This window comes from Eumetopias jubatus, unplaced genomic scaffold, assembly GCF_037043125.1.
Source record: "Eumetopias jubatus isolate StellerSeaLion01/CBP00866 unplaced genomic scaffold, mEumJub1_p1.0 scaffold_149, whole genome shotgun sequence".
Classification (NCBI taxonomy): Eukaryota; Metazoa; Chordata; class Mammalia; order Carnivora; family Otariidae; genus Eumetopias; species Eumetopias jubatus.
The window spans coordinates 89,327-151,726 of record NW_028274955.1 but is presented as its reverse complement, the minus strand read 5'-3'; the positions used below and the strand labels follow the sequence as shown (position 1 = coordinate 151,726).

General features: G+C 51.9%; 1 protein-coding gene and 1 pseudogene across 1 annotated transcript; one reads left to right on the top strand and one right to left on the bottom strand.

Moving 5' to 3' along the window:
* The first annotated feature begins 5,851 nt into the window (after positions 1 to 5,851).
* Positions 5,852 to 48,285, top strand: LOC114203737 (voltage-dependent N-type calcium channel subunit alpha-1B-like). The gene is made up of 19 exons (XM_088020739.1): positions 5,852 to 5,992; positions 6,254 to 6,439; positions 6,760 to 6,870; positions 7,287 to 7,370; positions 16,770 to 16,886; positions 17,287 to 17,356; positions 18,593 to 18,624; positions 18,717 to 18,808; positions 21,038 to 21,182; positions 26,477 to 26,604; positions 27,495 to 27,570; positions 35,640 to 35,748; positions 42,251 to 42,363; positions 43,374 to 43,501; positions 44,857 to 44,992; positions 45,162 to 45,278; positions 46,664 to 46,871; positions 47,158 to 47,351; positions 47,986 to 48,285. The coding sequence occupies exons 1-19, from the start codon at positions 5,852 to 5,854 to the stop codon at positions 48,283 to 48,285; spliced, it is 2,487 nt and encodes an 828-aa protein (XP_087876865.1).
* LOC114204139 (ribonuclease P protein subunit p20-like) lies at positions 25,826 to 26,235 on the bottom strand (annotated as a pseudogene).
* Positions 48,286 to 62,400: the final 14,115 nt, after the last annotated feature.

Here is a 62,400-nt window from a genome sequence, read left to right as displayed (position 1 = left end):
ATGCTGGGATGGGCGTGCAGAGTTTTCCTACTCTGAATGCTTTCTCGAGTTCCAAATAGTGTGTTTTCCATCTGGGTGGCAGGTTGAGTCCTCTCATATTGCACTGGTGTCCCGAATCCCTGAGGCTTTGGAGCCAGGTCTCTGGGGAAAGAAACCTCAGAAGCCTACCTAGGATTAGGGTTAGGCCGTAGGGGCATGGCAGTCGAAGTGCCAGCACTGTGGCGAGCTGGGGTCTGAGTTGAAGGCATGAATCAGGGTGAGTGTCAAGCTCAGGGTTGGTGGCCAGTTGTCCTCTGAATGTTGAGGTTCGCTGGAATTGGCATGCAAACATCTCCTGCTGCGAATGCTTTCTGGGGTTCCAATTGGCGTGGTTTCCTTCAGGGTGGCTGGCTGTGTCCTCTTGTATTGCTCAGATGTCCCCATCTATAGTGCTTAGGAGCCAGGCCTCTGGGGACACAACCCTAAGAAACCAACCTGTGCTTATAGGGCCTAGGGTCAGGGCGAACCCTACATGTCCACACTGGGGAGAGCTTCCCAGAGGTCTGCGTTGATGGTGATGTTCAGGGTGAGTGGCAGGGTCAGGGTCTGCTGCCAGGGGGCCAATAGATGTGGGTTATGACTGGGATGAGCATGCTGAGGTCTCCTGCTCTGAATCCTTTCCATTTTCCTTCTGGGTGGCAGCCTGACTCCATTGAAATGGCTCAGGTGTCCTGAATCCTTGGGGCTTTGGACCCAGGTTCTGGGGACAGACCACTCAGAAGCCAACCTAGGGTTAGGCTTAGGGCTTAGGGCTATGACAGGCCTGATCTGCTGGGGCTGTGATGAGCTTCCCGGGGACTGAGTTGAGGCCATGGGTCAGGGAAGCATCAGGCTCAGGGATTGTGGCCTGGGCACATTGCAGTTGGGGTTCGTTGGGATGGACCAGCACAGTTCTGCGCCAAATGGTTTCCGGAGTTCCCAATGGCACGTTTTCCGTTGTAGTGGCAGGCTGAGTCCACTTGTACGGGTCAGGTGTCCTAAATCCCTGGGAATCGAGCCAGGCCTCTGGGGACAGACCCCTCAGAAGTCTCCATAGGATCACGGTTAGGACAAGGGGCCATGACAGGCCCGAAGTGCTGACGCTGTGGCGATGTACGGGTGTTTTGACTTAAGGGCGTTCATCAGGATGAGTGTCAGGCTCATGGATTGCGGCCAAGGGGCTGATGAACCTGGGGCATCCCTGGAATGGGCATGGAGTGTACTCCTTCTCTGAACGCGGTCCTGAGTTCCACATGGCGTGTTTTCCTTCTGGGTGACAGGCTGAGTCTTCTGGTCTTGCTGGAGCCAGCCTTCGTGGACAGATCCCTCAGATCCCTCCGTAGGGTGAAGGTTAGGACCTGGGGACACGGCAGGCCTGATGTGCAAGCACTGTAGCCTGCTCGGTGGGGTTTGTCTTGAGGGCGTGGGTCAGGGTGAGTGTCAGGATCATGGTCGGCCGCCAGAGGGCGCCAAATTTGTGCGTTGGCTGGGATGGGCATTCAGAGTTCTCGGGTTCTGAATGCTCTCCGGAGTTGCAAGTAGTGTGTTTGAATTCTTTTCAGTGAACTGAGTCGTCCGGTGTTGCTCAGGTATTGCCATCCCTGGGGCTTTGGAGCCAGGCTTCTGGGGACAGAAACTCAGAAGCCAACCTAGGGATAGACTTACGGCCTAGGGTCATTTCATCCCTGATCTGCCGACGCTGGGGCAAGCTTTGGGGGGCAGGGGATCTGAGTTGGGGGCGTGGGATTAGGGTGAGTGTGAAGCTCAGCATTTGTGGGCAGGGGCCGTTGAAAGTGGCATTTCGCTGGGATGGGCACGCAGAGTTCTCCTACTCGGAAAGCTTTACCCTGATTTCTCAATGGTGTGGTTCCTTTGTGGGAGACAGGCTGAATCCTCTGGTATTGCTCAGGTGCCCCCGGTCCCTGTGGCTTTAGAGCCAGGCCTCTGGGGCTAGAGCCCTCAGAAGCCAGCGAGGGATAGGGTTAGGGCCTAGGGGCACGGCAGGCCTGACGTGGCAGCTTCGGGGGTTTGTCTTGAGGGCGTGGGTCAGATTGAGTGTCAGGCTCGGGGTTTGATGCCATAGGGTGCAAAATTTGTGCATTCCTTAGGATGGGCATTCAGAGTTCTCCTGCTCTGAATGCTTTCCTGAGTTCCAAATGGCGCGTTTTCCTTCTTGGTGGCAGCTGGAGTCCCTCGATATTGCCCGGGTGTGCCGAATCTGTGGGGCTTTGGAGCCAGGTTCTGGGGACTGACCCCTCAGAAGCCAACCTAGGGTGAGGGATAGGACATGGGGACACCAGAGGCCTGATTGCCAGCGCTGCGTCGAGGTTCCCGGGGGTGGGGGTCAAGGGCATGGGTCAGCGTGAGTGTCTTGCGTCAGCGTGAATGTCTTGCTCTTCTTTTCAGCCGGGAGACCGCTGAAAGGGTGGGTGCGCTGGGATGGGCATGCAGTGCTCTCCTGCTGTGACTCCTTTCCGGAGTTACGATTGGTGGGGTTTCTTTCTGGGTGGCAAACTGAGTCCTCTGGTCTTGCTCTGGAGCGAGCCCTAGGGAAAAAAGCACTCAGGAGTCAATCTAGGCTTGGGGTCAGGGCCTGGGGGCACGGCATGCAGAGTTCTCCTGCTCTCAGTGCTTTCAGAAGTGCCAAATGGTGCATTTTGCTTTGTGGTGTCAGGCTGAGTCCTCTGGTATTGCTCAGGTGGCCCAAATCCCTGGGGCATGGAGCCAGGGACCTAGGGAGAGAACTCTCCGAAGCCAAGCAAGGGTCAGGGTTAAGGCCCAGGTGCACGGCACTCCTGGTCTGCGGGAACTGTGGTGAGCTTGGGATGGGCTGTATGTCTTGAGGGTGGGGGTCAGGGTGAGTTTTCAGGCACAGGGTTTGCCGCGAGGGGGCGCAGAAAATGTAGTTTCACTGGGATGGGCATTCAGAGTTCTCCTTCTCTGAATGCTTTCCAGAGTCCCAGTGGCGGGGTTTCCTTCTGGGTGGCAGCCAGAGTCCCTCGATATTGCCCGGGTGTCCTGAATCCTTGGGGCTTTGGAGCCAGGCTCTGGGGACAGACCACTCAGAAGCCAAACTAGGGTTACTCTTTGGGCTTAGGGCCATGACACACCTGATTTGCCGGTGCTGTGATGAGCTTCCCGAGGTCTGAGTTGAGGCCGTGGGTTGGGGGAGCGTCAGGCTCAGGGATTGCGGAGTGGGCACATTGAACTTGGGGTTCGTTGGGATGGACTGGCACAGTTCTCCTGCTCTGAATGCTTACCGGAGTTCCCAATGGCACATTTTCCTTTTTAGTGGCAGGCAGAATCTTCTGGTCCTGGTCAGGTGTCCCAAAGCCCTGGGGCTTTGGAGCCAGACTCTAGGGACAGACCACTCAGAAGCCAACCTAGGGTTAGGCTTAGGGCTTAGGGGCATGAGACGGCTGATGTGCCGGCACTGTGATGAGACTCCTGGGGTCAAATTTGAAGCCATGGGTCAGGGTGGAATGTCAGGCTCAGGGATTGCAGCCTGGGCATATTGAACTTGGGTTTCATTGGGATGGATGGGCACAGTTCTCCTGCTCGGAATTCTTACTGGAGTTCCCAATGGCATGTTTTCCTTTTTAGTGGCAGGCTGAGTCCTCTGGCACTGGTTAGGTGTCCCAGATCCCTGGGGCTTTGGAGCCAGGCTCTGGGGACAGAGCACTCAGAAGCCAACCTAGGGATAGACTTATGGCCTAGGGTCGTTTCAGCCCTGATCTGCCCATGCTGGGGCAAGCTTTGGGGGGCGGGGGATCTGAGTGGGGGCCGTGGGTCAGGGTGAATGTCAGTTACAGGGTTTGTGGGCAGGGGGTCGTTGAATGTGGCATCTCGCTGGGATGTGCACCCAGAGTTCTCCTACTTGGAAAGCTTTACCCCGAGTTCCCAATGGTGCGGTTTCCTCCTGGGAGACAGGCTGAATCCCCTGGTATTGCTCTGGTGCCCCTGATCCCTGTGGCTTTAGAGCCAGGCCTCTGGGGCCAGAGCCCTCAGAAGCCAGCAAGGGATAGGGTTAGGGCGTAGGGGCACGGCAGGCCCGATGTACCAGCACTGTGGCCTGCTTCCCTGGGGTTTGTCTTGAGGGCGTGGGTCAGGTTGAGTGTCAGGCTCAGGGTTTGCCGCTAGAGGGCGCAAAATTTGTGCATTCCTTGGGATGGGCATTCGGAGTTCTCCTGCTCTGAATGCTTTCCCGAGTACCAAATGGCACATTTTCCTTCTGGGTGGCAGCCTGAGTCCCTCGATACTGCTCGGGCGTCCCGAATCTGTGGGGCTTTGTAGCCAGGTTCTGGGGACTGACCCCTCAGAAGCCAACCTAGGCTGAGTGTTAGGCGTAGGGACATGGGAGGCCTGCTGTGCCAGCGCTGCATTGAGGTTCCTGGCGGTGGGGGTCAAGGGTGTGGGTCAGCGTGAGTGTCTTGCTCTTCTTTTCGGCCAGGGGACCAATGAAAGAGTGGGTTCGCTGGGATGGGCATGCTGCATTCTCCTGCTGTGTATCCTTTCCGGAGTTCCTAATGCTGGGCTTGCTTTCTGGGTGGAAGGTGAGTCCTCTGGTATTGCTCTGGAGCGAGCCCTAGGGAACAAAGCTCTCAGGAGGCAACCTATGGTTGGGGTTAGGGCCTATGGGTTAAGGCCTAGGGGTTAGGGCATAGGGGTCAGGGTGTAGGGCCTAGGGTTAAGGTTAGGGTTAGGGCCTAGGGTAGGGCCAGGGTTAGGGCATAGGGTTAGTGTTATGGGTTAGGGGTAAGGGTATGGGTTAGGGTACGTGTTAGGGTATGGGTTAGGGTTAGGGTATGGATTAGGGTACAGGTAGGGTTAGGGTATGTGTTAGGGTACGGGTTAGGGTTAGGGTACGGGTTAGTGTTAAGGTACGGGTTAGGGTTTAGGGTTAGAGTACGGGTTAGGGTACCAGTTAGGGTACAGGTGCTCTGGGCTCTGCTGACACTGTCACAGTGTCCACAGGAGAAGGGCGGCCCATGTGAGTGCTCACTGGCTCATTGTGTCAGATAACACTAGAGCAGAGGGGCAGCTTGGGCAGGGAGTCTCAAACTCTGCATCCGTTTGTGTTCTAGTCTTCCAGCAGATACATCATAGGCTCTTGCACCCACCAGGTAAGACATGGCTCTGCCTTCTAGGAGCAGGCAACCTGGAAAGATTACGAGATTAAGACAAAGTACACAGCTTAGTGATCTCCTGAAAATCATTTTTGAGTGGCTGAAGGCCTGAGGGAGAATGGGTCTATTTGGTGTCTCCCTGTGCTACCCTTCTGGCCTCAGTTAAGGGTAGACAGAGGGATGTATGTATTCAGTGCCACACTGGATGACTGGGGACTTCCTTTGGGGCTAGGAGGAGCACCGATCAGAAGGTAGGGTCAGTGCTGTGCCAGGAGCCCAGGGCTTTCTAAGGCAAGTGAAGCTGGGTATGAACTGGTGAGCTGGGCATGAGCAGGTGTGAGCCAGGAGTAAGCAGGGCAGGGCAGAACTCCTGGGCCTCCACATGTCCTGGGGTTAGGACCTCCGGTCCCTGGAGACCCTTGATGGCCCTCCAACAGCCCTGAGAACAAGCCCTATAGGGAAGGTAGTCTACCTCAGGAGACTGCGGTCCTGGGGAGCGGGCTGGGGCCCGCAGTGTTGAGCATCCACTTCCTCTTACCATCTCTGGGCTCAGATATGCAAGCCTCACCTGTGATATAGGTCTTGACTTTCCCATGGCTCTTTCCTCAGGGGTTCCCCTGACACTTGGTGTTTGCCCTTGGTGCAGGGTCCTGAAAAACTCTGTGGCCGCCACCTAAGAGGAGCAGGGCCCAAGCCCTGGGTACCGCATGGAGCTGTCCATCTTCTATGTGGTCTACTTCGTGGTCTTCCCCTTCTTCTTCGTCCACATCTTTGTGGCCTTGATCATCATCACCTTCCAGGTGCAGGGGGACAAGGTGATGTCTGAATGCAGCCTGGAGAAGAACGAGGTGGGTGGCTCCCTCTTCTGCCCCATGTGCACGTGTGCATTGGATGCTCTGCTGGGCTCCCCTGATGGGCAGCATGGGCAGAACCACTGGAGTTCCCTTCCGCATGGGACTCGCTTATCACCGCATAGCTGGTGGCCAGCACAGGGGCAGGGAGAGACTGAGTGTGGCTGGTCAGGGCTGCCTGTGAGGATGGAAGAGACAGGTGTGGGGTGCAGTGGGTGCCGCAGTGTGGTGTTCCCCCCAACCCCACCATGTTCTCAGTGCTCCTTTGTCCCCGGGCAGAGGGCTTGCATCGACTTCGCCATCAGCGCCAAGCCCCTGACGCAGTACATGCCTCAGGACAAACAGTCATTCCAGTACAAGACATGGACATTTGTGGTCTCGCCTCCCTTCAAGTACTTCATCATGGCCATGATCGCCCTCAACACAGTGGTGCTAATGATGAAGGTAAGTTGGCCCAGCACGGGGGACAGTGGGTGCCAGCTGGGGTGAGAGAGAGAGAGAGAGAGAGAGAGAGAGAGAGAGAGAGAGAGCCATAGTTGCAGCTGATCACGTCCTGGTCAGCATGGGATGCCTACAGAAGCCCAGTGCCCTGGGTTCTCTGTGGACTGAGATGGTGAGAGTGTCCTGGGTGAAAACGGGGAGAGCAGGGATGGGTATCCTTACCCTGGGCAGGTGTGCAGTTCTCTCTGCTCTGGCAGGAGGTCAAGGCTGGGGTGTCTTGGGGCAGCCGAACCTGCAGCCAATGGCACTTATTCCCCGTGCAGTTCTATGACACACCATATGAATATGAGCTAATGTTGAAATGCCTGAACATTCTGTTCACATCCATGTTCTCCATGGAATGTGTGCTGAAGATCATTTCTTTTGGGGTGCTGGTAGGTGCTTTGGCTCCCTCTTGGCCTTTTGGTGGTCTGCATTCTGGCTCCCTCTCTGTAGGGGGGATCTTCAGGGACTTGTAGCTTAGCACTGGGAATTCCCCAAGCCCCCAGAGCAAATGTGACATTGCGGGGGCTCCTGAGGAAGGGGCTGCTCCAATAACCTGAGCTGCCTGAGCTCTGCCCCAGGCCAGTTCCTGGAGACAGACGGGGCCAGCCTCCTCCTCTTTGGACACACAGCTCTCAGTTCTGCACCTGCCCAGACCCACAGGTGTTTGCTTACCCAGCTGTGGTGTCCCCCCTGGGTGGCCCATCTGTCCCTTTGCTCCTTTCTTGATTAGGGGTACTTCCTGCAACTCCTTGCCTGGCAGAACCCTTACCAGCCTCTAGGAGTAACTGCTCTTTTTTCTCCCCAGATCTACTTCAGAGATACCTGGAATGTCTTTGACTTTGTCACTGTGTTGGGAAGTATTACTGATATTTTAGTAACAGTGATTGCGGTAAGTAGTGTTTCCTGTCCTTCCTGCAGGGCCCCAGAATGGTTTCCTTCTAGGCAGTGCTCCTCATTGCACCTCCAGGTCCTGAGTGTTAGCCCCTTCTCTCTTGCCAGCGTTTCCCAGGAGCCCCTGGAAAGAAGGAGGCTCCTCTCCAGAGGTGGAGTTGGGGATTGGGTATTGTCTTGGGAAATGCTTTCTCTTGGAGAAGAAAGTGGTTTCCAAAAGGTCTTCTAGGCTGGTGGTCTGAGAGGCACCTGGGAGCTTCGTTGTAACAACTGACCAGGAAGACAAGAATCTTTTAAATCTGTGTTTGTGCGACAAATCTAACAACTTGGCACCAAAGTACATGATCTGAAACCAACAAGAATTTAGAATATTTTAGAATATTAGGTTTATTTTACATGTATATGTGTGTAAATAAAATGAGATACTCATTCATATCAAAGATACACAGATTATATGTAAAAACTGACCAAGTGCTAAAATATGAAATTGTCTCGACAAATTTCAAGGGATCTGAATCATAAAGCAGTGTTCTTTGAGTACAATGCACTATGTCAGAATTAAATGGCAAAAAATCTCCTCTCAGTCCTAAATGACTTCTCCAGGAGCAGAGACTTAAGGTGGGGTTCTTGTACAAGTCATTTCTTAGGAAGCACTCCCGGGCAAGACCATGAGTGGGAAGTTTGGGGAAATGGACGGCTAAGAGAAGGGGGATCAGAAATGGATCTGGAGCCAAGTGCCGGGGTGCATCTGGGTCATCCCCGACGGGGCTTGGACACAGGGTGGTCACCCCTCAGAGCTGCAGAGCTCATGCATCTGTACGGATTAGTCCACCGCTAAGGGCTGCACCTGGGGGCTGCAGTTGTCAAATACCTCCAGCCCTTCTGAGTGCACCCCACGTGCAGGCAAAGCAGGCTCTGGCACCACTGGGGAGGAAGGAATATCAGACTCCTTGGTAACAGCACTGCACTGGAGTGCACGAGTGTCTGCTGTTACCCTGGCCCCACTCAGCTCTGCCCACGTCTCACACTGGGTTCACTTCCCTCCTTCTTCAGGATGATGCTGGTCACGATGTGTGGGAGAAGAGGGTTGTTGACCAGCTAGAGCTAGTCTGGGTTAAGTTGATGTTCATTAACTTATTCTTCCTAACCCCTTTTGGGGTCCCCTTACTGGTGGCCAGCCTTCTGCCGCTCTAGTTGCTGGACGGGATGAGGCAGCCCACACTGTCACCCTATGAAGCCCAAGTCCCTGCTTGTCACACCCTTGTGTGGTTCTGGCTGCCATAGTGGTCCAGTCGCAATTAAGACTGGTCATAGAGCATTAGAAAGGCCCTAGTGAACCCCCTGATTTCCAGATAGACTTCTTCCTACCCTATGTAATGGTAGCTCTGCCCTTCTCCATTCCCAGCATCCAGTACCCTGGCCAGCCTGGACACTCTGCTCTGCCTGCTGATCTTACGGCATGAGGAGCACAAGTGACAGGGGCCCACCATGACTTTGGTGATCCACAGTGGAAGCCTTCCCTACCCCTTGAGCCAGGACCTCTAGATTTGCCAAACCTAAACTTATGGAGATGATGAGAACAAAGTCTGACCTGGGTTGCTGGAGGATAGTGAGAGGGGCCACCCCTACTTCCACCCCTTGCTTTCTGGATCTGTGCGACAGTTGGACACCCAGTACCATCTCTTGTTTGTCAGTTCATCTTGAAGGACAATATCCCAACCCGTGAGGTACATCACAAAGCCAGCATTTAATCTCTGTCTTTAAGAGGCTTTTTCAGTGTTTTATGAGGTTTCTACCTCCTGAATGATGTTGAATATTATATGCCAGTGGATCTCGAGTCACCTGCTCATTTTGTACCTGCTTCCGCTTGCTCAGTTTGGAGTCGATGTTATGTGAATCCAATATGGGTGAATCCCTGGTACTGGTGTGGGCCAAGGTATTCATGGGCAAAGATAATCCCACACCCAGAGTATGAGTGATCCCAGTAGAGAAAAATCACTGCCATTTCCAGGTGAAAGGATTCTCATGTAAGCAAATTACCACCAAGTGGCTGGCTGACAGCCTAGAGCATGGTGCACTGTAGAGGCCTCGTTGACTTCTGCTCATAGTGGGCTGGGTGTTTAGTAGTGGTCATGGCTGGATCAGCCCAGCCATGGGCTCAGGCACGGCCTTCATCTCAGCCATCATGGTCACTCCATTCATGGATCTACTATGTGAACACTGGGGCTTGTGAGAATAGAGGCTGGCTGTCATCTGTTGGGTAAACCATCTCAAGGCCTGGTTTTTAGTGCCCCTACAGCTGTGGATGCTCTGTGGTGGACACTGATGTGTAATACAAGGACCTGCATGTCGCATCCATTCCCTAGGCCCATCTGGATGCCTTTCCCCAAACTTTGTTCCCTCCGGAGCCCTGGACAAGCTTTGGCTCTTGCCTAAGGTCCTGTAATCCATACCACAGGCAACTTCTTTCTCCATCCGCGCCATGGCTGCTCAGGTTCACCACCTAGAACTCTGCCTCAGCACTGTCTTCCAGCTCATCTCTGTGTGGGGTTCTAGTGACACCAATGTATTGAGCCAACCGCTTCATGTAACAGGCTTGAGTTTTTCCTCCTGGCTTTAGTGATCATCCCATGATATGCTGGGGTAGGAGTGAGCTAAGGAAGACAGGTGCAGCAAAGGTGCAAGGCCTGGGGCACTGGGCCACCTGCCATGAGACTCTGCCCTCTATTTTGAGTGAGGTAGGAAGAGGAGTGACATAATCTGGCTCTTCAGACCAAACCTCTGGCTGAGAATATAGTGCAGGGCACAGGCAGAAGCAGCTAGGCAAGTTAGGGCTTAGTTGGGTTATCCCAGAAACAGACCCCAAGACAGGAGTTAAATGCAAGTCATTTATTTGGGAGGTGATCCCTGGAATGCTAAGGGAACAAGGAAGTGGGCCAGGGAAGGGGGGCAGCCAATACATGGTATATGAAGCCAGGTACCACTGTGGGTCCTCACTGGGAGCCCTGAGCCTCCATTATCCCAGCAAGGGGCGGGGTGATGGGGGTATTTTTTTGAAGATTTTATTTATTTACTTGAGAGAGAGAATGAGAGATAGCACGAGAGGGAAGAGGGTCAGAGGGAGAAGCAGACTCCCCGCTGAGCAGGGAGCCCAATGCGGGACTCGATCCCAGGACTCCACAATCATGACCTGAGCCGAAGGCAGTCGCTCAACCAACTGAGCCACCCAGGCACCCGACTGGGGTATTTTTCAGCAAGTGCTGTTAGCTACTAGTTGAAGGCTACTGGGGAGAGGGGGCCAGAGAATGTTAATTCTCATGTCCTGGCCAGGGAAAATTCTCAGGAAAAAAAGACTTGGGAACGTCGATTATCATTAATTGAAATGGGAAAGACTGTGGGTGGAACAGGTTTGTTGTGGACTCTTTGTACATGTGGACTGGATGCAGTTTGTACATGTTAGATTTGAGTTGCCTGTTGGCCTCCCTGAAGGAATCATCCAACAGGCTGTTGGACAGATGGCCCTGGAGTTTGGAGAAGAGATTCATGCCAGTGTCATAGGATTGGGAACCATGAGCATATGAGATGATATCAGATCCATGAGACTGAATGAGATCAATAAAGGAGAGAAAAGAATGAGCTACTGAGTTCTATTATGCACCAACATTTAGTGACAAAGGCGTGGCCAGAGGACAGAGAGGTTTTCCAAACCATTAGCAAAGGTTAGTGTGCAGAATGTGCAAGGCTCTTCTGTGAATCATTAAGAAAAACAAAAGCAACCGAATGGAAAAATGAACTGAAGGCATAATTGGGCATTTTACTAAAAGAATAAGAAACAGAAATGACCAATTAACATAGGAAAAGCTGCTCACCCTTATTTGTAATTAAAGAAATGTAAAGTGAACTGACATTGAGATGCCATTCCCTAGAAAGCTGGACATATGCATGCCTGCAGTGACTTAGGCACATAAGCCAGAGGGTGTCTGGGCAGGTGACCTGGAGACACTTTCACACAGAGGGTCGTGGCTATCTTGTTCACAGTAGCAGCGGAACGCACTGATTGTTAGGGGACGTGAATGTAGTGAAGTGCCGCACGCACTGGAGGGTGGTGGTCTCCACACCAAGAGGGATGCTTTTCAGAAGCAGAGTTTGCTTGCCGTCAGCACAGGTTTGCCCAAGTCCGCGAAGGCTGCATACGGTAGCGTCCCATTAAAAAGGCTAAGAAAAGTCAAATATAACGTATTTTAAGGGTTTGTCATAAGACAGTAAAGAAAAGCAATTTTTAACAAGAATTAAGGGTAGCTACTACATCTGGGGAGGAAAAAGGGAGACAGGACGGGCTTCAAAAGTAATGGTAACATTCTGTTTTCTTTAAGCTGGGTGATGAATATATGGACATGTTATGATTTTTCTTTGAAAATGTGCATCCGTACACATATTTATACACATTCTTTTGTGTATGTGGTATGTTTTATGGTTTTAAAAAATTAGTAATCCAAATAATGCGGGGAAAGTTCTGAGCTGCCATTTTCACACAAAAACCAAGGATGTTCTGTCACACCAACCATTGGCATTGTGGCATTGCCCAAGTTCTTCTCATCCAGAAATAGTTCGTACCAGTGTGGTTTCTGGGAGGAGCAAGCTGGCTGCTGATCCTTACGGGCCCCGTCCTTGGACACAGGCATCTTTGTTCCCTGGATAAAGGGATCCAGACAGCGCAGTCCTGTCTGCAAGGGCACAGCTCTGGGGGTTCCCTCATGTGTGTGCCTCCTCGCCCAAGAGGGCGGACTGATGAGCAGGCATCAAGGGTGGGGGTGGCCAGACATGCAGAGAGCACGACACCCAGCTGTCTTGCAGGGAAACCTCCACCTCCAAAGAGGCCCACACGCAAGGCAGAGACCTTCTGTAGCGCAGGTGGCTGGAGCAGCCCAGTGTCTGGACCTCAGATGTTGGACGCGCAGGGCCAAGGGGGCTTGTGGTTGTATCAGACCTTGCCTCAAATAAGCCCTCCATGGCTGCTGCCATCGGCCCCTGATGCCTAGCAGGGCCGGTGGGAGGGCTGAGGAGCCGCTTGTCTTGGAAGCTCTGCTGTGCCCTGGCCGCTGGTGCTCTCGGAGCTCAGTCCTTCACCCAGTCCTGCCGAGAGGGGAAAAGATGAAAGGAAGTCGTCATGTGGATTAGTGGTGTCTTTATTTTTGTTCATTTGTAGTCACTTCAGATGTTACTTTGTGATGTACTTTTTTTTTCCTTAGGCAAAAAGATGAGTGTCAGTTCCCACCACCAACTTAATCAAAATAGAGTAATAGTCTTAACGAGGGTCACGTAGAGACAGCATTCCCAAGCAAGCATAAAACTGACATTGATTTCTTTGCCTGGAAATAAAAAAATAAGTGTCTGTGAGTCATCTTTGGATTTGCATTACAAACAGGAATGCAAATGAATGCCACCCTGTCTGCATAACCTACAGATTTCAAAAATATGTTTTGATTTGATGCATTTTAAACCAAATATGCAAAGTTTACTAAAATCCTAAAATTTTCCAGTGAGGTATTCAAAGTTTGAGTTTTTGCTTGTTGATGACTCATTTTCTCTTTCGTTTTCTGTTTTTGTTCTTGATTTATCTTAACCTACCTGCTGACTCACGCCATCCAACCAACAGACAACGCGAAAACCATGTCTCCATCTGTATGTTGCACACCTGCTGCTCAAACATCCCAATTTGTAAATAATACGCAAATATCCATCCATGAAAACGTCACATATAGGAAACGGTCCGTTTCATGACTTTCAGCAGTTCTTAAAACTCCTTGCTTTCCTTGCTCTCCTCCTGTTCTTCCTTCCATTTCCTGTGGCCCCTCACCCCTGCCTTCCTGAGTGGTGTGGTCAGAGACTGGCAGTACACCCATCCCCTCTGGCCTCTTCTTCTCGGCTCCTGGGGTCCAGCAGGGGCTTCTGAAGGCCCTCCCAGGAGCCCCTGGATTCAGGAGCTGGCCTTGGGTCTAGAGAGGAGGTGTAGGGTCTTCTGAGTGAAGCGGCCAAGTGCCCAGTGTTTCTTGTCGGGATCAGGCTCAGAATTGGGGAGATTTTTGTAGGACATGAGTTTGGACCTGATCCTACAGAGTCCATGGTTTCTCCTGCACTGTCTCCCTTCTGCTCCCTTCCCCACCGTACCAACATACAAGGCTGGTTCTCCCCGGTGGCCTCTGACGATGTCTCCTGTAACATTCTCCCTGGACATGCCCTTCCATAGGGAACCCTCTCTGGGTCTCAGGGCTGGAGGGGATTGGAGATTTTGTCTTCATGATTCAAAAAGGGGTGGTGTAAGGCCTGATGGAGTGGGAAGAGGGTCTGCCCCCCGAGACAGTGAAGCTCAGGGCTCTTGCACCCAGGCATCATTGATCCACTTGTGCACCCTTGCTCAGTGATCTTGTGTGGAGTGCAGGTAGCATGAACTGGGGCTTCCTTCCAGGCCTTCAGGGATGTTTGCGAGGAGAGCAAAGATTCCAGGAGCAGATTAAACTGAAGCTGTGACTGGAAATTCACATAAAGTAGCAAATATTTGAGATTCCTGTTACAAAACGAACATTAACGATAAAGTGTTTCACAAGTGGAGCAGAAGATCTTGAGTTGTGAAAATATGCCATTTGATGCCGCAGAAATTTTCGACTCAGGCCTTTTCGTGGCCATTTCCCGTCCACTTGGGAAGAGCACCCCACCCCCCGTGCCCTTCCTCATCCTCCAGAGCACACATCATCACCTGACATGCTGCGCATGTTGGGGTATACAGAGCTTTTCTTTTCTTCATCATTGTCCCATGAGAACAAAGCTGATTAGGAGAGCAGTTTGTTACAGCATAGACTGTGGCCCCCAGCAGATATGCAGAGTTCACTTTGCTTGACCCTGACTGGAAACAGTGATGTACTTGGATGCAGGAGATGCCGATCTGGGTCTGAGGCCTGTTGATCGCCTTTGTGGGGGCCATGTTTCACAATGCCCAGCGTACCTTTAAATCCTTAAATCTCGGACTCCTCACCGTCTGGGCACAATGTCCTAATGTCTCCATCTTGTGGATGAGGAAGCAAGGGGCTCAAAGGAGCCAGGGACCAGTGTACCCTCAAGGTGAATCAGCTACCACATTGAGAGGTGTGATGATGCATCTTTGGGGTGCTCTGACCTTTCCTGATGCAGAGGCAGATGGCAATAAGGAAGGGCCTGGCTTTGAAGTAGTAGGGGAAGTAGTAGGTGCTCTCTGGTGTGACAGAAACCACGGACTCTGGGAGGATGGGCAAGCTATGTCCATCTCCAAGGGGTTGGCCGAGGCCAGAGGCGACTATGCATAGCCGTGGGAGGCTGCCGTGTGCTTCCTGCCCCCTGCTCTCCTGCATGCGCTCGCATGGCGTTGCCTGGCAGCTCCCGCCCTGGGCACAGCCATGGAGTGCTCTGCCTGCCATGCTGTGCTCGGACTATCTGTGGCTGCTGTCGCCATCTGTCCTCATGGCTCTCTAAGGCTGTCTGTCTGTTGCCACCCCCATCCCTCTCCCGAATGCCCACTGGAGCCCCGAGAAAAGACATCTGGGAGGAGGGGTGAGAACTTGAGCCTCAACAAAACGTAGCAGGTGACTTGTTGAGCTTTGCGTTCATGCACCATGTGGATGGACAGTGCCTTCCCCTGCCTTGTCTTCCATCCCTTCTTTCTCACCCAGAGCCTCGATTTTCCCCAATATCTCCAGGAAATCTTCTCGTCTGTGCCAGTGGCCTGAGCAGAGCGCTTTGGGTTGGGCAAATGATAACTGTGTTATCACAGTCTTGGCCCCTCCAGACCCAAGTGAGCAGGTGCTTTAGAGGCCAGGCCCTTGGAAGCTCCCTCCCGTTCCTCTGCTTTATTGTCTTGTACAAAGGATTTCCCAGCACTATAGACAAAGTCTCCTTTCCATCTCTGTGCCCATCCTCCCAAAGTGACTGGCTCATTTGAGAACCTGGGGCCCACGGGGCAGGGGTGGGTGTCTCTTGGACATCCTGTACCACTGAGATTCTCTTTCCCCAGCACAAGCAGGTGAGGGAGCTCTAGGCAAACTGTGTGCCCTCCAGGGTCACACCTCAAGGTCCACTCCTGCCTTCTTGCTGATCTGGACCACAGTCAGCACCTCCTTGTGACTACCAGACCTCCCACCCCATAGCTCCGACATCTAGCCCTCCAGCAGAGACAGCCTCGTCCCCAGCCACCCCGGTGGGAACTGAAGAGGCAGACAAGGGCTGGGTTGGGGCCACTGTCCTTAGAAGTAAGAGTGAGACCTGCCTCTCCACCAAAGGCCTCAGCCCAGCCTAGAGCAGATGGGCAGCCCTGGAGGGAGGGCGGCCAGCTCTCCCCAGGCTCCCCATGCCTCCTGTACATGCTCTCCTACTGCTGCTCTCATTCAACACGTCGTGTTCTTTTCTCTTCATCTGACCACTGAATCTGGTGATACGATGTGTCTAGACCTGAGCTGCTTGCATATGTTAAAACACCAAAGTGGCAGGAAGCTGCTGTCAGGCTGTGTGCGGGCACCTGGTCTCCAAGCAGACAGAGGGTGGGAGACTGCCCAGGGCCACAAGCACCCCCATGTCGTGGACACCGTCCAGAGCTGTGCTCCCTGAAAGGGATGTGCCAATAACTCAAGGCGCCCCTGGGCCAGGGTGGAAGCCTCCCTGCCAGGTAATCTGTGGAGTCCAGAGTTTATTGCTTCTTTTTGTGCTTGATTTTGAACCTCTTGGATGAGGGAGCAGTGCTAGATACCCTGGGATCTCTGGAGTTGAGACCATTTGCGAATTTCATAAGTGGCTTCCGTGGTGTGGGCCTCAGGGTCGCCAACACTTACCCTTCCTATGGTGACTTATCTGCAGGCACCAGGAGCAGCCCCAGAAGAGATGTTTGCCCCTCTGCCAGGTCCCAGGCAGCAGGGGCTTTCCTAGCCATATGGAGAAGCGAAGGGCCCTTCAGAGGCTCTCGGTGAAGAAGCAGCCCTACCTGGCACTTGGACGGCTTGGCTGTGTCTTTCAAGAGGCAGTCAGTGTTACAGGCCCATCCACAGTTGGTCTCCTGGCTCCACCTGGCAGCAAGGAGCTGCTTCTGAGAATTTTTCTCTCTCTCCCTCCCTGTTGGGTGCAGGGGAGCCTAAAGCAGAGGGGTTTCTTTGATTTGCTGCATGAGAGGTGATTTGCAATGACAAGCTTTACTTTTGGAAGGTTTTCTGGTGGCCGATAGCTGCTTATACCATAGAGCAGTGACGTTTTGTTCAGTCTCTCTTTGTATGCACTTTTCTTCAGGACCACAGCACGCCAGGGAGAGGTGGGTGGGGAGCAGCACCTGCAGTTGCAGGAGGCTGGTCTCCGCAGGTTAGAGAACAGCCTCTCTTCCCTACAGAACAATTTCATCAACCTCAGCCTTCTCCGCCTCTTCCGTGCTGCCCGGCTCATCAAGCTGCTGTGCCAAGGCTACACCATCCGCATCCTGCTGTGGACCTTCATCCAGTCCTTCAAGGTGAAGCCCAGGCACGGCCCTCGTGCCCTGACCCTCCCCTGTGTGATGCACAGTGCTGTGGCCACCACCTCCTCCTCGCCACCAGAGCAGCCCCTCCTCGTGGAGGCTCCTTGTTGGCACCCGTTATCCTATTGTAGTTTACAAAGACATTTTAAGTGATCCAGAGAGCATCTTGGTAATGCTCACTGACTCTGAGGTGGGTTCTATGACTGATTATAGACGAAGGAACTGAGGCGGTCTCTTGGTAGAGGGGCTTCACGGTCAGTGGGGGTGGATTTGTGGTCACTGGGGTCTGGGTGGCCCCAGAGCCCCAGCCACCGTCCACTCTGCAGACGAGGCCCGAGCAAGGTAGCTGGGCAGCCCTCCCTGGAGCTGCCCTGTCCTCTGTATGTCTCCACAGGCCCTGCCCTACGTGTGTCTGCTCATCGCCATGCTGTTCTTCATCTACGCCATCATCGGCATGCAGTTGGGTGCGCCTGATGGAACAGGGAGCAGAAGGGGGGGGGGCCTGTGCCCTGGGGCAGAAGGGCACTGATCATGGTCATCAAATGGTATCAATGACAGATTGGCACTTGGGGAACATTTCTATGTTTGAAGCACTTTGTGAACGTAATTCTCAGAAAGGCTGTTCTACCGATAAAGACATGGAGGCTGGGCACCACGGGTTTGGGCCTGTCACCCAGAGTCCACTAGTGAGGCGTAGCTCCACCGTCTGCGGGGAAATGCTCTGCTGTGCTCTTGAGTGGAACCCCATTGGGCTGTTAGGGTGTTGATGGGTATGTTTGATTGGGTGCCGGGCCCCCATGGTGGTGGAGCTTTTGAGAACATCTGCCTGGTGCTGAGTGGCCTGCAAAGCACCCGCTGGTCATTCTGTTAGTCCAGAGAGTTGACCTGATCCTTTAAAGGAAATTATATATTACAGAAGAAAAAATTCAACAGGATCACACCAGATCACTGTACTGTCAAGTTCAGCTTGGATAAGTTAGATTGCCTTTATTTTGCCAAAGAACCCTCTGTCAGCTACTTGGAAAAACATTTAAAAGACAAAGCAGTGTTCCAGTTTTAAATCTTTGGCATCTGGCCACTTTTCAACAGTAGGATGGGAGATGGATCCAAATGTTAAATTATAGTGGGAGAAGCCATTGTCTTAAAGGTTAGCTGAAAAGTGATTTTTAAACTCTACTTCAGGGATTGAAAAGTTTCTCTTCCTTTAAAATTTGCTGAGATCTGATGCTATTTAAAAATATATATATATTTGTGCCTGCTTTGGTTTGGGAATTTATAAGACCAGAAGGGTCACTGATCTTTGTTTTTGGTGAATATGTGATAGTTCATAAATTTTTCAGCCAGATTCCAGATTTTAAGCAAGTACAGTTACTGACTTGTTTGCATTCCTAACCCTAAAAATAAATCAATTAAAATGGATAAAAAGCCCATTGTGATATTTGCACAGAAATTTAGAAAGAAACTTTCAAGTTGACCTCATAGCTATTACCAATAAAATTACTGCTTCGGAGTCATTGATGACAGGGTGAAATTTCAAATGCTTCCTGTCTTATATATAGCGCAGCCCATGTAAACTTAGCTCTGGGTGGCATTTTTACTCGGCATGCGGACTTGCAGGTGTAGACATGCGGAGCTGGGGGGTGGGGGCGGGCAGTGACGTGTTTGGCTGGAAGTGCTGGCCCCTCCAGCCCCTGCCGCAGGGGTGGTGGCTAAGGGCATCGTCCTGTGCCTTGTGGGTCCTCACGTGCACACATCCTCTTCTGCCTGGCCACAGCTCCTGAGGGCCCAACAGGACCAGCCTTGCAGCCTTCTTTCTCATTTCAGGTTTTTGGAAATATTGCCCTGGATGATGACACCAGCATCAACCAGCACAACACCTTCAGGACGTTTTTGCAAGCCTTGATGCTGTTGTTCAGGTGTGTTGTTTGGGGAGTCAGCGCAGGCTCAGAGGCCCCTCCGTTCAGGAGGGACAGGGCGTGTGCCGACCCAGAGGGCCACCCCCTCCGACCCCAGCTCGTGCTGGCTTCCCCTCAGTGGGCCTTCCCAGCTTCTTCTCCCCTCTTCCTCCTTCCTTCCCTAAGGGTTCCTGGGCCTCAGGACAGATGGAAGGGAAGTCCATGAGGGAGGTCAACCTGAGAGCCCCAGGTGAGGCTGGCCTTGACCACCTCAGCTCAGATCCCTGGGGGTGGCCAGAAGGCCTCTGGTGAAGCTGCAGCCAAGGGTCTGGGAAGACAGAAGGTGTCCAGTAGGGCCTTTTTCGGTGTGCTGGCCATAGGCTTTGCATCTGCTCACCTTGTTGACTGCAGGGTCTGTGGGATCGGGGGCGGGGGCAGGGGCAGGGGCAGGGCAGGGGGACACAGAGTGTGCTACTCAGGGACCCAAGGAACTCAACTGGCCAGAGTGAGTGCCTCCACCTGCCCCGTGGCTCACAGGACTGCAATTCCCAAGGCTCCAGGCTCCAAGGCAGGCAGAGTAGCTTGTTTCTGGCTCAGGCGCCTCCCTGTGTGCTCGACAGGGCTGCATGTCAGCTTTTGTTCCGAGATGTGACACACTCCCTGTGGCCCATCCTGGTTTGGGGGCTGTGGGGAGGGGGTGAATGTGTCTCACTGCCTCCAGGGTCCCCTTCGTTAAGGCAAGCCCACCACATGACCCTAGGAGGGAAGAAAGGAGCTCTTCGTAGGGACTTGTGGAGGAGGGGTGCTGACATAAAACCCTGCCTGGGGCTCCTTCTTGAGGTGCCCACACGCGTGTTTGTTTATGCAGATGCACCAGGATGCTGTAAGGCCTGTGCTGGGAGATGCCCAGCACGGTTAATCCCAGGCAGATGCATTCCAGGGCCCGTGGAGGTTCTTCTTTTTATGGAGGGAGATCAGACCGATCTGCTTAGCTAAGCTGCCTGGAGAGAGTTGTCTGACTCTTGTTTTTTTAATCAGATGGACAAGTATCCTTAGGCCTACACTTTCTCCAAATGACATCATTTCTCTGGACATTAGCTATTACGTTCATTTCATCTCTTCATTTATTAATGTCCTGCCTCGTGCTATAAGAGTTGAGGCAGGCCTATGAAACCAGCCTCAGTTTTAAGTCTTTGTTCTCAAAGATCTCTTTTCTTCCCTCGTCTCTGTGTCACATATGAGCACCAGTATCAGTCAGGCTTGGCATTGGACCGCTGCCCTGCAGGAAAAGCCCCCTACCCCTAGCCATTGTTAATGGGAAGTGGGCTCCACTTGTGCCGAGAGCTGACCATGCAGGCTCACCCAGTGTCGGGGGGTGGCCCAGGCCTCTGGTCTGCCTGCAAGTCTAGTGCACATCTGGCCTTCGTGCTGGCCGCACACCCAGGGACAAAATTCCATGAAGAAAGGTCCTCCAGGATGGCCACTCAGGCTGGTGGGGCTATTCTTGGTGTGTTCAGGAAACAGCAGATGCTGGTGTGGCTGGAGTGGACTGAGCAGAGACCATGGGGAAAGAGCAGGCTGCGAGTTTCACAGAGCTGTGGGCAGTTGTGTGAATTTTGGCTTTTGCAGTGAGTGAGGGGTCATTGAGAGGAAAAGTGACCTGATCTCACCTGTGTGTAGTGGACCCACTTGGCTGTTGGGTGGGGCAGAGCAGGAAGGTCCGTGAGGAAGCTATTGCAGCAGCTCAGGGGAGGTGGTTGTTGCTTAGCCCAGGGTGCTGAGAAGTGGTAAGAGTCTAGCTGATTTTTGAAGGTAGATGAGCTGATGAAGCTGGTGAGAAGGAATGGAGGCAGGGATGCCTGCAGTATATTTGGCCTAAGAAACGGGATGGAGCCCCTGTTTCTTGAATCAGGGAAGGCTGGGATGGCACATGCTGGGTGAGGGAGGCCAGGAAAGGCTGTGTTGGCTCCGAGGTGCCAGAGGGCCATGAGGGGGAGCTCACCATAGTGCTGACTTTTGGTGCAGTGCCTTGTTTTCAGTAACTAGTTCTTTCTGAGTTAATGATCAATTTGAAAATCTAATGCCAGAGGATTCTTTTTAAGAAGTAGGCATCTCTTACCTAGACCTTACATATGAGTGGGTTCTCTGTGGGAGGGAGCCCAGGGAGCGTCTTGAGCCAGCTCTTCTGAGGTTTCTTCTCAGGCTGGCCTGGGCCTTCCTTTGTGGGTCTCATGGCTCTGCCCTTCTCAGGAGTGCCACTGGGGAGGCCTGGCATGAGATCATGCCGTCTTGTCTCAGCAACCAGGCCTGTGATGAGCACGCCAATGCCAATGAGTGTGGGAGCGACTTTGCCTACTTCTACTTCATCTCCTTCATCTTCCTTTGCTCCTTTCTGGTAAGTCCTGGTCACTGTGCCCCTGTGTCCACCTGTCTCAATCCATCCCAGACCCCTCCTCCATCTCTCACTGATCCCTGATACTGATTCATGGCACATTACAAGCTGATTCTGTGTTGATGGTCCTGTTTCCCCAGAGACGATGACCTCTAAAAGGACCCACTCTGTCATGAGCTCCTGTGGGCCTTGCCTTTCCTTCTCAGAAAGGGTTTTAAGTTTCCGCGGGACAACTGTCCTTTAGTCTTTAGCCTCTGCCATGGTGATGAGTTACAAAGAAGCAGCACTCCAGCTGGTGTGCCTGGGGCAGATGAGCCTCAGGAAACTGGTTGTTGGGGCGGTAAGTGGACTAGGTCCAAGTCAGCAGACACCTCTGGGAAACTTTGAGCAGGGGCATGACACAATCTGGTTGATACTTTAAAACCTTGCTCTGGCCTCTGCTCAGGAGAGGCTGAAGAGTGGTCAGGAGATGGTTGGAGGTGACAGTGCCTAGAGAAGGGTGGGGATGAAGGGAGTTGAGCTGCACTTTAAGGACAGAGCCAACATGACTGATGAGTAAGCACAGGCATGAGAGAAAAAGAGAAAGAAAGCCGCACCTGCCGTTTGCTGGGGTGCTGGAGAAACAGGCGGTCGTTCACGCCAGTGAGAATGTGACGAGGTGCAGCAGCTGTGGAAGACAGTATGGTAGCTCCTCAGTAAACTGAAACTAGAATGGCAGTATAATCCAGCAACTCCACTTCTGGGCTTATGCCAGAATTGAAGACAGGGACTTGAATAAATATTTGTACACATACGTTCATAGCAGCATTATTCACAATGGCCAGGAGGTAAAAGCAACCAAAGTGCCCACCAACAAGTGATTGGTACACAAAATGTGACATGAACATACAAGGGACTATCATTCGGCCTTAACAAGAGAGGCAGTTCTGGCCCATGCTTCAATATGAATGAATCGTGAAGTCATTATGCCAAGTGAAATAAACCAGTGACAAAAGGAAAAATAACTGTATGGTTTCACCTATCTGAGGCCCTCGAGTGAAGTTCACAGAGACAGAGTAGGATGTAGGATGGCGGGTGCCAGGGACTGGGGGAGGGGTGGGAGTTAGGGTTTAATGGGGTCAGGGTTTCAGTTGGGGAGGATGGAAGAATTCTGGAGATGGATGGTGGGGATGATTGCACAGCAGTGTCAGTGTGCTTGATGCTGCTGCACTGTGCACCTAAAAGTGGTTAAATTGGTAAGCTTTTTGCTATGTATGTTTTACCACAATTTAGAAAATTGTATTAGAAAAGAATTAACATAAATCCTATCCAAACTCTTTTTATTTTTTTAGAGGAGGGAGGGAAAGAGGGAGAGAGAGAATCTCACGCAGACTCCATGCTGATTGCGGAGCCTGACGTGGGACTCCATCTCACGACCCTGAGATCATGACCTGAGCTGAAATCCAGACTCGAACGCTTAACTGACTGCACCAACCAAGTGCCCCCTATTCAGATTCTTTCAAAAAGTAGAAGAGCAAACACCTCCTGACACATCCTGGGATGCTGCCATTGTCCTAATACCAAAGGCAGGCAAAATGCCACAAAAAAAGAAAACTACAACCAATGTCCCTGATAAATACATATTAAGAATCCTGAACAAGATACTAACAGACTAGTTCCAACAACACATTAAAAGGATTATACACCATGATCAAATGGGATTTATCCCAGGGATGCACGGATTCATTTTCAACATACAAAGATTAACCAATGTGATGAGGAAAAAACCCACATGATTATCTCATTGGTTCAGAAAAGCATTTGACAAAATTCAACACCCTTTCATGACAAAAACACTTAGCAAACTCAGAGTAGAAGGGAACGTCCATAACATGATGAAGGACATTTATGAAAAACCTACATTTAACATTATACTCAGTGGTGAAAGACTACAAACTTTTCCCCCAAACAGCAGGAATTAGACAAGGATGCCCACTTTTTTTTTAATTATGTTAATCACCAAACATTACATCATTAGTTTTTGATGTAGTGTTCCATGATTCACTGTTTGCATATAACACCCAGTGCTCCACGCAGAACGTGCCCTCTTTAATACCCATCACCAAGGATGCCCACTTTTTATCACTTTTCAACATCATGCTGGAAGTCCTAGTTAGAGCAAATAGGCAAGAAAAAGAAATAAAAAGCATCCAAATTGGAAAGGAAGAAGTAAAGATATCTCTATTTGCAGATGATACTATTCTATATGTAGAATATCCTGAAGCGTGGCGCGCGCGCGCGCACACACACACACACACACACACACACACATGCTACTAATACTAATAAATGAGTTAATCAAAGTGTCAGGGTACAAAATCAACAAACAGTAAAGAACCAGAAAAGGAAATTAAGGCAATAATTCTATTTCCGTAGCACCCAAAAGGATAAAATACCTGGGAATAAATAAATACCCATGGAGATGAAAACTTGTACAGTGAAAACTGCAAAATATCGCTAAAATGAGTTAAAGAAGACCGAATTAAATGGAAAGACATGCATGTCCATGGATGAGAAGACTTAATATTGGTAAGGTGGTAATGTCCCCACAAAGTGAGCTCTAGATTCAGTGTGATCCCTGTCAGAGCTCCAGTGGCCTTTCTACAGGAATGGAAAAGCTGATCCTCAAATTCATATGGAATGGCAAGGAGTCGCAAATAACAACAAATCTTGAAAATTAAAGACCAAGTGAGAGAACTCATATTTCCCTATTTCAAAACTTACTATAAAGGTACCATGAGTAAAAACAATGTGGCTGAAGAGATACTTTTCCAAAGAAGACATACAGGTAACCAACAGGTACATGTAAAGGTGCTCAGCATCACTTATCATCAGGGAAATGCAAATCAAAATCCTGAGAGCCAAGATATGGAAACAACCTAAGTGTTCATCAACAGATGAATTAGATAAGGAAGATTTGGTGTGTGTGTGTACACACGCACACACGCACACATTTTTCAGCAATGGGAAAGGAGGAAATCCTTCTGTCATTTGTGACAACATGGATGGATCTTGAGGGCATTATGCTAGGTGAAAAAGGCCAGACAGGGGAAGACACATACTACATGTATAACTTATATGTGGAATTTTTTTTAGAGGTCAAACCGTAGAAACAGAGAGTAAAAGAGTCATTGCCAGGGGGCACCAGGGTGGCTCAGTCGTTAAGCGTCTGCCCTCGGCTCAGGTCATGATCCCAGGGTCCTGGGATCGAGCCCCACATCAGGCTACCTGCTCCGTAGGAAGCCTGCTTCTCCCTCTCCCACTCCCCCTGCTTGTGTTCCCTCTCTCGCTGTGTCTCTCTCTGTCAAATAAATAAATAAAATCTTAAAAAAAAAAAAGAGTCGTTGCCAGGGACTAGAGAGTTGGGGAAATAGGGAGAAGTTGGTAAAAGGGTACACACTTTCAGCTATAATATGAATAATGTCTGAGGATGTAAAGTAAAACATGGTGACTATAGTTGATAATGCTGTATTGTATAATTGAATTTTTCTGAGAGTAGAAAGTAAGTGTTCTACCAAAAAAAATAGGTGATGGATGTGTTAAATAGATGGTAGGAATGATTTCACAATGTTTATGTATGTATATATACCACAATATGCACTTTAAGTATCATATAATTATGTCAGTTATATATATCTTAATAAGGATGATACCGGGGCAGTATGGTATTGGCATAAGGATAGACCAGTGGAGTGGGATGAAGATTCCAGAAATAAATCCAAATATCTATGGACAATTGATTTTTGACAAGGATGCCAAAGCTGTTCAGTATGGAAAGAATAGTTTCTTTAAGACATGATGAAGAGACAACTGGATGTCCACATGCAAAAAAATAAAGATGGACCCCTACCTCAGCCCATATACAAAAAAGAGCCCAGAATTGATGAAAGAGCTAACACTACAAAACTCTTAGAAGAAAGCATAGGGGGCAGAGCTTCATGATCTCGGATTTGTCAGAGGATTCTTAGATTCAACACCAAAATCACAAGCAACAAAAGAAAAAAATAAATTAGACTACTCAAATTAAACACTTTTGTTTGTCAAAGGGGATTATAAAAAAATGTGAAAATACAATTTAAGGAATGGGAGAAAATACTAATCCACATATTTTATAAGGGGATAATATCCAAAATACATAAAGAACTCTTAGAACTGTACTACAAAAGACAACCATATAAAAAATGGGCAAAAAAATCAGAATAGACATTTTAGCCAAGAAGATATACAAAGTGGCCAACAAGCACATGAAGACATTCATCACCTTTGGGCATTAAGGAAACTCAAAACCACACACTTCCTTCACACTCACTAGGATGGCTATAATGATAATTATTTTTTCGGGGGTGGCTGCGTACTAACACAACTTGGTAGTTTTTATTGTCTAGGACAATGGTCACAGACCACAAAGACTCGGGAAGACCCAATGCTTGGGCCCAACAAGAGACAATACTCTCCCTCGCAGTTCAGAGTCCTCTGGGCTGTAAGGGGACAGGCTTTTTCTTACGTGGCTCTGGTAGAAGGTCCATGACTGTACTCAGTACAAGAAGAGCCACAGCTGAGCCTACTTATGTGGGGGTGGGTGGATAAGGTGGCCATCCTCATTTCCATTACTTGGGTGCAACCCTGAAGACCCGGATGTGGATGGCCAGTTGTTGCAGAGGCGGGTCAGCGGTTCTCGTGTATCAGTCTCTGGTTCCAGCTCATCGACAAGCTCCACGGTGGAGGGATTGGCAGCCACCTGCAAGGACCCGAAGCTGCCTGCCTGAAGCTGTAGGGCAATGCTGATGGCACGGTTGATGGCCAGGCCCAAGCCATGAATGCAGATCTCACTGCATGAATTCTGACCCTGAGCTCCTCCGTCCAGAAGCTTTTGGCAGCGGGCCAACTGGGCCTTAAAGTCAGTGTTCATGTTGACATAAATGTCATTGGGCCTCCAGGGCAGGTGGTGGGGGAGCTGCTTCCGAAGGGTATACTCCACTGGGTCCAGCTCAGCCTCGACGGCCCCGCGGGGCTCTCGGGTTAGTTTGCGGGACCCAGAACCCTGGGGTAGGAGGCTGGCTGCTGCGGGGGCTGGGGGTGGTGGTGGTGCAGGGGAGGCCCAGAGGCTGGGGGGAGCAGGGCTGGACGGGCTCTGGCTGAGTCAGAGTGGCCTCCGCTGCCACGATGGTTTCGCACAGACTTTGGCTGGAGGGTAAGGGCTAGCGTAGAGGGCGGGCTGAGGTCTCTCTACGTCACCCCTTCTCCTTCCTGTCCTGCAGATGTTGAACCTCTTTGTGGCCATGATCATGGACAATTTTGAGTACCTTACACGGGACTCTTCCATCCTAGGGCCTCACCACCTGGACGAGTTCATCTGGGTCTGGGCTGAGTACGACCCGGCCACGTGGTGAGTGGCCCCCGTGCTCCGTGGTCCTCAGGGTGGTCCATGCCACTGATCTCGGCACAGGGCTGGGTGGCTTCAGACCTGTGTCATGTGGCACAGGTTTTGTCAAACCCCTTCAGGTTTTGGCGGGGTCTGCAGAGGGTGGTGCCAGGTCCCCTTCTAGGTGGCACGCTCCTTCTCATGCCCACAGTGCTCTTACACAACTCCCTGGGCTGAGAAATTCTCTGTGAGACCCTTAGTCCAGGCTTAGGAGGTTCCCAGGGGTCTGTGAGGCTCGGGTCTCTTGCCAAATGGGAGTGTACTGTCTCCTCACAGGTCTGTCACATGAGGGGTGTGGAGGGCTCAAGGGAGAGGGTGTGGACACAACAGGAGGGCCTTCCCTTGGGGCCTCACCGTCCTCATGAAGCTTGGAGGCCTTCATGGCAGAAATGACATTCTTCCCGCCGATGGGCTCAGGCCTCTCCCTCTCTGCCATCTCTTGGGAACAGGAGCCAACATGCACCTGTGTCCCCAGCCCAGGCTGCAAATCGCGGGCGCTTGGTGAACTTCCACTGAAATTAAAGGAGCTACCAGGAAGGGTCTAGTATATTGAAGACCCTTTGGTCATGGTGGAAAGGGTTACTGTGTTGCATTAAGTGAGGGGTAGTTTGTTTCCAGACAGAGCAAGTATGTCATGTGGGGACTGGCTTGGATTAGAAGGGTGTTCGTGATCCATGGGAGAGTACTGCACACCCAGGACACATATTCTTATCCTCGGGGCTAGCAAAGCAGCATGGACTCACCATCTGCCCATTTGTCTGTTCCTTCATCACTCGCTTCTTCATTTGCTTATTCATTCATTCACTCTCTCAAGCGGGTACTTGAGTAGTTATTCAGGGCATGCTCTCTGCAAGGCCAACACAGGACATGGAGGGGCCAAGAGACCTGGCTGCTGGGGAAGGCACAGGCCTGCTCATCACCTCGCTCATGGTGAGCGCTCAGCAGACATGAATGTGAATGAACAATGCATCAGTAAACGGATGGGCATCCGTCCCTTCCCACACTCAAAGGGAATGAGAAGAGTGTGAAGATGGGGTGTAGCCACTTCCCACCTCCTCTCTCCGAGGCTCCCAGCCTGCCCATGTCCCCCTCGCACAGCTCTGTGTTTGGTCACCCCTTGCGTGGTAGAGGCCTGGAGGAGATGGTCAGTGTCGTCGTGGGGAGGATCCTACTGCCCACAGTTTTTCCATAAATTGGAGCTCAGCAAGGGGATTGCTCCAGAGCTCTCTGACCCTCAAGCCCCTGGGGGCTTGGCTGGGCTCCCCCACCCTCCTCTCATCCAGCCTTCCTGGAGCCGCTACCCCATCATGTGAGGATCCAGAAGAGGCTGTATGAGACCCTTCCCAGGCTGGGCAAGTCCTGAAACCACTGGTAGCACCAGCCACCCTAGGGCATTTCCATTCCTGTAGTGTCTTTGGGTGTTTTCCATTGTAGTGAAAATTGAATAATTTTCACGCAGTGCAGAACAAGCATGGCTTTTATTTATGTTTCATGGTGTAGGTGACCGTTTTTGTGGCCTCGGAGAGTCTTGTCATTTTGCTGATGTGTCAGCACATCGGCCCTGCAGTGCTCAGTCTCATTCTGGCTCAGGGGTAGGTGTGGGTTCTCTGGTCAGGAGGGCCCAGTCAGGTTAGAGAGCAGGAGAGACTCCAAGTGAGGCAGGCTTGAGGCTCATTCTAGGAGGGTCATCTGCACTGTGGTCTCAAGAGATGCTGCTGTTTCTGGGCACATTGTTTCTAGTATATGTGCTGCTGAAGGGAGTACTGGGCACGTTGTTTCTAAAGCGTGTGTTGCAGGGAAGCAGAGATGCTGTATGGGCAGTATGTCCATATGTGCAGGACAAAGGCAAGTCAGTGCAGGCCTGTAAGAGGGGAGGACTTCCCCCAAATCTTTATGAACTGTAGACCCAGGGCTTCCCCTAGTCCAGCCACAGGTGGAGCAGAATTTGGACATACAGGGAATGGACTTGGGCCAGACTGTGGTTTTGTGATGGTGCACAGGGGGCTCAGACTGTTTCCCAAATCCAGAGTTCTGAAAATGGGGCCTCTGGAAGGCAGGGGCCATTGGGAGTGGGGTAAAGAAAGTGCTGTGGAAGAGTAGACAGCAAATATAAGCGTCACCCCAGAGGTGGCATCTGTGAAATAGCACACAAGACCATGGTCCAAAAGTAGCATAAATGTGACCCGCAACTAACACTCAGACTTGCTGCTCCCAAGTGGCCTGGGCTGAAAACATAGCCTGCCTCCAGATGGCAGGGGATAGGGGAAGGCCCAGCAGAGGCAGCTGAGGAGACTGAGTCCTGGGCACAGGACCGAGGGTGCTTTGAGCCCTTCCGAGCCTCCGTGGCAGATGTAGGGTTGTGGTCCGCTTTATATCCCAGGTGGCCACTCTGCTGTCTCCTCGTTCTTGGAGAGACTTAAAGAACAACAAAACTTTGTGAAATTTCCCAAGCTTTCATATGTGTGTATGGCTCTGTGGGTGCGTGTTGCATATGTGCACGGGTGTGTTTGTGTGCACATGTGGCATGCGTACATGCATGTGTGCAGCAGACATACATGTGTGCATGTGCGCACACGCACATAGTTTGTGTGTACACGTACGAGTGTGCACACGTGATTGTGCAAATGTGCGAGTGTGGTGCATGTGTGCACGCGTGTGTGCATGGGTGTACATGCGCATGGTTTGTGTGTACGCGTATGAGCGTGCGCGCGTGTGTGCAAATGTGAGTGCAGTGCATATGTGCACGTGTGTGTGCTTGTGTGCACGTGTGTGAATATGCAGCAGACATACATGTGTACATGTGCGCACACGCACATGGTTTGTATATATGCGTACGCGCGTGCACACGTGATTGTGTGCAGTGCATGTGTGCACGTGTGTGTGAATGCACGTGTGCATGGGTATACACGGGTGTGCATGTTTGTGTGTGCACATGTGTGTGAGCGCAGGTGTGCATGGGTATGTATGTGCACATGTGCGTGCACACATGCCTGCTGTGGGGGAGATGAAGAAGGCTTGGGGTTGTTGCTTTATGGTGCCGCCTTCTCCCATCTTCCCCGTTGCCTCACTTGGTGAAGGGTAGAGAGTCGAGAGGAGAATCACAATCACACCTGTAAGCGATCTGTCTACTCATCCTTGTGTTCATCCATCTGCCCAGTCAACATTCCTGAGCATCCGCCGTGTGCTGGGGACCAGGGGTGTGTAGGTGAAGCAAGCACATGCTCTCGGGATGCTGAGTCCAACGGGACTGTGGGAGAACAGAGGAGCCATAGTGTGAGCCCGGGGTGTTCGAGGAGGGAGAAACCCCATCTGGCCGGTGAGTAAGAGGAGGTGGCATTTGAGCCAAACTGAAGAGGGCAGGATGGATTGAGCTCTAGAGAAGAGGTTGGGGCCGGGGCTGAAGGGAAGGGGCTGTGATTGTGTCTGATGCAGAAGAGAACGCATTGCAAAGGGGCTGGAAGGGCGGCTGGGACAGGTTGAGAAGGTCTTGAAATTTGGGATAAACAAGGAGCTTTGACTTTGCTTTACAGACAGCGAGGACAGTTTTTTGCATTGCAGTGACAGTATGGTGCCCCCACTTTCCATCTGGTGCCGTGTGAGGGATTCGATGGTGGAAGAGAGAAGATGAGCCAGAGAACAGGCCGTGAATTGGGTTGGGTGATTATTGGGGCTGGGGGCTTCACCATGCTTCCAGACCCTTCGTCATGATCCTTTAGGTCCAGTGAGGTAGCAGGCACCTTGGGTGAGGCCAAAGTGGGGCTTCCTCTTTCTTCCCTCTTTTCCAGAAATAATTTGGAGCTGACTGGACAGGAAAGAGAAACGTCGGTGTTGGCCAGGGTGCCCACCCTGGGACTAGGGGGTCCTTAGCCGGGCCAGCAGACTCCAGGAGATGCAGGAGGTAGAGACGGTCAGGAGAGCCAGGCGTGGGGTCTCCGGAACTCAGGGAGCGAGAGCAGGGGCTGCCAGAGAGGGTGGGCAAACAAGACCCGGGGGGAAGCGGACCAGTGGTTGCAGTGCGTGCACAGTGGGGGCTTGCGACAGGGGCCAGCACTGGTTCTGTATGGTGTGCCTCCTGCCCGCGTCAGGCTCTGGAAATGGTCTTGGGATTGCCCTGCCTCCCGGGGCTTTCTGAGCCCCAGGATTCCCTGCAGGGAGCTGCCTGTCCAGCCGCCCGGCTCCTCTTCCTGTCGCAGGCTGGGTGGGCGGGCGGGACGGGCTCATCGTGCCTTGGTTGCCATAACCTGTGACATTTCCTTTCCACTTGCCGGGTTCATTGTAAGGATACGTACAGTTTGTTGCGTTGTATTGCGCCACCTGTCGGCTTAGGGAAGAACTGCCCTGGTAGGTTGGCCTACAAGGTTTGCAACTCAGAGCCTCCATGGGACATACCCTTCCCTGCCCGAAATGCAAACACAGCGCACACTCCCTGCCTGGTTTGGGAATGAGGACACCTCACCTCTCTTTCCTCCTGCCCTGCCCCGCCCCGCACTCCAACCTCCTGGACGCTCTGGTGCCCCATCTGATCTCCCGACCCCTCCCGCTGGCTGGGGAGAGGCCGCCTTCTGAGGCGGTGCACACGAAGCTTGCTGGCTGGGCCTGGAGGGCAGGGGTCGGCTGCTGGGTGGGAGCTGGGGGCCAGGCCCTGCCTGTGCCCGAGGAAGCAGCTGTCTTTCCCGGCTTTGCCTCCAGGCTCTGCAGGGTGGGCTAATGGTCAGACAGGCTGGAGGCCAAGGGCCCCAGAGGAGGAGCGCATGGGCACAAGCAGGCCAGGAGGAGTGGCCCCTCCCAGTCTGAAGAGCCTGACAACCGAGGGGCTTCTGGTCCCTGAGGGAGGCGAGGACAGAGGCAGTGGAGGCCCAAAGACGGGCCCTCCTGCTTCAGCTCTGGATCGATCCACTCAGCCAAGGCTGGGAACCCTGAGAGGAGGGCCAGGCCCTGGGGCAGCTGTGCCTGCCAGGAAAAAGCTGTTGCCTTTCTCTCCTGGGTGACCTGAACCCGACCTCGTCTCTGGGACCCCAAGCAGGTCCCATAGGCAGGTGTCCCCAGGGGTGGAGGTGAGGCTGCAGGCCTGGTGGCCTGTCTACCTTGGAAGACAGTCATCGGCCCCCAGACACCTCCCTGGATCCGCAGCCTTGTCCCGTGTGTTGGGGCCAGCCCTGCCCCTGGTGTGGACAGGAGCGTGCAAGAGTGGCTCCAAGCCACACCCCACCCCAGCTGCCCACCACGCCTCTGCCCCCTCCACCCCCCCCCCCATCTCCCATTTCCTGCCCAGCCCTGACTCCCAGCAGCAGCCCCGCCCTGGGCGGCCTAGGGTGTCTCTGGGCTTGGAGCAGGACTCACCGGTCAAGTTTGTCTCTAGAGCCTCGGGGCTCCCCCAGCTCTAGTTTTCTGGCTTGTTGTAGAGTTTTCTCCACTTCTTTAGCCTCTAGGCTAACTTGGAAGCAAATTGAGCGTGACGGAAAGCTATGTTTCTGCCGTGGTTCTCAGGCCGGCCTCATCAGTCACGTAATTCTGTCTGCCGGCTCTCCCGGCATGGTGAAGCAGCTCTTCTGATTTGGCATTATCTGTGGTTTCTAAAAGTGTGAAATCAGAAGTTGACAACCGAAAGCCGCCCCGATGCAGCCCTTCCTCATCCTTCCATGTTCATTAGCTCAGATGTCACCCCTGCCCGCTGCCCTGCGTGGGGCTGGAGTGTGGAGGTGAGGCTGGGAGGGGCAAGGAGGGGATCGGGTCAAGCAGAGAAGTCCCTCATTTTACGTATTTTGACTTTTGGCGTGTAATCGGACGCTGGTTAACTGGATCTGTTTTCTTGTCTGCTTCCTCCCCCCGGCCCCCTCCCACCGCACCCCTTCCTGTGGACCCCACCCTGCCTCTGCCTCTCTGGGCCGGGTGTCCAGCGGGCGCATCAGTTACAATGACATGTTTGAGATGCTGAAACACATGTCCCCACCCCTGGGGCTGGGGGAGAAATGCCGTGCCCGAGTTGCATACAAGGTAGACCCCGACCCTGCACCCTGAGGCTGGCTGTGCTGGGGCTGGTCTCCCGTCTCCTCTCGGGGCTTGTCCGTCTGTCTGTCTGCCGCTCTGCTGTCTCACTGTTTCTTCCTTTTCTCTGCTCCAGCCATGTCCTCTACCTTCCCAGACAGAGGGACACAGATACCATGATGGTGTCTGCACCCGCCCCTTGTGCCCGCAGGTCTGCCCCCTTGAGAGCCCCTGAGAGGCTCAGGAAGACGGAGCCAGAGCCCTCCACCTGCCTTTTTTCCTTTCCTTCTCTTTCCCAGAAATGAGGGGACAGACCACCTTTCAGACAGAAGCTGTTTTTGTTCCGGGCTCAGGACCGCACTCAGCTTCTCTGTCCCATAAGCACCTGATGAGGGTGGAGGTATCCAGCCCTTTGGGTCTGAGCCTGGGGTAATAGGGGCCTGCAGGGCCTCTGGCACTTCTGAGGAACCCCCACTCAGCTCCGCACATGCAGAACTTCCCCAGGTCTGGGCTGCTGTCAGCCTGGGGAGGCAGCATCCCCAGGGCTTTGTAAGTTCCACAGCGGGAAGGAGGTGCTGTGGCATTAAGAAGGAAAGGATGCCAGGGAGAGGCGTTCTGCTGTCATTCCTGGGGCTTCAGAGACTGCTGCAGGGTAAGGACAGGTAGTCCCACGCCCCCTCCCTCCATCGCTGAGGAGCCCAGGAGGCTGAGCGGCAAGGAGGTGGTAAATTGAAGGACATCTCCAGGCCTCCCTCCTTGGGGGGCAGGCAGGTCACATGGCCCAGCCCCAAGCCTACTCCCACCTGCCCCATGTGCCCTTTGGTGTGTAGGCACCTCCCATCCCTCCAGCACCACCCCCCACCCGTCGCGCCACACCGAGAGCCCTGCTGCAGCTCCCATTGCTCCCAGAAAACAGAGCCAGCCCGAGTAGTGCGGCTCCACCAGCATGTGTCTGGAGCCTCTCTGCCACCGCCCTCTCTCTGAGCGAGCTTCCCAGCAGAGCTTTCCTCTCTCTGGTTCTGTCCGTGCTGTCTGTCTCTGTGCTCTCAATCTGGGCCTCCCTCTGTCACCTGGCTCAGCACAGCCTTTGGAAGCTAAGTGGCTCCTTCAGGCCATCGGCAGATGCCTCTGCTGTCCTCCTCAGCCCTCCCCTGCCTGGCATGCATGTTGCGCCTGCCTGAGGCCTGCATGCAAGACTGTAGCTTTGTTCCCAAGGAGGAGAGTTCTGTCCACACTGATACCTGGGGCCAGGCTGGGCATGCAGGGCTCTGATGGGCTAGCCTTTAGGGCCCCTCCCCAGCTGTGCTGGCCAGTTCCAAGGTTCTGGTCATGAATAGACCAGGGGAGGCGTCAGGGTGGGTAGGAATGGATGGGCTTGGGGAGCTGGGGAGGGTCCAGGAGATGCTCAGGGTGCTATGACCAGGAGGTCCTAGGCCCAGGGCAGAGATGCCTGTCTGTTTACCCTGGCCTTGTCCTTCTGCCACTTCCAGAGATCCCTGCCCTTCTAGGGCCTGGACAGGCAGAGGAGAGCCTCTGGTGAAGGTGCCCTGGACAGAGCTCTCTTCTCTTGGAAATCACCTGCTTGCTCCTCCTTGAGGCTGGGACCCGACTCCCTGACTTCCCTAGAGAGGAATCCCTCTGCCTCTCCTCCTGCCATCGGTGCTGGTCTACAGGGACCCTGTGCTCTGGAAAGCCGATTTTCCTGGTGTGCATCACAAAGGTGATGTGTGAGGTCCTGGGACCACGATTCGATGTGCCAGGTGGGGCTTCACCAGCATTCAGGGGGGCAGAGTCTGGGCTCGTGTCTCTAGCCACCCGGTCTCTACTAGGCCGAGGATTGGATCTAGGGCCCAGACACTGGGGGCAGGGCTGGGGGCCGGGCTGGGGGCCCCCCTAGAGGGGAAGAGAGGCTGCTCTGTCATGGGATGTGGGCTTGGCAGAGGACAGGCACAACCCGGGGAGGGGCTCTGTGCCCACTTCTCTAGCTCTGTCTTATGGTAGACGACAAGAGAGCGGTGAGAGAAGACAGGTGGGTCACGGTGCCCCTAGGGCTCTACCTGGTCAGCTAGGTGACCTCCCAGGCTGAGACCATGCCAGACACACCAAGGGTACTTTTCTTCCTGGACACCACCTAAGTTCTCAGAGCCTCAGGCTCTGGGCAGCTGCTGGCTATACCCGGAGGTCTGTGGTACAGACACACATCTGTCTCCCGCTGTTCTGTCCTTGAAAAATGAGGAGAGAAAAGGGGCTGTTCACCTGATGCGGAAACAGGGAGCAAAGCAGCAGGGCACTGCCCCCAGTCTGGTCCGAAGTACTTTTACTCCTGTGCAATGGCCCTGAGCCTCTCCCTACCAGCCTCCATGCTGGCCCTGTGCAGTACCATCTGTTCTGGGTCCTTCTGACTGGAAGGTGCTGGCTGCCTCTTCCAGGCCCCCTGGCTGGGTGGTGAGAGGCAGAAGCCTTCCTGGGGTGAAGGGATGCCTCACTGGGAGTGGGAGCTCAGAGCTGTGCTCTTGGCTAACCTGCCCCTTGTCCAGTGCTCCAGGCTGCCGGTGGAGGAGATGACGTTGGGCAGAGCTGTAAGGACAGGGGTCTTCCCTCCTGTCTGTGGGCCATCCCAGGGTGCCTCGCCTCTGTTCTGCAGCCCAGATCCCTCCCTCTTCAGCCCAGGCCCCACGCCCCTTATTCCAGCCTTGGGCAGGGGTCCTTCTGGCTCAGCATGTGCCTGTTCTTTCAGAGGGATCCAGGCTTCTGGCTTGGTGCTATGCTACAGTCTTTACCTGGACTTCTATTTTTCTGCAGCTAGGAGAAGGAGGGACTGCTCCAAGGGGGGGGGTGGTCCAAGAGTGAGTGTGAATGCTGGCAAAACTCCCAGTCACCCAACTTTGCCTGGGCGCCTGCAGAAGCCACCCCCAGGTGGTGAAGCCCAGCCTCTAGGGGCCTCCAGCCCCTTGTAGTCCTGTGGTGGAGGGACCCTGGTAGGCCTGGCCCTGACCTGCTCCCCTTGTCTCTAGCTCCTGGTTCGCATGAACATGCCCATCTCCAATGAGGACATGACCGTCCACTTCACGTCCACGCTGATGGCCCTCATTCGGACTGCACTGGAGATCGAGCTGGCTCCAGGTGAGCAAGGCAGCATCTGGGGAGGGCACCAAGCCAGGACCAGGCGGTCCTCAGTCCAGAGCCACCCCCAGGTGGGTGTGCAGGGAAGGGGGGTGAGGAGGCTTGTCTGGAGACGACCAAGGACAGCTGCTCATGGCGCCTCTGTTGGGCACTGACCTCATCCCCTGATAACCGCCCTGCCTTTGAGCCTTGTAATGATCCCATTTTCATGTGCGGGAGCTGAGGTGCAGGTTAAATGACCTGTCCAGGTTACCCAGAGCATGTGACGGCAGAACATAGGTTTACATGAGGTAGCACCCTTCCAGGGTGCAGCGTCTGTGTGCCTTCTGTCCACTCCCCGTAGTGACCCCGGGCCCTGTCAGGTCCTCTCCTGAGCTAACTGATAGGACTGCATAGCCTGTGCCAAATCTAGGAGAGAATAAACCTCCAGTGTATCCTTTCCACCTTCACCCTCCTGTGAAAATTAGAAAAATTAGAGCCACCAGAGGGGATCTGCACTGTCTCTGCCCCCACACCACCCTCCTGGCCGCACTCAAGCCCTTGAGCTCAGCCATTTCGTTTGTAGCGGATGAGTCAAGGCCAGTCCTGTACCCTGCCCCCCTTGCACTCTAGGTCCCGTTCTCATCATCTACCCACAGATGTCATGCCAGAAATTCTGCACCCTGCTTCTTGCCCTGTCAGTTTTTTCCTCCCTATTGGATTCTTTGTATCAACATATAAACAAGCTATGATCTCTCCCATCTTTAAAAGGTTTTCTGCTCCCTCCATTGGCTTCCCTATGTTTATTCTTCCCCTCCTCGCGACCAACTCCTCGAGAGACTGGTCTGTATTGTCTGTCTGGTCTCTCTTGTTCGGTCTGCAGGTGGGTTTCCACTGCAATGCTGCTGGAGCCACTCTTGCTGAGCTGTTCGGCGACCTCCGTGTGCTCGGCCCTCATTTTACCTAATCCACAGCTCAGCCTTTCCTCCGTGGTCGCGTCCGCCCGCGGCTCGGCCCTTCCTCCGTGGCCGCGCCCGCCCGCGGCTCGGCCCTTCCTCCGTGGTCGTGTAGTTCTTCTTGAATCCCTTTGATGTTTCCTGTTCTGTTTTCTCATGTCTCCCATCCTCTGAATGTCACGGTGCCCCTCAGACTGTTCCCTTTGCCACGTTCGTCATTCCACCTATTTTCATGGCTCTAAATACTGGGAATTCCAACTTTGTGTTTTTAGTGCAGGCCTCCTCCTGAACTCCAGACCTGCATTCTGCATTCTCATGTGAATTTTTACTGTCTCCACTGGGAGGCCCAGGAAGCATTCCAAAGTTCACTTGCCCAAACTTGATCGCCACGTGTTCCCCATGATCTTTCCCGTCTCCATCAGTGGAAGCTCTGTTCTTCCAGTTAGTCACTCAAGACAAAAACCTCTGGAGTCATTCTTACCTCCTCTTTCTTTCTTTCTTTTTTTTAAAATCCTTTTCCCAGTTTTGATCCATATATGATCTCCTGTCATATCTCTTGACTCCACCTTCATAATATACCAGAATATGATCACTTCTATGTCCTCTCCCACTGCTAGCTCCTGGTCCAAGCCCCTCTCTCGGGTCTTGACTCGATTCTTAGAGTAGCTTCAGACTGGTCTGCCTCTGTTCTTGTCTGCCTGCAACAGAACAGCTAGAATGATCATGTTAAAAACCAAAGCAATAAAATTAATAAACCTCTGGCTAGACCAATCAAGAAAAAGAGATAGAAATAACCAATATAAGGAATGAAAGAGAGAACACCACTACAGGTCCTGCTGCCATTAAATGGATAACAAGGAAATTTTATGAACAACTTTCTGTCAATAACTTCAACAACTTAAATGAAATGGAAAAATTCCTTGACACCAAATATCAAGCTCATTCAAGAATGGATAACCTGAGTGGGTTAAAAAAAGGAAGAGAGAATCTGAGTAGCACTATAGTTATTAAAGAAATTAAATTGTAGTTAAAAGCCTTCCAACAAAGAAAATCCCCGGCCCAGTTAGCTCCATAGGTGAGGTCCACCAAACATTTAAGGGGGAGATAATACCAGCTCTATATAAACTCTTCCAGAAAATAGAGAAAAAGAGGACATTTCTCAACTTACCATATTGTGCTGACATTGCTCCTACACCAAGATGAGACAAAGACATTATAGGAAAAGAAAGTGACAGATCAGTATCCCTCATGACTGTAGACACAAAAATATTCCACCCAGTTTTCTCAAACTGAGTCTGGCTGTATATATATCTATTTGCTTGATGACAAAAGTAGGGTTTATCCCAGGAATGCAAGTTGAGTTCAAGTATAAAAAATCAATATAATTTAATATATCAAAGAAGTAGAACTATATGATCATCTCAATAATGCAGAAAAAGCATTTCACAAGAATTCAGTATCCATGATTTTAAAAATTCTGCATAGAGTAGAAACTGAAGGAAGCCCCCTCAATCTGATCAAGGATATCTATGAAAAACCTTCAGCGAATGACACACTTAACAAAGAAAGACTAACCCCTTTTTCCCTAAGATCAAGAACAAAGGAAGGATGTCTGCTGTCACCATTCTTGTTCAACACCATATGTTAGGTCCTAGCCATTGTAATGAGTTAAGAAAAAGAAATAGGCATACCAATTGGAAAGGAAGAAATAAAACTGCCTGTATTCACAACTGACATGATTATCTATGGAGAAAATCTGAAAGACTCTAAGAAAAAGTGAATAAAATGGAGGCATCTACGGGCCAAGGAATGCCAAGGATGGCTGGGAGCCACCAACATCTAGAAACGGGCAAGGAAGAATTCTTCACTAGAACATTTGGAGGAGGCACGGTCATGCTGGACACCTTGATTTTGAGCTTCTGGCCTCCAGAACTGCGATAATAAATTTCTGTTGTTTTAAGCCATTAAAAAAAGTAACTAAAACCATCCCCAAGTATAGAGCAAGGTCACAGGATACAAGGTCAGTGTGCAAGAAGCAAATGTATTTCTATATATTAGCAATTAACAATTGAAATGGGAAAAAGTTCCATTAAAATCACACCAAAAACATGAAGTACTTCTTTGTTGTTGGATAACTCTAAAAAGTATATATGTGAGATCTCTATGTTGCAAATTTCAAAACATTGAAAGAAGCAAAGAAGATCTAAAAATTAAGCACTGCATCATCTTCATGCATTGGAAGATTCCATATTGTCATGATGTCAATTCTTCCCACATTCATCAATAGAATAAATGTTCACCCAATCAAAATCCCAACAGGTTTTTAGGTAGAAATGTACAAACAAATTCTAAAATGTATCTAGAAAAGCAAAAGAACTTGAATAACAAACAATTTTGAAAAGAGAACAAAGAAAACTTACTCTACCTGAATCAAAGACTTTCTATAAAGCACGTCAATTGAGGTGTATCGTGTTGGTGACAGGACAGAGACATGGGTCAGTGGAACACAATAGAGACTCATACTTACATTGCCAATGGATTTTTGATGAAGTTGTAAAGGCAATTAATGAAGAAAAGATAATTTTTTCAACAAATGGTACTTGAAAAATTTAGACAACTATCCAGAAAAGGGAAAAATCTTGACATTTAGCGTCTTAGTCTGCTAGGGCTGCCAATAACAAAGAACCACAACTGAGTGGCTTAAACACAGAAATTTATTTCTCACAGTCTGGAGGCTGAAAGTCCAAATCAAGGTGCCAGGAAGGTAAGTTTCATTCCTGGGCCTGTTCTCTTGGTTTGTAGGGTGGTCACCTTCTCACTGTGTGCTCACATGGTCTTTCCCCGAGTGCATACAGAGAGTGAATGAATTTTCTGATGTCTCTTCTCATAAGGACACTAACTCTCTGGGTCAGGGTCCCACCCTTCTGACCTCATTTCACCTAATTGCCTCCTTCTCGGCCTTATACAGTCACAATGAGTGTTCCGGCTTCAGCATGCGAATGGGGGCAGCACACAATTCAGTCCATAGCACATACCTTTTACCTCCTACAAAAATTAACTTGAAATTGATCATAGACATAAATGTAAAATGTAAAATTATAAAACCTCTAGAAGGAAACACAGGAGAGAGATTTTGGCAATTTTGAGTTTGGCAAAGATTTTTGAAGACACAAAGAGCACGAGCCGTAAAAGAAAAATTGAGAAATTGAACTTTATCAACATTAAAAACTTTTGCTCTTCAAAAAGACATTTAAGAAAATGAAAAGACGAAGCTAAAGCATTGGTGAAGATATTTTTGAACCATGTATCTGATATAGGATCAGTTTCCAGAATAGATAAAGGTCTGTCACAACTCAGTAATAAGAAAATAAACAACCTAATAAAAATGGGTAAAGGATTCGAATAGACATGTCACCAAAAAATATATATGGAAGGCAAATAAACACCTATAAAGATGCTCAATATCATTAATCATTAGAGAAATCCACAATGAAGTCTACGGCCATACCACCCTGAACGCGCCCGATCTCGTCTGATCTCGGAAGCTAAGCAGGGTCGGGCCTGGTTCGTACTTGGATGGGAGAAATCCAAAATGAAGCCATAGTAAGATAACACTACATGGTTATTAATACGACTAAAGTACTTTTCTAAATGACAATATTAAGTCCTGGTGAGAATGCATAATATGGAATTCTTGTGATCCTAGTTTGGCAGTTCCTTACCGTACGGCCCAGCCAGCCCACTCCCAAGTGGGAAGAAAAGAAAACATACATCTGCACAAAAACCTATATGCAAATGTTCACAGCTTTATTTCATAATCTCCTCAAAATGTAAGCAACTCAAATGCTCACAACTGGTGAATGGATAAACAAATTGGGGTCTATCCATACCACAAGGTAGTACTCCGCAATCAAAAGAAACAGGCTACTTATACACTCAACAACGTGGACTGAATCTCAAAGGCACCACGCTGAGTGGAGAAGTCCTACTCAAAAGCCAATACACCCGATGACGTTGTTTGTGTGGCATTCTGGAGAACGCAAAACAGACCGAGACAGAAAACACACTAGGGATGGGACGGGGTGAGAGGAGGCCAAGGGGTCAGCTACAAAGGGAGCACAGAGGGACTTTGGCAGTGGGGCCATATACCATGACTCGATTGTGGGGTGGATGTGCGGCTTTATGGATTTACCAAAGTTCATAGAATGGGATAACTGAAAAGGGTGGATTTCATTGTAGGTACATTGTACCATAGTAAACCTGATGCTAAAAAAAGATCAATCAGAGTATTTTATCCCTCTGCTTATCACGCTCTGCTGCTTCCTATCTCAACATCTGCTCCCTGCAACCCCTCACCCCCACCCCCTGCTCAGTGAGCCTTGCCTTCCTGGCTGGTTGTGTGACACACCAAGGCCTTTGCACCCCCTGGTCCTTTTCTGCCTTCGGGGTCTTACACACACACCACCTTCTCATGAGACCTTTCCTGACTACCCTGTCCGAAATTTCAGCCCTCCTAATATTTCTCATCCCTCCCTACTTAAGCTTTTCCTGCACCCAACACACTAGGTTTTGAACTTACTGCCACTTTATTGTTGAGTCAAGCCACATGGTGCCACAAAGGTGGCTCCTTTGCTTTTGTTCCATCACCTAGAATAGTCCTTGGCATGGGAGGGTGCTCTCTTGATAGTTTTGAATGGCTGGACGAACAGCTGGACCGCCACCATATCCCTTCTCCACTCCCAGGGCCCACACACACAGGCCTCTGTCTCTGCACGTGCCCATCAGGGATGCTCCGACAGACGCCGTGGCCGTGCTTCTCTCCGCTCTGCCCTTTCTCCTGGCACGGTCCTTGTCCCATTTCCCCTCACACCACACCTCTCTGTGCCGGCTCCCCCAGGGGGCCCATGAGACAGCTCCTAACATTTCTCTTCCCCTCCACACCCTTGTCCTGCCCCAGCCGGCACCAAGCAGCATCAGTGGGAGGCAGAGATGAGGAAGGAGATTTCCTCTGTGTGGGCCAATCTGCCCCAGAAGACCCTGGAGTTACTGGTGCCACCCCATAAACATAAGTGAGGGCAAGAAATTCTCCTTGTTCACCCCCCTTTTGTGTCCCACCCAGAGGCAGAGCCAGGAGGCCTGGGCCAGGGTGACCTCGTCAATAGTCTAGACTTAGTTTCCACCTGCAGGGAGAACGGTCTTACCAGTGGGTGCATAGGGACTGTGGGAAGGGATTCCCTGGGCGTTATTCTGTTGACCACAGTCACCCACGTTCCTGGTGGGGGTGTATACTTAAAAAATCCAGAGAACAGCAGGGAGACTCCTACAGTTAGAGATGAGGTGCTTAAAGATTAAACCCCACATCCACTTCACTGGGAGGAGATGGAGGGCCCTGTGGAGAGTCAGTACAGCTCCAGAGGACACGTGCTCAGTGTCCACAGATGCAACTTCGGCCAAGCCCTGTGCCCTTCCCTGAGCATGTCCAGGAGTCCCTGTGGTGGAGGCTGTTCCCTTGCCCCCCACCTCCCCTTCCTCTTCCACACCCCACCCTCTGTTTTCTCTCCCTCCAGCCGATGAGATGACCGTAGGAAAGGTGTTCGCAGCTCTGATGATATTTGACTTCTACAAACAGAGCAAGACCCCCAGAGCCCAGATTCACCAGGCCACGGGAGGCCTGTCCCAGGTACCGAGTTCCAGGATTTCCAAGAAGTAAACCTCAGAGTCTGGCACCCATCAGTTGTTTTGACGGCAGAGGAAACCCACATCCTTCCTGGGGATTGCACGGCGGGAAAAGGAAGATGAGAGGTTCCTACTGTAGCCTCACTCTCCGGCCCCAAAGTCAGAAACCCCATACAGCCTGAGTGCTTTCCAACGGCTGGTCTCTTGCTGGTACTGGGGGCCCCCTGACTTGGAGATTTAGTGTTCAGGAGCAGTAGACAAGAGGCTGAGGGCATGTTCCCTGGAGATCCCACTGTTTTAAGTGGTAGAAGAAAGAAGTTTGAAGAATATTTGAGGAGGTTGTTTGGGGAGGTTCGAGGAGAACCTGATTACCGTGCACATTGGCAAGGACCAGAGAGAATCAAACTGATGGGTCCAGGGTCATGATTTCTTCCACTCATGACTCTGACTGGGCTGGTTTGGGGCCCCATCTTCCTGACGTCATCCTTCAAAGATAACAACTTTCCCACACATGCAGCCAAACCATCAGTGACCATACGTAGACTCTGTCTAGAAAGTTGCCTGGTTTGGAGCTTACAGGGACATTCACCCATCGTGGGATGGGAAGTATCTGATGCCCACACCACATCCCCCATTCCCCTGTCTGTTGCAGACACCCATTAGTGCCCCCCCGCCACCCCCCGAGCCCTGAAATGTCCTTAGAATTCTGCTCAGTCCGGGCTCATGCAGCCTCTACCCATCAATCCAAGTTGATGATGAGATGAAACCTTTTACCATTTTTAATTGGATGAGGTCCCCAGATTTTGTAGGTAGGGATACTGAAGCTCCAAGAAGTGAAATGACTTTCCTGATGTCACTCACAGGCCAGGTTGGGAGTAAGCCCCTGCCTACCTCCTGTGTAGGGCTGGGGCAGGGCAGAAGGAGCACCAACCCATGCTGTGGGGTCAGGCCAGCTTTCTGGCACACCTGTCTGTGCCCTTAGAGCTCTTCCTCTTCCCTGCGTCCCTTCTACAGATGGGCCCTGTGTCCCTGTTCCACCCTCTGAAGGCCACGCTGGAGCAGACAGAGCCGGCTGTGCTCCGAGGAGCCCGGGTTTTCCTTCGGCAGAAGAGCTCTGCGTCCCTCAGCAACGGCGGGGCCGTGTGAGTACCTGGCCAGGGTGCGAGGTGCACGGAGGAGGCAGGACTCCTGGTTTCTCCCCCTCCCAGAGGGGCTCCCTGTAGGCTGTGCTGCAGGACATGGAGCCCTCAGGTCCCATCACCACTTTGGGAGACTGGCCTCTCTGTTCCACCCCGTGCCCACCTCCCCCCAAATGGTTCCACGCGGATGCTGCCTGAAAGCTAGTCCAGGTGGGCTGCTGGAGCGGTCCATGGTGGACTCCAAAGCTAATTCCCAAAACGTTACATGGGTGCCTCTGATGGCACTGAGGTCAGTGGATTTAGACAGTCGGTGGTTCCCACTGTCACCTCCCATTGTGCGTGCCATTTCCCTTTCCAGTGAGGGGCCTCTGCCTCTGCTTCCTCACTGCCCGTTGAGAAATGATTTGTTTTGACCCCATTCTGTTGACGGCCTGTGTGTGTCTAGTCTTCCTAACTCCTCTAAGACATTTTTCCTCAGATCTCCACTCCAGTAGTGATTCCTGAAGCAATTGTATTTTGTAGACAAATTGGTAACATCCTTGTTACCTAACCCCTAACTCTTGCCACAATAATTCTTGGTAATGAACCACCCAAAACCAAGTGTTGCGAACTAACAGTCACCTACCTGTCTTGCACCGTGTGTCGCTGGGGGGTGGTAGCAGGCAGGCTCCTCTCAGCCACCCCCTCAGGGCCAGCAGGGTCCCAGGTCTGCTAACACCCTTATTGGCTAAAGGAAATCATTGGCTGAGCCCAAAGAGGGGGGCCTGTGCTCTGCCTCATCCAGCAAGGGCTAAGGTGTGGGGCCTGGTACCAGACTGAGCACAGCATGCATGTTTAGGGCTCCTGATTTCCTCCTCATCTGTACATGTTTGGACGTTCTTTTCTGCAGCCTGGTTGTGGGTCTTGGACTGTTAATCAGGTAGGTTTTCCTGAGTACTACACTGCCCCTAACGTAGTGGTCAGGGCCTGCTGTGCACCAGCGTAGACAGGATGTCCGCCCTCTGCGTCATGCATGCTGTGCACATGTGGCCTCCCACTACTCCTGGGCGGCCCTGTCTAGGGCCGAGGAACCTGCCGGGTGTCCCTAGATCAGGAAGCAGTGGGCCCAGACCTCCCTCGGGCTCATATCTGGGCGCCCTCTCTGCCCATCTGCTCTGAGCCCTGGTACTGGGTCCACATCCCTTGCTCTGTAGCCACTTGAGAGCCTGCACTTGAAGGGCCTCACGCGTCTGGGCTGCTTCTAACCCAGAGTAGAAGGGGCCAGTATAGGTTCCTGGCAGTTTGGAGCCAGGTCCTTGGTGGGCATTCCAAGGCCCACAGACCTCTGAGCCAACAGCACAATCCTCTCTTCTCTACAGACAACCCCAGGAGAGTGACATCAAGGAGTCTGTTTCCTGGGGTACTCAGAGGACCCAGGAGGTACCCTATGAGGCAAGGACACCCCTGGAGCGTGGCCACTCTACAGAAATCCCAGTGGTGCAGCCAGGAAAACCGGTGAGGGCTCCCAGGGCTGGGGAGCCAGGCTGGGGATGGGGGATGAGATAAGGATTGGGGTGAGACAGGGATGGTGGGAGATGGCAGGAGTGTGGCGGGGAGCCCAGGATGGGGGGGAAGGTGAGAGTGGGGTGGGGGCCGGTGTGACTGCGGGCTGCTGTATGCCCAGGCTGTGGACGTCCAGATGCAGAGCATGGCCCTGAGAGGTCCTGACGGGGAGCCCCAACCCGGACTGGAGAGCCAGGGACGCGCGGCCTCCATGCCTCGCCCGGCTGCAGAGACTCAGGTGGGTGGCCTGGGAGGGCAGGGTCATGGGAGGGTGGGGGCGTGGGGGATGAAGAGACCTGGCTTGGGGAGGGCTTGTGTCCCGCGTGAGGGCTCCCTACCTGCACTGCGGCCTGGACACTGTCAGCCCCGTTGGGAGCTCCCAGGACGATGGTCTCAAGAGGTGCAGCCAGAGTCCTCGGAGGCCTGCCAGGAATCCCCACCACCCACCGGTGCTCAGCCTCCTGCGGTGGCCCTGGGGCTTCCATCTCCCAGCCCAGTGTCCCTGACCCAGACTCTCCCTCTCTCTAGGACACCCCTCTCCCACGCCAGCCTGCATTGCCCCCCCGGCCCCCCCGCCATGCACACGGTGCCTCACAGCTTGGTCCTCCCTTTCCCCCATGGATGCTCTGGGGAGGACCTGCCCTGTTCTTTTTTTCTTTTAAAGATTTTATTTATTTTATTTGAGAGAGAGAGAGCACATGATGGGGGGGGGGTTAGAGGGAGAAGCAGACTCCCTGCTGAGCCCAATGCGGGACTCGATCCTGGAACTCCAGGGTCATGACCTGAGCCGAAGGCAGTCGCTTAACCAACTGAGCCACCCAGGCGCCTGACCTGCCCTGTTCTTTCTCTGGACTCTGGAGGCGGCACCACCTCCATCCCCTGCTCCTTTGGGGATGCTTTGAGTACCGAGCAGGAAGCTCCAGGGCACGGGGGCTGTGGGCCCATTCACATGGACTCAGAGAGGGGCCTGCAGACCTGAGGCTGTGTCAGGGGGCCCTGCTTTCACTTCCTGGGATGGTGAGGGGCTTTAGAGGGGCATGTCCTCCAGCCGGGGACCTTCAGTGTTTGCCTGCGGCTGGCCCTGTCCCTGCCTCCTTTTGTGGTTCCTGGTTCTGCACATTCCAAATGACTTCATTCTCTAAACTTGTCTCTGCCTCCCATTGGTGGTGGCTCCCGCCCTCTTCCCCTTCCCGAGCCTGGCCCGCTGGGCGGCCAGCTTGAGGACGCCGAGTGGAGGCTGTGGGTCAGCTCCCCTGGGAGGGCCCCTTTCCGCAGGTCCCGATTTCAGCCCAGGGCAGGAGCCCCATGGCCCTGGCCCAGCAGAGCCATCACACGCAGCCACCCCTCAGGGTTCTCCCAGCCAGGCCCGCAGCCTCCCTCTTCCTGGCATCCTCCCTGTCCCCCAGGGACACTGAGGCCAACAGCTCTCTGGGCCCCGCTGGCAGAGACGGACAGCACCTTGTGCAGCGTGCTCTGGGAGAAAGGGTGGGCCTGGGTGGGGAAGAGCTTTCTGGGGAGAGGGAGGGGCCTGGTGGTTCCTGAACCCCAGGCCTGCAGTGCCGCCCTGGAGCCTGCCCCAGGCCCCTCTCTCAGACTGTGTGCCAACCCACATCCCACCCACAGCCGGCCCCCAACGCCAGCCCCATGAAGTGCTCCATCTCCACACTGGCGCCCCAGCGTCCCCACGTGGCTCATCTCTGCAGCGCTGCCCTGGACCGTGCCCCAGCCAGCCAGGCTCCGCTCCATCACCACCACCGCTGCCATCGCCGCAGGGACAGGAAGCAGAAGTCCTTGGAGAAGGGGCCCAGCCTGTCCGCAGACACAGATGGCGGTGCGTGCGGGGGTCCCTCCTATGGCCAGGGCCTGAGGCATTCCTTTCTGTGCCTCCACCATCCAAACGGCCCTGAGTAGGGGGCTGTGAGTCCCAGGTCTGGGGACCAGGCAGGATCACCCACGCACCTCAGCTCTCCCCCTGGGTCCCCCTGCTGGCCCTGGGGACTGGGTCTGGGCTGGGGGTCTGTCTCCCCACCTGGCTCGCTGTGCTGACTTCCCCTCTTCCTGGCCAGCACCCAGCAGTGCTGCAGGGCCAGGCCCACCCCCGCGAGAGGGGCCCACAGGCTGCCGGACGGAGCGCAGACAGGAGCGGGGCTGGTCCCAAGAGCGGAGGCAGCCCTCTTCCTCTTCCTCGGAGAAGCAGCGTTTCTACTCCTGTGACCGCTTTGGGGGCCGGGAGCCCTCGCAGCCCAAACCCTCCCTCAGCAGCCACCCCACGTCACCAACAGCTGGGCAGGAGCCAGGACCCCCAAGACCGGTAAGACAGGACCCCCCTCACTGCCCCTCCTTACGAGCCCCCCCTCCAACATGCTCCGAATCCTCCTTCATGTCCTGGTTCCCAGGCCCGAGTCTGCGCTCCCCCCCTCCTTGCTCCATTCGTCCCGCACCAGCCCAATCCTCCCCTCCCAACTGCCCTGGACTGGCCTCTGGTCTTCCTTCTCCCTGAGCTGTGCCTGTCCCTTTGTTCCCCACTGGTCCCCAACCACCTCCCCAGGCCTACCGGCACCAGCGGCTTTCCCCCCTCCACCACACACCCTATGGGTCCCCTCCCAGGGTGCCTGCCTCTCTCCATGCCTCACCCCCCACCTCCATGGTTCTCACCTGCATTGGCCTCTGGTCTGGGACTTTGATTTTTTTTTTCTCTGTTCTATTTTCTTCTTGGGTGGTGGTTCAGTGAATGGGAGCCCCTTGTTGCCAACATCCGGTGCTAGCACCCCTGGCCGTGGTGGGCGGAGGCAGCTCCCCCAGACTCCGCTGACCCCCCTTCCCAGTGTCACCTACAAGATGGCCAATCTTTGCTTGTCCACTTTGCTGGGGCACAGACAAGCCTCCCAACCTTTTCCCCAGGCCGGCTTAGCCGTGGCCTTTCCGAACACAACGCTCTGCTCCAGAGAGACCCCCTCAGCCAGCCCCTGGCCGCCGGCTCTAGGATCGGCTCTGACCCTTACTTGGGGCAGCGTCTGGACAGTGAGGACACTGCCCGCACCCAGCCTGAGGACACGCTTACCTTCAAGGAGGCTGTGGCCACCAACTCAGGCCGCTCCTCCCGGACTTCCTATGTGTCCTCCCTGACCTCCCAGTCGCACCCCCTCCGCCGCGTGCCCAACGGCTACCACTGCACTCTGGGGCTCAGCTCGGGCGGCCGGGTTCAGCATAGCTACCACCACCCCGATCAAGACCACTGGTGCTAGCCGCACCTCCGCTTTACGCCTGCTCAGTGGGCGCGTTCCAGCCGATGAGTTTTATTATCCACGCTGGGCTCCCAGGGACGCGCAGGGGCACCGAGGCAGGGGCAGCAGCCCCTGGTTGGAGCGACCCCGCCTTTGGGGCCAGCTGAGGGGAGGCCCCGTGGCTCCCCCCCACCCCCCTGCCCCCACCTTCTCTTTTACGCTGGACCAATTCCTAAAGCCCTTTCGGAGAGGGACGTGGCTCTCTCTGTCCCCTTGTATGCTGCCTGCCTGGGTCTCGTGCCACAGACCCTATACGGGAAGTCACTGCATGTGCTGAGTGGGACCCTGTCAGTCTGAATCCTGTGTGATGGCTCCCAGCGTCTGGGGGGTGTGCCCGGGCCACTTTTAGGAGGTCTGGATCTGGTAGAGACCATCCTTTATCCACGTGTGTGGTACGGAGCCCGGCATGTTTACACGCCTGGCCAGATAAGACAGAGTGGTTGGTCAACAGCAGTAACCTCAGGAGCCCGGCCTGTGGCTCCGTGCATTCTTGTCGGCGCCCACAAACACAAACACATCCAGCGTGGCTCTTTGTACTGAAACAGCAGGTGGACACCAGAAATACACTCACACACACTCTGTCCTCTCCTAGATGCTGTCAACCTTGACAGGGACCAAATCTGGAAAACATTCTTGCTGTTGGTTTTGGTTTTTAATCGAAACACCCTTCCCTCTTTTGTCAATTCCATATACTTGATCTAGAAAGAAGAGAAAAACAGAAAAATGGGGAAGGAAATAGTAACAGAACTTAAAAAAAATCCAACCTGTAGGAAGCTCTCAGCTCTTTGGGGGGGGTGGTGTCTCTCTCTCTCTCTCTCTCTCTCTCTCGTGCGAGGAGATGCTCTTGCGTCCAGCCTGGGTGGCCCCCCAGCTCCCCTGGCTTCTGCTGCTCTCGACCAAGTGCCTGACTTCCGAGCCCTCTCGTGCCAGGCTCCTGGGGGCGGTGACGTGAAGCCTGTGTGAAGCGTGGGTGAATCCTTGGAACTGTTTCCAGTTCCAAACATCAACCAAGTAGAAAGCTGGTGTCCATGGAGAACACTCATATAACATCCAGTGGGACGGTTGTAGTTGGAAACGAAACGACCATTTCCCTGTTTTCCTCCCACAAGTGGAAGGGTTTCCTGGGAAGCCACAGAGCAGTGTAGAGCGTGTCCTTGTATGGGGTGTTTTCAGTCTGTTCTATGTCTGAATCTCAGGAACAGGATGCCTGCCAAAGAGGGCGTGGTATCTGTTGTGAAAGTTTCTTTTCAGATAAGGCCAGAGAGAGGGAGAGGTCGTGGGAAGAGGGAGAGGTGGGGGAGTGGAGATGGACCCGGCGGGCAGGAGGGAGGGCCTGTGTCTGTGCAGGTGTGGGCACTTGGGACGGCCCGACTGAAATGAGGCCAAAACTCGGAGGAAGCGATGGGGCAAGGAGAAGCTTGGCGACTGAGGCTCAGGTAGGAGCCATCTGAAGCCCAGCACTGTGGCACAAGACATGGGAAAGCAGGAAGCGAAAGGGAAATCCAACCTCATGGCCACTGTCAAAAGGGAAACACCGTAGGTAGGAGGCTGTGCATAAAATGCCAGGAGACCCTTTGTTTTGTGAACAAAAGGAATATTTAGATGATTAGATTTTGGTGCATCCTCCGTGTTTGGAAATGTCAGATGATCTCTTCGCTGGATCATTTGAGTGTTCCCATTGGCTGTTGCCCCATGACTCACCTTAAAGAAACCTGGCCTGTGACGTGTGTGTGCGTTTCTCTGTGTGGAGGTGTGTCCCAGTGAGTGGATGTCGTTAACCCATAGGGCTATGCAACAAAAGACACACATTCAATAGAAATAAATCACGTAAGACCACCACCTGTTCTAGGGTTTCAGCATGATTGTGACCAAACCATTTTATAGAATCTCCTTACTGGAAGGCACAATACTCTGAAACTTTAAGATTACAGAGTATTTTACATGCAATAGGAAATAATAACTGGAATGGTATCTCAGGCTCTGCATGAGATAGCTCTGTTCCTGTTGCAAAGCAGAAGGATGTGTATTTTGATACTGATGTTTCATCTCTGGCCCATGTTATTGTGAATGTATCCATTCTGTGCAGAACCGCAGCTGCTTCCCAGGCCATGTTGGGTGGAGAATCACTGTTCTAGCCCCACACGGCCTCACCAGTCTGTCTGGATTCTTCTAGACACTGGAATTGGTGAAAACTACAGGGAGTGGGGGAAGAGATACTGTGTCTTGTTTTCCTGACTTTGGGTTTTGTTTCTGTATCGTCTCTTCTCAGCTATCATATGTTTCCACTGAGATCTCATAGTGAGTTGCCAAATTTGAAATGCATTAACCAGTTGTCTGCATCTGGACCAGTCAAGCAGTGGCTGTAGTTTGAAGAAGTTATGTGTGCATGTAAAATATATACATATATACATATATACAAGTATGTGCATGAAATGTATATCTTCGTACTTTTTGATACAATGTACTCATTTGTTAATTTTTAATTATATTTGACATAAGTCAAAGGTTTGTTGCAAAGCTTTATATTTAAGAACAGTGTTAAAAAAAAAACCCAAAAAGAAGTCCCAACCATGCAACACAACTGGGACCTGCTTTAAAACAATTCTGTGATTGACGAGTTTGCTGCCTGAGTAATACTGATCACCCAGACTTTGGATTCTGCTATTGTTTCTACAATGACATTTGGTATGAATCAAAGTCCTTGGATTAAGATAAAACTTAGCAAAAAATCAAAACAAACCCCACCATGCTGCTGGGTGATGTATGCAAGAGGTGTGGGGGTCAGCAACCTGTGCGTCCTCAGGAGGCAGGGCCACCTCCACGGGCGTGTGGGCAGGATTGCAGAGCTGAGCAGCTCTCTGGAGAAAATAACCCCCTAAAACTGATTTGGGCCTGTTCATGATGCAAGTGTGGATCAGCCTGAGAATCTGGGTGGGGTTGGGGTGAGGGTCATGGGTTGGGGTCAGGGCCAGGGTCTGGATCGGGGTTAGGTTTAAGCATAATTGGCTTTCTTCCCCCTCCTCCAACTCCCTGGGCCTCCAGGGTAGACAGGACTCACCCAGGGTCACACACGAGTCAGAGGTGAGCTGGAGCATTGGTTTTCAGCCCTTCACTCCTGGGCTCAGACAGAAGAAAAGTGAAATGTCCACCTGATTCCTGACAGTTTGAGATCCAACTCATCCCCAGTCAGGGGTTATAGGGGGACTCAGAGGTTATAAAGGGTTCTTCTGCCTTCCCACCTGGGAAGGGTGCTGCTGGCCCCACTCTGCCTGGGCAGCCGCAAGTTCCAGCATGGCCCCACCCCACAAGGGCACTCTGTAGACACGAATGGATTCATATAGGACTGACTGCCGTGGCCTGCCCGCCCCCATGTACAGCCTTCTTCGGGCTGTTGCCCCCCCCCCCCCCCGGCGCTGGCTAGATCCTTCATCCCATCTGAGTGATCGGCAGGAAACAGGCAGTAGACAGGACAGCCCTTGGCCTCTGACCATCCAGGGAGGCATCTGTGGCCCTCCAGCTCAGGCCAGAAAGGGTCCTGACAACCCCCACAGCCATTACTGAGCTGACTGTGCTCCTGGCAGTGTAACAGGCCCATGGGCAGTGTAGACAGCCCCACAGGATGTTTCCATTCCCAACGTCTGTGTGGTTGAGACAAGGGCTTCCTCCTTCACAGTCTCTTAACCCTCCAAATGTTGGATGTGGCCCTGTCCACAGCAGCCATACAGCCATTCGGCAGACTGACGCTGCAGTCCTTTGGCCTCCCGATTGTGATGTAAACCTTTGACATACGTATTTGTTAAGAATTAAGGTTATGGGAGTAACTGTGCCTCCCAGCAGGCAGTTTCTCAGTGAGGCTGCCTGGTTTCAGAGAGTCACATGCATGATTCAGGGACTGTGGCCTCCAGAAAGTCTGCCATGTGTGGATTTGTGGTGTGGAATAATCCTTGAGCCTCCCACTGTTTCAGTGAGCGATACTTTCCTTATCATCCTCACATTTGCTCTCTGTTCTTCATAAAGGAGAGAGAAGAGACTGGAGAATGAGCCAGTTTGTTCTTTGGGGAGGAGCGATTAATGTGGGGGGCAGGTGTGACTCCGGGGCTCCTTCCTCCCAGGGAGAAGAGTGAGGTCTGTGTGCCTTCCAGTCTCTGAGATGTGAGGACCCAATATCCAAGGCAGGAGCCTTGAGTTTCCTACCAACAGCAAAGTTGCTTTTTCAGCAAGTAGGAGAGCGCCTTGCCGTCATGGGAAAATAGCAAGAGCACTGGATGGGCGGCTGCAGCCCGTGACCCTAACGAAGTGACCCCTTCCTTCCTTGGGCTTGAGATTCCAAAGCCGTGCAGTCAGTCACCAGTGATGCGGAATCTGCTGCTTTCCCAGCCTGGCATCTCTTCTCACGTCCAAGTCCAGCATCTCAGCTTGCCTTTGGGAACCCCATGTCACCTGCCTACCATCCAGACAGTTCCAGAGGGCAGATTCCACTTTCCACCCACTTCAGAGATGCGTGTATGATCCAAGTCTACCCAACCCCTTGCTCTATTTTCTGGGTGCTCTGATGGCTTCAAGGATGAGAGTGTGACCCAAGCCGGGCCAAAGACAGTTAAAGCCATGACTTTTCATGGAAACCAAGGGAAAGAGAAACCCTTCCCAGTAGAATGGATGGTGAGTGGGTGTCAGCCTGGAGTCGTGGGAGGCCCCAGATGCAGTGAGAGAGACTGTGCCTATGAATGGGGCCACCCCAGAGCACTTAGCAGGATGGAGTGTTGGAGTGTGTCTAGGTCACACTGTGAGAGTGTGAGCCTTTGGGCCTGCCAGGTCCAAACCCACTCTTGTCTCTTGCAAGTATTAAGGTATTTCTACCATTAAAAAATATTAACTTCTTTTACTTTAGTAAGTGTGTCCAGTCCCTTGCCATCCAAAAAAGAACTGGGTGACACATCAGGATCCACAATCCCCGAGACTCCCCGTGCACAGTGTCCTCGCTGAGCAGGTTATGGCTGGGGGAGAGGAAGACAGTGAGTGGGGTCGGGTCTAAGGGCAGCTCCAGAACAGTTCTGTCCCTGTTCCTTTTCTGTCCTAGGAGAGGAAAACCCCAGAACAGTGAGAGGAGAACCAGCAGTAAGATGAGGCCCTGGATGGCTCATTGGTCTGCCTGTTTTTTCCTTATTTTAGCGTCCATTTTATTATTGTGCATTTTTATTAGGAAATCACCCATTTCCTCTAGGCTTCCAGTCCGATGCAATAGGTTTCCCTTATTTGACCTTTAATGTCTGTTTTTTTTTTATAAAGATCTTATTTATTTATTTGACTGCGAGCGAGCGAGAGAGAGAGCACAAGCAGGGTGAGCAGCAAGGGAGAGGGAGAAGCAGGCTCCCGCGGAGCAGGGGGCCCGACGTGGGGCTTGATCCCAGGACCCCGGGATCATGACCTGAGCCGAAGGCAGACGCTTAACTGACTGAGCCACCCAGGTGCCCCTAATTTCTCCTCTTTTTCTAGTTTTCTACAAAATTGTCACAATTAGTGAACAAATATTGATATGTTGTTTTTAGCGGGAGTCCGTATTTTATTCAGGTTCCCTCTGTTCTACCTTTTCTCGCTCCAGGATCCCATGCAGGGCACCACGTGACATGTGTTCATCATGTGTCTTTAGGCTCTCCTTGGCTGTGACACTTTCTCAGTCTTGCTTTGTTTCAGTGACCTTGGCAGTGTTGAGGAGGACCGGTCAGGCATTTTGTAGAAAGTCCCCCATTGGGATTTACTTGTTTTCCTCCTGATTAGACTGGGGTTATGGGTTTTGAGGAGGCAGATCAGGGAGGTAAAGTGCTTTGTCGTTACTTTACAACAAGGGAACACTTGTCACTGTCCATGTTAGCGCTGGTCACCTGGCTGGGGCAGCATTGGTCAGGCTTCCCCACCAGGAAGTTACTCTTTCCCATGTGCAGGAAGACAACTGCCCTGAGCCCCCACTTTAGGAGAGGAGAGTTAGCTCCATTTACTTGATGAATGGTTATCTACATCTATTAGTTGGAATTCTTATAGGAGAGGTCTATGCAATCCCACTTATAAAAAGCTATGTAATTTGTTAATAAAAAGGCAACAAAGTAATTTAAAAGATCCCAGTCCCATTGGCTTCATTGAACAATTCATGAAACAGGCAGCACCTCATTTAGCAAAAAGAAAGGGGCTTCTTTGAGCTGCGGGGAGGGGAAGGATTTTAAAGGCAGAGAGGGCATTGAAAAAAAGAAATTACTAGAAAAGGATGCACTATTTTAGGCAATGTCCCCCTCCTAAGGGGAACAGAAGGGGCCATTCAGTTCATTTTCCAGGTTGACCGGTTAAAGTTTACGTGGAGGTGAGGGTGTGTGGAACTGCAGTTAGGTCAGGTAGTAAGTCTTGGTTTGCTGGCTTGGGTCTCCTGACGTAAGTGACTCCATTTTGGCCCTGTGGTTTCTTTTTAAAAAATCGTCTATTTGGGGGCACCTGGGTGTCTCAGTCAGTTAAGTGTCTACCTTCAGCTCAGGTCATGATCTCAGAGTCCTGGGATCGAGCCCCACGTCGGGCTCCCTGCTCAGTGGGGGGTCTGCTTCTCCCTCTCCCTCTGTCTCTCCCCTCTGCTTATGCACTCTCTCTCCCTCTCAAATAAATAAGTAAAATCTTAAAAAGAATCATTTATTTTTACCAGCACGGACACCAGGGTAGGTTATGTTCCAGCACCTCAGTGTTTGGTCGCTGGCTCATTCCTCCTTTGGTGACGGAGAGCACTTTCCATTGGCTCCTGCTTTCCATTGACATCATTCCATCTCTGTGGCTCTTTTCTTGGTACTTCCTTACTTTCTGATACGTCAAGATTATCCTGGCTCCTATACTTACTGTCCAAGTTCTAGCGTCAGCAAGTTCTTTAAGGAGCTCTGGGTAGTAGAGAACGGTATTAAAGTCTTACACGGGGGAGCTAAATGTCCATGCTCAGCGGACAATGCAAGGCAATATATGCCTGTATTCCCACCTATGTCGACACACCTAATGATAAAGATTTCTGTGTGGAACCGTCTGCGTCCATATTAAGCTAAGGACGAGTTTATACTGATGTCTCCAACCTGGTCCGCCACCACATGGAGATTGTGATCTTCTCCCTTTGCTGATCTGTAACTTCCTACTCTAACAGTGACAAACCTGGCTCTCACCACCGGCCCTTTATTTAATTCATTGCTCCATTCCAGATTACAGATGTGGTGTTTTCAGAACTGTCAGCTACCACTCTTGATGGCAGAGAACTTTATCAAATGGAGTCCACTGTGTACGTACAGTACATTTTTTCTTTAATCTACAGATTCCATTCATTTCCAAAGTTACTTAGGTCAGCACCTCTTGTCATACAACCTACAGTGAGGGTTTTTTCCCCCCATATGTTTCTAATACAGTTAGATTATGTGTCACGTTCTGTATTCCATTGAAGGGGAGGAAGAAATTTTCCTTGGTCCAAGGTTCTTACTGCGGGATGAAGAAAGAAATTGACATGAAACAGATAAGTAGGAGAAAAAAACCTAAAGTGCAATAATGTGCACATGGAGACCCAATAATGAACCTGAGGTCTAAAGAAATGACCAAGGAAGCCAGGTTTTATACTTTTTGGACAAAGAGTAACTACACCTGTGAAGAAATCACAGGACAAAGAAAACTTAACCTTGGGAGCTTCGATTAGTAAGGAATTCTAAACAAAATTTGGGCTGGGGTCGTAAATTAGTAAAAAGTAACAAGGGTTGTTTATACAGCCTTATGGGCTCCAAATCTCCCATCTCTGGTGATGTCAAAATCTCTTTACCTCCTGGTACAGGGACACCTTCACATGGGAGATTGATTTCCTTTGCAGGGGGACAGAGGAGGGTCTAAGTGTCCTCATTGCATAGGCTGTCTCTTAAGTAACTTTTATTTAAAATGATCTGTATGTCAAAGTGGCAGATTTGGGGCAGCCTGCCCTTGGCCCCCACACCATCCTGTGACACTCCCACATCCTAAACAACTTACTTTCTGTAGATTATTATTTACTCTTTGGGATGTAGAAATGTTTGTATTTTTTAAAGATTTTATTTTTAAGTAATCTCCACACCCAACATGGGGCCCGAATTCACAACCCCAAGATCAAGAGTTGCACGCTCCACCAAATGAGCCAGCCAGGTGCCCCAAAAGGTTTGGGTTTTGTCAAATGCTTAATGGCAGGTATAAATCATGAAAATATCATGGAATTCACTCCCAGATCCTTATATCATCTCTAGTTTTGCCTTTTCCAGAATCTCCTACAAATCGGGTCACTCAGTGTGCAGCCTTTTCAGACTGGATTCTTGCACTTAGAAAAATACATGTAAAGTTCATCCATGTGATTGTATGGGGTGATGGTTCATTTCTTTTTATTGCTGAATAGATTAACAGGAGAAAAACAAGTCAAAGTTTAATATCATGCATATGTCCTGTATTCATGGGAGATACCCAGGAAAATGGTGTAATTCCTTGAAGTGGCCCAGCCCTCACCCTAAATGCTATCTTCAGCTAAAGACCAAAAGATTTTGGGTGGTGGGAAGGCCAGTTAAGGGATGTTATCAGGTGAGCACAGTAAACGAGGGTATGGTTGTTACACAGCTTTAAGTCTGTGCCTTCTCTTTTGGTAAGAGTTTCTTGAGATTTAGTAATTCTGTTCCTGATACAGAGGGAGACAGGCTTACAAATGGGGTGTTCCTTTATAAGTGTACATTTCACTCACCAAATGGCAACTTTTACCCAGTTTTCAGAGATTCTCCCATGTCTGGCGTTTCTTAAAATTAATCAGCCCAAATATCCCTTGTGCCAAAGAGGTATATTTTGCATGGCATATTCTGCTTCCTTCACATGGATGCACTTAGTTTGCTTATGGATTCATTAATGGAAGGACATCCTGGTTTCTTTAAGTTTGTAACCATTATGAATGGAGCTACCGTGCATAACTACATGTGAGTTTTTGTTCGGAAATAGTTTTTCAAAGCAGTTGCTAAATAGTAGAAGTGCAATTGTTGGATCTTAACAGGAGACTAACTTAGGTTTGGAAAAAATGGCCAAAATGTCTTCTGAAGGGACAGTTGCTGCCATTCCTCACCTTCCAGCAATTGGTGTTCTTGTTTTTGGAGTTTAGTATTTGTGATAGGTGTGCAGTACTGGCTGTCTCACTGTTGTTTAAATTTGTACTTTCCTAATGATGATGTCAAACATAATTTTGTATGCTTATTTTGTATCTGAATATCTTCTTTGTCCAGGCATCTGTTCAGATCCTTACCCATTATCAATTAGGATGTTTGTTTCCTTATCATTGAGTTCTGATAGTCTTTTGTATTTTTTGAATACAAATCTTTTACCAGATTTGCGCTTTGCAAATATTTCCTCCCAGTTCGTGGCTTGTCTTTTAGTTTTCTGAGCAAGGTCTTTCACAGAGCAAATTTTTTTTTTTTTAAGATTTTATTTATTTATTTGACAGAGAGAGACACAGCGAGAGAGGGAACACAAGCAGGGGGAGTGGGAGAGGGAACACAAGCAGGGGGAGTGGGAGAGGGAGAAGCAGGCTCCCCGCTGAACAGGGAGCCCGATGTAGGGCTCGATCCCAGGACCCTGAGATCATGACCTGAGCCGAAGGCAGACGCTTAACGACTGAACCACCCAGGCGCCCCGCAAACGTTTTAATTTTAGGAAGTTCATGTTATCAATTTTTTTCATTTGTGGATTGGCTTTTGGTGTTGTGTGTTAAAGCTCATCACTGAACCCAAGACCATGTGGATTTTCTTTTTTTTACTTTTTGTTTTTTGAAAGATTTTATTTATTTATTTGACAGAGAGAGAGAGAGAGCAAGCACAAGCAGGGGGAACAGCAGGCAGGGGAGAAGCAGGCTCCCTGCTGAGCAAGGAGCCCGACGGAGGGTCGATTCCAGGACCCTGGGATCACGACCTGAGCCGCAGGCAGCCGCTTCACCGACTGAGCCACCCAGGAGCCCCCTTTATTTTGATAGTTTTACATTTTAAATTTATCTACAATTTTAAATGAATTTTGGTGAAAGTTGTAAAGCCTGTGTCTGCATTTCACTTAATTCCGTACGGTTTCTAATTAATAGTTTCTATTTCTGGAGAAGTCAGGGGATAATTGGACTCCATTTCAGTTCGAATTTCCCAAATGTAATGGATTCAGCTGGACCCCAGAAGGGACAGGTGCCTCCACGGAACTGAGTGCACCGCATCCTGCACGGCCCCCACCGCCCGCAGGGGGCGCCCGAGTCCCGCCCCGCGACCCGTGCGGGGCATGCGCGCTCAGCCCTCCTCCTCCGGGCCGAGGACAGGTGTTCCAAGGCCTCAGGACCGACCCACTGTGCTGACGCCCAGGCTTCGGGAGGACTTGGGGCCTCAGCCACGGTCAGGAGCCGGCCTCCTCAGGACCCGCTGTGGAGACTTCGGGAGGACGTGGGGTCGTGTCCACACTGACGGGAGCCGGCCTCCTCAGGACCCGCTGTGGAGACTTCGGGAGGACATGGGGCCGCGTCCACGCTGACAGGAGCCGGCCTCCTCAGGACCCGCTGTGGAGACTTCGGGAGGATGTGGGGCCGCGTCCACACTGACGGGAGCCGGCCTCCTCAGGACCCGCTGGGGAGACTTCGGGAGGATGTGGGGCCGCGTCCACGCTGACGGGAGCCGGGCCCCCTCAGGACCCGCTGTGGAGGATGTGGGTCCGCGTCCACGCTGACGGGAGCCGGGCCCCCTCAGGACCCGCTGTGGAGGATGTGGGTCCGCGTCCACGCTGACGGGAGCCGGGCCCCCTCAGGACCCGCTGTGGAGACTTCGGGAGGACGTGGGGCCGCGTCCACGCTGACGGGAGCCGGGCCCCCTCAGGACCCGCTGTGGAGGATGTGGGTCCGCGTCCACGCTGACGGGAGCCGGCCCCCTCAGGACCCGCTGTGGAGGATGTGGGTCCGCGTCCACGCTGACGGGAGCCGGCCTCCTCAGGACTCGCCGAGGGAGGAGGAGGTGAGGAGAAGCCGCCTGAGCGGGGACTGCGGAGGGGGTGCGAGCTCGCAGGACCCCGCGGAGGAGGGGCGCGCTGTGTAGACGCCGGGGCTCTGTGCGCCGTGACGCGGGGTCCCCGCGGTGCTGTGCGCGGGGCTGTCGGTGTCCCCTTCCTGGGCTCGGATCCGCTCGGGGGCCCCGGGGTCTGTGTTCACGCGCCCCTCGGATTCGGTTCCGGGGGCCCCTCAGCCGGGCTGCGGTCCGGCAGCGGCCCCCCGCCGCGGCGCTCGCGCTCCCCGGGCCTCGGCCCTGCGGGTCCTCCCCGCGGCCGCACCGTCGGGGTCGGGGCGGGGCTCCGCCTGCGGCACGAACGTCGGCGGCTCGGCTTCTCGGGGCCGCGCGGACGTGGCGGTTTGAAGAGGAGCCGACTCTGCGGGAAACCCGCCCGCGCAGCGCAGCCCCTCCCTCTCCGCACTCAGACCCCAGCCGCGTGTCCTCGCCGCCCGCGGGGTGCCTCAGGGCGTGTTACCCCCGACGGGGCGCCGTCCCGCGGACCCACCACCGAGCCCTCAGAACGTGTCCGGTGCGCAGTTCCCGGCCGTAGCTGGCTTCCCGCGGGGGCACGTCGTTCTCCAGAACTTCTTCCTTCTCCCCGAGGGCGGCTCTGTCTGCGGGAGACGCCAGCTCCCCGTCCCCTTCCCCTCGGCCCCGGCAGCCACATTCTACTGTGTGTCTCAGGACACTTCCTGTAAGTGGGACCACAGGGCGTCTGTCCTTCTGTGACTGGCTGATGTCGCTCAGCGTGATGACTTCCCGCTTCATGCGTGGTGTCGCCTGTGTCGGAGCCCCCTTCGTTTTTAAGGCTGAATCGTGCTCCGTGCTGTGTACACCGCGTTTCGTTTATCCATTCGGCTGTCAGTGGACACTTGGGTTGCTTCCCCTTTTGGCTGCGGTGACAAATGCTGCGCTGAATAAGGGTACTTCTCCTTTCGATTTTGGGGTATGTATCTGGGAGTATAATTGTTGAACCATATGGTAATTCTTTGATCTATTTGCCTAAATGCCAAAATATTTTATACATAGACTGCACCATTTGTCACAAGCAAGGTGTAAGGGTTTCCGTTTCTCAACATCCTTTCCAAAATTTGTTATTTTAGTTTCCTTGATTATAGAGATTCTCTTGTGTGTAAAAGGACATCTAACTGGTTTAAATCTTCATTTCCATAAAGACTAAGGATGTTTAACATCTACTCATGTGCTATTCACCATTTGTATGATTTCTTTGGAGAAACGTCTATCCAAGTCTTTTGTCTATTTTAAAAAATGGGTCGTCTTTTTGCTGAGGAGTTGTAAACGCTCTTTACATGTTCTGGGCAACAGACTCTTATTAGATACATAATGTACAAATATTTTCTTCCATTCGGCGGGCTATCTGTTCACTTTCCAGATAGTATCTTACGATGTACAAAGATTTTTAACTTTTTTTTTTACATTTCTTTTTTAAGAGTGAGTGAGTGTGCGAGTGGTCAGGGGCAGAGGGAGAAGGAGAGAGAACCTTAAGCAGGCCCCACACTCAGTGTGGAGCCTGACGTGGGCTCTATCTCATGACCCCGAGATCATGATCTGAGTCAAAATTAAGAGTCAGACGGTTAACCAACTGAGCCACCCAGGCACCCAGAACAGATTTTTAATTTTGAGGATATTATTTTATCTATTTTTTTCTTTGCTTTCTTACGCTTTGGTGTCAGATCTGATAGCATTGCTAGATCCAAGGTTATGAAGATTTATCCCCACTTATTTCTTCTAGAGTTTATAGTGTTACCTCTTACATTTAAGCCTTTAATGTATTTTGAGTTAATGTTTATATGTGGTGTGAGGTAAGGGTCCAGTTTCATTCCTCTGTACACGGATAGCCAATTGTCTAGCACCCTTTGTTGAAAAGACCCTTCTCTCCCCCAGTGTAATGTTGTCCACCCTTGTCAAAATTCAGTGGACCATAGATGAAGGGGTTTATTTCTGGGCTCTCACTTAAATTCCACTGATCTGTATGCATATCTTTTTTAAAAAAATGATTTATTTTTAAAAATGTTTTAAATTTAAATTCAATTAACATATAATGTATTATTTTTTCAGGGTGAATGCATACCTTTATGACAGTATCAAAATGTTTTATTTACTGTTGCTTTGTATTAATATTTGAACTTTGGAAGAATGACCTTTCACCTTTGATTTTCTTTTTCAAGATTGTTTTGGCTATTTTGTGGTCCCTTGAAATTCCATATGACTGTTAGGATTAGCTTGTGCAGTTCTTTCCAAAGGCCTTTGTGAATTTTCTTGGGAACACATTGAATTTCCACATTGCATTGTGTACTATTGCCATCTTATCAATAGTATGTCTTTTCATCACCGTGGGGTCCTCAGATTTATTTAGGTTTCCCTTTCTTTCAGCAATGTTTTGTAATTTTCAGCGTACAAGACTTGCACCTTGATTACATCTATTCCTAAGTATTTTGTCAACGATAATGTTCCCTAAAATGGAATTGTTTTCTTAAATTATTTTTTGGATGATTCATGGCTAATGTATACAAATAAGAGAGATTCTTGTGTATTGATATTAACTGGCTGTAATCATTTGTGGATTGTTTAGGAAGCTCTGTCTATAAGATGATGTCATCTCTGGTCTCTGAATAGACCTAGTTCTACTGTTTTCTTCCACATGTGGATTTCTTGCCTTATCATTCTGGGTAGAACTTTCAGTACGATACTGAGCAATGAGTGAAAGCCAGCATGATGGACTTGTTTTTGATTTCAGAGTAGAGCTGTCAGTCCTCAAAATTGAGCATGATGTTTGATTAGAATGAGGGTTGGGGTTAGGGTTAGGGGCTAGGGTTAAGGGTTAGGGTTAGGGTAGGTGACCCTGTGACCCATGAAGCCCGACAGTCAGCATGCTAGAGCCAGGAACACTCCCCCTGTGCTGAGCTCCCCGGCAAACCCTGCACGTCCCCTCCCCTGGCTGACCCCCTGCAGGTTCTGTCCCCACCTGCCATGAGTTTGAGCACCTTTGGGCACAGCC

Bases quoted from the DNA above. Each gene is read 5' to 3' on its own strand.
- LOC114203737 (XM_088020739.1), top strand. From the start codon at position 5,852: ATGGAGCTGTCCATCTTCTATGTGGTCTACTTCGTGGTCTTCCCCTTC. The intron at 6,440-6,759 runs GTAAGTTGGCCC...TTCCCCGTGCAG, and splicing joins CAGTGGTGCTAATGATGAAG to TTCTATGACACACCATATGA. The intron at 43,502-44,856 runs GTGAGTACCTGG...TCTTCTCTACAG, and splicing joins CTCAGCAACGGCGGGGCCGT to ACAACCCCAGGAGAGTGACA.